Source organism: Limanda limanda, chromosome 21 (assembly GCF_963576545.1).
Source record: "Limanda limanda chromosome 21, fLimLim1.1, whole genome shotgun sequence".
NCBI classification, from domain to species: Eukaryota; Metazoa; Chordata; class Actinopteri; order Pleuronectiformes; family Pleuronectidae; genus Limanda; species Limanda limanda.
This window is the reverse complement of record NC_083656.1, coordinates 14,748,346-14,819,200: the sequence shown is the minus strand read 5'-3', so window position 1 is coordinate 14,819,200 and position 70,855 is coordinate 14,748,346. Positions and strand designations below refer to the sequence as shown.

At 41.0% G+C, this 70,855-nt stretch overlaps 6 protein-coding genes and 1 non-coding gene across 9 annotated transcripts; 4 read left to right on the top strand and 3 right to left on the bottom strand.

The window, feature by feature from the left end:
• The first annotated feature begins 3,581 nt into the window (after positions 1–3,581).
• LOC133027366 (lysophosphatidic acid receptor 6-like) lies at positions 3,582–5,933 on the top strand. The gene is made up of 2 exons (XM_061094349.1): positions 3,582–3,608; positions 4,977–5,933. The coding sequence occupies exon 2, from the start codon at positions 4,983–4,985 to the stop codon at positions 5,931–5,933; it is 951 nt and encodes a 316-aa protein (XP_060950332.1). The 5' UTR covers positions 3,582–3,608; positions 4,977–4,982.
• Positions 5,934–11,030: 5,097 nt separating this feature from the next.
• On the top strand, positions 11,031–28,922 carry gucy2cb (guanylate cyclase 2Cb). Its single transcript, XM_061094442.1, has 27 exons — positions 11,031–11,232; positions 13,051–13,157; positions 13,411–13,478; positions 13,818–14,033; positions 15,209–15,327; positions 16,441–16,543; positions 17,012–17,126; positions 17,310–17,451; positions 18,503–18,585; positions 18,702–18,816; positions 19,774–19,855; positions 20,632–20,734; positions 20,842–20,901; positions 21,003–21,074; positions 21,197–21,301; positions 21,892–21,978; positions 22,787–22,919; positions 23,001–23,138; positions 23,940–24,016; positions 24,113–24,204; positions 24,341–24,499; positions 25,345–25,537; positions 25,629–25,803; positions 26,480–26,578; positions 26,770–26,864; positions 27,739–27,815; positions 28,712–28,922. The coding sequence occupies exons 1-27, from the start codon at positions 11,031–11,033 to the stop codon at positions 28,920–28,922; spliced, it is 3,228 nt and encodes a 1,075-aa protein (XP_060950425.1).
• A 988-nt stretch (positions 28,923–29,910) lies between these two features.
• kctd17 (potassium channel tetramerization domain containing 17) lies at positions 29,911–50,730 on the bottom strand. 3 transcript variants are annotated; one of them, XM_061094337.1, is made up of 7 exons: positions 50,258–50,730; positions 40,632–40,740; positions 40,354–40,445; positions 39,025–39,171; positions 37,804–37,929; positions 37,253–37,397; positions 29,911–34,639 (listed from the first exon to the last, which is right to left on the bottom strand). In XM_061094337.1, the coding sequence occupies exons 1-6, from the start codon at positions 50,624–50,626 to the stop codon at positions 37,293–37,295; spliced, it is 948 nt and encodes a 315-aa protein (XP_060950320.1). In that variant the 5' UTR covers positions 50,627–50,730; the 3' UTR covers positions 29,911–34,639; positions 37,253–37,292. The 3 variants fall into 3 exon arrangements, with proteins under 3 accessions (XP_060950320.1, XP_060950321.1, XP_060950322.1); XM_061094338.1 differs by having other exon boundaries at positions 37,263–37,397; XM_061094339.1 differs by having other exon boundaries at positions 39,073–39,171.
• Positions 50,731–52,469: 1,739 nt separating this feature from the next.
• Positions 52,470–61,491, bottom strand: plbd1b (phospholipase B domain containing 1b). Its single transcript, XM_061094441.1, has 11 exons — positions 61,437–61,491; positions 60,036–60,258; positions 59,456–59,539; positions 59,186–59,327; positions 58,963–59,109; positions 57,597–57,741; positions 56,393–56,593; positions 54,592–54,732; positions 54,062–54,247; positions 53,780–53,886; positions 52,470–52,646 (listed from the first exon to the last, which is right to left on the bottom strand). Exons 1-11 carry the CDS (start codon positions 61,489–61,491, stop codon positions 52,470–52,472), a joined length of 1,608 nt encoding a protein of 535 aa, XP_060950424.1.
• A 210-nt stretch (positions 61,492–61,701) lies between these two features.
• On the bottom strand, positions 61,702–61,774 carry trnar-ccu (transfer RNA arginine (anticodon CCU)). Its single transcript has one exon. It is a non-coding gene; the product is annotated as a tRNA-Arg (tRNA).
• A 701-nt stretch (positions 61,775–62,475) lies between these two features.
• Positions 62,476–65,219, top strand: cby1 (chibby 1, beta catenin antagonist). The gene is made up of 5 exons (XM_061095134.1): positions 62,476–62,542; positions 63,333–63,431; positions 64,218–64,323; positions 64,422–64,534; positions 64,821–65,219. The coding sequence occupies exons 1-5, from the start codon at positions 62,537–62,539 to the stop codon at positions 64,896–64,898; spliced, it is 402 nt and encodes a 133-aa protein (XP_060951117.1). The 5' UTR covers positions 62,476–62,536; the 3' UTR covers positions 64,899–65,219.
• A 1,387-nt stretch (positions 65,220–66,606) lies between these two features.
• pdap1a (pdgfa associated protein 1a) lies at positions 66,607–70,700 on the top strand. The gene is made up of 6 exons (XM_061094519.1): positions 66,607–66,770; positions 67,598–67,680; positions 69,008–69,082; positions 69,765–69,889; positions 70,051–70,202; positions 70,588–70,700. The coding sequence occupies exons 1-6, from the start codon at positions 66,758–66,760 to the stop codon at positions 70,620–70,622; spliced, it is 483 nt and encodes a 160-aa protein (XP_060950502.1). The 5' UTR covers positions 66,607–66,757; the 3' UTR covers positions 70,623–70,700.
• The last annotated feature ends 155 nt before the right edge of the window (positions 70,701–70,855 follow it).

Here is a 70,855-nt window from a genome sequence, read left to right as displayed (position 1 = left end):
GGATTCAAACCCTTAGAGAGCAAGACTAGCTGTCAGATCCGAGACTCAAATTAGGTGTTCAGGTCAAACTGCAGCAGTGAAGAAATAACAGCTTTAAGATCAGACATTTCCCAATGTTACTGTGTGTTTGAGGCTGATTAAAGAATATTCTGTGTTTGACAATCTCAGGTTGTGAATCAGTTAAAGACCACAGAGAAACAGGGTGATGTTTACATTCAAACGATGAAACGGTGACCACAGGCAGCGCATCTTAGCAGAAGAAGGCATCTCAATAATGATAACCTAAGTTGTGCTGTAATAATAAAAAAATATTTATTGGGTGAGTGAGGGTCCAAAGTATTATTGTTATTAATAATATAATGATTATTTCTTCAAAAAATAAATAATGATGATTAGACCTTGTTTAGGTTGCTCACCCACAAGTACCATGCAGTTGTCAACACAGGTAATATCACCACCCACATAAACATGCATACTTATCACACTCATACTGAAGATGTATAACCTTGGACACAATGCTGGTGAGTCTGGCCATTGCTTGCTCCATTGATTGTTAACAGTAGTAAGACCGAAATCTCAATTCCTTGTTGAAAGCCATGATTCCCAAAATGACTGGGTCATCTTATTTCACATTTTGTGGTTGGGCAGGCTCTCTAAATATCCAAATATATCTGCATGGATGCAAATGAGTCCCTTTTTAAATGGTCTCCAGTGGGCTCTGTGTGTGTGTGTGTGACAGTGCAGCTATGTTTACTACAGTGATTTCATGCAAAAATTACATGAAAACTGAAGTTGAACTTGGTGATACATTGACAGTGCTGGAAAGTATTAATCAGGCTGACTGTGGTAATCTGAGCAGAAGAGATAAAAAAGGGTGAGAGAGCGCAGAGCCAGGAGGGGCTGAGTGAATCTATGTGCATGTGAACTAAGAAGACTTTTTGTTACTTTTGGTTAGTTATGAAGCTGTAGCAGGTCAGAGGACTTCAGCTGTGTAGATCTACATGTAGATGATAAGTATTTGTGTTGTGATGTAATCTGAACTGTACAGCTATAAACATAAACGTATGGATAGCATGTTGACGTGAGTGGATTGAGGTGATTTGCAGGTTCATAAAGAAACAAACATGGCAAAGCCCCTGCGCACACACTCACTCCAACTACAACTGACAGGAGTAACACTACATAAAGGAAAAGAGAAGACAAAGTAAAACTAGAGTCAGACTGATGGAGCTTAAAGGCTGTTGTGCTGGTTTACCCTCAGGCTCTGACAGTGTCTGTCTCTTCTCTCCTTTTCTCTCTGACAGATATATGTAGTTCCAAGTCCAGGCCACACAGGACAAGATGTCAGCGTTCAGGTGAAGGGAACCTCATCAGGCACTGTGCTTGTTGCAGGGGATTTATTTGAGTGCTGCTCAGACGGGGACAGCTGGCGGGATCTGAGTCTGAACACTGCAGTACAGGAGGTCAGCCACAGATATGAACACTAGATATCTCGGCCGTGTTGCCGGCCAACGGAGACGAACGTCACCACATGGCGGCCATCTTGTTGCGGGAGGCTCTCTCACCCATAACATTGTGTTGGTAGTGGTAAATAACCATAACTTGCTCAATTTTCAACCGATTTTGAAACGGTCTGGTTTGTTATAAACGTCAGAGATGTAGATATGACACTGTGTACTTATGAATAATTATGTTATTTTCTAAAAAAAATTAATAATTTATGCAGTGTCATAACTACATCTCTGACGTTTATAACAAACCAGACCGTTTCAAAATCGGTTGAAAATTGAGCAAGTTATGGTTATTTACAACTACCAACACAATGTTATGGGTGAGAGAGCCTCCCGCAACAAGATGGCCGCCATGTGGTGACGTCCGGCTCCGTCGAGCGAGATATCTAGTCTTTTATATATCTATGAGGTCAGCCGCCAAAGGGCGTTACGCACTGCTGACGTCATCATACCGGGACATGGACTCCCATTCAGAGTCCTCAGGAACCAATGAACCAACCCTAAGGACCTCAGTTTGGAATTATATAAGAAAGTGACATGATTAAAATTAGGTGGAGTTATACAACTGAAATTGAACTGCTAGACATAGGCACTCAGACCTGTGTGAACAAACATGTTGACAGCTGTAAATAACAGGTGTGCATGCACCAAAGATACTTTAAGGTAAATTTGAGATCCAATCACAGGGACGTGTGTCGCCAGTCGCCACATTCTTTTATCTGTGTAAACCCTGACCCTCTACAGTTTTATTAAGAGCCCAAAGCTTTTACACCTAATTTTTTCCCATACATTATTTTATTTGTGCCCACCGACACAATATTGACACTGAATGATATATTGATTTTCAGTTTTTGTTACTATTTCAAATGAATAAAACCTTATGTCATGGTAAAGTTGTGTGCATTTTCCAAAGCCCCTCCTTAGCCTGTTCTCTCTCTTTCTCTCTGACAAACACACACTTGCACGCACGCAAACGCACACACACATACACAAAGCTGTAAAAAGTAATACACAGAGGTCAAAGATAATAATACATCCTTTGGGGTGCCAAGGATCACTTGTCCATGATATTCTACTTCGTCATGTCTACTTGTTAAGACTACCTGGCCATGGCTGATGAGGTGCTTGGGGTACAAATAGAGGATGTAGTAAATATGAATAATAAATAGCAAATATGGATGAGCTCTTCATCGTGATCATCAGGGGAGGATTCAAATCAAAATGCTCTGGTAAGCCTCACGCAGTCTCTCTCTTTAGAGATTAATGACACAACATTAGCCATGAAAAAGGAATGACCCTGACTGACTTTAACATAAAACCTTCTGATTTGGAGTCAGTTAGCCTAGACACAAATTAAACAAACTAGCGCCCACTCTATCTGGGTAAGTTTAACAGAGAGTCAATTATCTCCATTACACAAATGACTCACTGTTTACTAAACAATATTTATACACCTGTGGTCTGTGCCATACAACTATTTCTGGTAACTTTTTTTAGTTATCATGGTAAATGTGCTCATTGTTAGTTAGACAAGTTAGCTATTTACATTAAAACATCAATTTCTGAAGTTTTCAGAAACAAGACTGTAATGAATCATATAAAGGCATTTAATTATTGTATAAGAAAGTAATTATATCCGAGTCATTTTTTCTAATGACTCTGACTCAATTCACGATACTTAAAAGAAACAAACCTTCTCTCTTTTCGAGCACTGTAAGAGCTCCCTAATAATATAATAACATAAAAAATGGTCATTAATGTTAACTTATTTAATTTTTTTCTGCTGATTTACAATTTGCATCATTACATTTGACCTGGAACCTGTGTCTAAAACGGAATTTTCTTGTGAAATAAACATTTCCCCTTTGATTGAAACACAAATGTAAAAAAAGACAGAGGTATATTTTCACAATAGCTGGTCTACAGGAAGTCCAAAAAAAAGGCAGATATGTATGGACCAACAAGTCACAGGAGATGTCGAGATGTGTTCAACTTCCTGTGCTGAGTTTCACACGGCAAGAGTTTGACTATATGCTGAGGTGACAACCACACAGTCTTTTTTCCCCTGGATCTTCACCTAATTTCAGCGAGCAAAAGGTACAGTCAACCTATCTCCTCCTTTCTACATTTCCTCTAAAATGTACTAATGCATTGCTTTTGTATTTCAGTTTTATAATAAGTACAAATTTGTGAAACAGGAAATAGATACATACTACTGATGGGAAATTAAACCATCAGTGTGTATACAGTAAGTGCATGAGCACAGTATGTTTACACCTCAAAATGGGTAGAAATTTATATTCAGAGAGCAGATTATATGGGTCATATGGGTTGCCTATAAATAAAATAAAATATTTTCTACACATTAAAACCAACTATTTGAAGAAAGGACATTTTTCTGAAGCAGAAAAAATGTTGTCACCTTTTTGCTGAGTGCATCAGTAACACAAACAAAACAAGTTCTGCTTTGTGCAGGAAAAGCACTTTACTCGGAGAGAAGAGACCTTGTTCCTCTTTAACAACTGTGAATGTAGTTTTAAATAGTATATTAGACTATACTGAACAAACAATATACATTAAATGAATACATGTTCATATGAATCTCTTCAAATTTAATGAACAACAAATGTTATGTAGATGCAATACACCTCTAAAATAAAGCTACAATGTGTGACCTTTGGAGGACCTTCGTGGTTAACTTGACTACGTAAGGAGATTAGGTTCAACCCGAGATTTCTTGCCATTGCTGCCTCCGCTGCAGCTCAACCCTGCTATGAGCAGTTTTTGTTTGTGGTTAACTCAGTGTTCAACTCTATAAGCATCTCTGTAAGCATCACGTTTTTCCTTTTTGTAGCATTTGTTTCTTTCCTTTAATGCAGGGCCTAAGACTTATATGCAGATATCTCTCTGATCTTTGCCTGTGCCTGCACTCTCTGTGAAATAAAATAAAATATTTGCATTAACAAAGGTCACATTGCTATATTAGGATTGGGTTCAAACATCTCACAGATCATGGTTAATCAAATATGAAAAAAATGTTTTTAATTAATCTGAAGAAGAGTAATAGCGTGACATGTTGCTGTCTGGAAGGGTTGTGTCACAACCACTTTAGACCTACGCTCTTTTCCTACTAGATAAAACCCACCTGTTTTTATACTGTCTGTGGGCTACATACATGCTGGGCATATTGTAGGCCTACTGAGAGAGTGCTGCACTTGAAGCCACAGAATATATTTTAAAAACATACATATTTCAACTGAAGCATCTCACATGGCAGCTCCAGCACTAACAGCTGAAAACACCTGTAGCTGATATGCGATGGATCCATTTTACCTGTCTGCAAGATAGCTACAGAAGCTCACTATCGGTCATAATCTTCCTCATCAACCGGAGTCAGTCACCCTTTTTATCAGGTTACCTGTATAGGGCTTTTTCTAACTCCTCTCTCTCTTTTCTGTTTCTCAGGTCATTATGTCCAACAACTCCACTGCATGTCACAATGACAGTACAGGCCAATACAGCATCCTCCCTGTGTGCATATACTCCTTCATTTCCATAGTGGGACTCATCTTTAATATCACAGCACTGGCTTTTTTTTTCAATCAAACCAAATCCAGGTCACAAACAATCGTCTACATGACCAACCTTGCCATAGCAGATACACTGCTCGTCCTCACATTGCCAATGAGGATCTACTATCATCTGGGTTTTACTGGTCCTCCTCAGTGGGTGTGTGATGGCCTTGGGTTGGTCCTGAAGGCCAATATGTATGGGAGCATCTTCCTCCTCACTTCCATTTGCTTTGACCGTTGCATGGCTGTCAGCTTTCCTATGTCATCGCATGTTCAGGAAGGGAGACGGAAAGCGCCCGTGGTTTGTCTCGGAATATGGATTCTCACCTTCGGAGCCAGCCTGCCCATCTACCTGTTCGGGCCTCCACCGGATTCCAATAACAAATGTTTTGATAACCTGCCTATCTATGCCATACAACTTAAGGTGGTTTTACCAACGCTGTTATTGGGGTTTGGCTTCCCATTAGTAATCATGCTGATCTGTTCCTGGGGGTTGTTCCGTTCTGTCCAACAAAGCACTGTGGCCCAGACCAAGCTAGTGGACAGCAGAAAAATCTACAGGATGATCGTTACCAGTCTCCTCATTTTCCTGATCAGTTTCCTCCCTTACCATGCCACCCTGGTTCTCCTGTCTCTTGATAGATATAAAGAATCATGCACTGTGCTGACTGCATACCGCTACAGCCTGATGGTGGCTTGTCTTAATACAGTACTAGATCCCATTGCATATTATTTCACCACAGATACATTCAGGCGGAGTGTTGATATAGGCGCTGTTCAGAGGATGTTCCCCTTGAATAGTCAAAGCTCTGATGTGAACGGCAGGAGCAGAGGTCCTAGAAATAGCTAAAAGACTGTTGCAGAACCAATCAGCATTATCATCCCAAATTCCTCAAAGCTGTTAATAAAAAAAGGTGATTTCAAATTCAGGATACAGTATGATTTTAAGATAATTTGGTTTTGGAGTGTGGATACCCGAGCAGCACTCTATTATGGGTTATGCATTATTCTTATCAGTGACCCTCATCAAATATCTGAATGATTGCATGATATTATTGTACTAGACATAATTGGAATTTGTTTAATGCCTTCCACAATCCCTAACAGAAATACTGCTTTTGGCTCTGGGTTATAGAGGGGTTAATGTGTTATTTAATCTGTCACTGTGACAGACCAATGTGCCTGAATGTGTCATGTTGAGTTTTTGAGTTCATGTTACAATATCACACATATATGGAGGATCCAATTGTTTCATTGATCAGCTATCTCCCATTGAATAAACCAAGCACCTTGGTCTTTTATCGACAATCTTTGTTTGTCTCAAGTGGAAATGAATGACAGAACTGAGATTAACACAAATAGAAACGGACAATGTCTAAGCTAGCACTGCAAAGTTTAGGGAAATAGTCTTGGTAATCTATGCAACTAGGGTATTAAACGACCAAATAACTCTCAGCTGCCTTTGATGGTGTACGTCTCTAACATGGGAGAATTTTTCACTATGTGCTTGTTTGTGCTTCACACATCTTTCTGACTATAAACGGTATATCTCTTGCACTCTATCAAAATAAAGGTCAATCATGAGTTGTCATGAGACAAATGTTATACTGTGTTTTTATCTTAATAGTATATTTCATGATGAATCATGATCAATTACTGCATTCAATCAATGTTTTTCCGTTTCTGACTTCAATCAGAAGGCAAAATACATCAGGGAAGAATGCAGTCAACAACAATACTGAGATAGACTTTCATCTCACTGATTGGAGCTGAATGGTCATCACATTACATATCATTTAGCTGATGCTTTTATCCAAAGCGACTTCCAATAGGTGCATTCAACCATGAGGGTACAGACCCAGAATAACAACAATCATGTAAGTAAATTAGCTTAAAAAAAACAAAATACATTTTTGTTACATTTGTATCACTTTTAAAGGATAGGACAGACTAAAGGCCGGCGCATGCTTCTGCAACTGCGTCTGCGGCTTTTCACGCAGTTGTGTCGATGGACCCGTTTTAATTTATGGTTCTCCAAGGGTTGCGCGTATTGCAAAGCAATCCACCGCCAGAAAACTAGGTGGAGTAACGTTTTTTGTCGAAGACGACCTTAGAGACGCCCCTCTTTGTCGTCGTCGACTGATTATTTACATGGCCACTGCTGCTCCTCATAGCCTTTTTCTGTCTGACAAATTTGTCCCTGATCTTGCTCCACAGCTTCGATCACTAGTTGACCTGCAAACCGACGTTAGCCGAGAACTCCTTCCATGAATTGCAGGCCATCTGCGTGTCCTTGTATTCCGTCAATGACGGGTTATACAAGTGGTCATACTTCCGGATCTCTTCTGCCAAACACTCTTCTATTTGGTCCATATTCGTTCTTCTAAATCTTCCGTGGTTTCTGCCGGTATTATGGGGCATGAAACCGGAAATGTGACTCTATAAAGGATGTTGTTAGCAGACCAATCACTGCCTTGCAGGCTGCGTGAGGCTTGCGTAGCTTTGTCATATAGTTACAAAATTTGGGCGACGCATGCAAGCACGCAAGAAGGGGTACGCAAGCAGGCAAGGGGCTCTTGCGCTTAAAGCCACTAATTCACCACACGTTTCCTTGCAAGTCTCTGAAAACGCAAAAGCATGCGTCGGCCTTAAGCCTGTAAATGGGGGGTAGAGAGAGAGGGGGGGAGGACATGCATCCATGGCCGCAAGTTGGAATCGACACGGGCCTCTGCGGTTGGAGGCCCTGCTTCTCAGTGTAGCTCCTCTTTGCTACTCTGATCTCCTTTGTCAACTGTGTTTCTGGCCTGATTGTACAATTCATTAATTGAGTTTCTTGAAAAATTCACACGACTCACGTGAGCAATCACAAATTATCCCACAACCCAAAAATATTTTCTTGCTCGATTTCATGCATCATGTGAAACTTTAGGCACTATATAAATAAGAATTATTAAAGACCTATTAGACAAATTGACTTTTTAAAAATCAATTTAAGACAATGCACTGAGAAAATTATTTTAAACTGTTTTCAAGTATCACAATGACAACTCAGTATAATAAACACAACAACACAAATAGAGTATGTAGCCTTTATTTTCTTCATGTATATACTTTAGTTTATAAATGATCAGTCAGACTCTGTTTTTAATAAACTCCACTCTGGTCAAAACTTTGTTAAATGCGTATTGAGGGCAACTTTCCAACAGCTTTTTGTTAAGTTAGTAAAGTAACTACTTTGCTATGTTTACATTGTCATTTAATGTTCTTTGTATTCAAATACAAGAGCAAAGTTTTTTTTTTTACAGTGTAGGAACCACGAATTTGAAGTGTTTTATTGTTAAAGGCAACTTGGCAGCAGCCTATTTCTCATTAGCAGCTTATTTTCTCATTAGCTTACACTGGATGCTGCAGGCAGTCCTTGGCCTGAATGCATCATCATAAGTTAATGGTGGTGGAGCTGTTGCAAAACTAAAAAAATATATATAATATGTACGATTTTTTGTTTTAGCTTTGTTTATTTAGTTATTACATTTTATTGCGTGGTCCACTTTGGTTCCCTCAGCGTCATAGTGATCGATGAGTGCGCTTGTGTGGAGGCGTGGACATGTGGGAAATTTGTAGTGTGTGTTTGTGTTTGTGGTGTCGGTATTGCTCATGTCGTGGGGACCTAGATCTGTTTCCTCACTACATTATGAGGACTTGGTTTTCTTTATGGGGACTAAAAGCAAGTCCCCATTAAATTCTAAGCCGAAGACATATTGTTTGGGTTTAACGGGTTAATGCTAGTCAAGTTAAGGTTCGAGAAAGTCTCCGGGAAATGAATGTGAGTCAGTGTAATGACCTGTGCTGGCCTACGTGGAGAAGTAATGGGGTCATGTTGCAGCTCAGACCCTCAGACGCTACAGTTAAGCGGCTGTGTGCTGAGCGACCACTAAATTTAATTAAGATGAGGACTGAACTAATTGAGTGAGGGAACTCTCAGTGGATAATAATTAGCTTGTGGATTCATTTACTGCTAAATAAAGTCCTCATTGACTGTGCCGCGGGGTGTGGATGTGGTTAACTGTACAAAAAGAGGCGTGTGTGTGTGTTGTCGGCACAACACAGGGACGTAATTGGTCGAGACTTTTATGACCCGACCAACCTTTGCTCTTCCCTTCTCTTTCATTGCTTTCCATTTCCTACCGAGTCTTTGCAGAGATTTACGAGCTGTGTGTCTGTGTTTGCCGTCTGACACATACAGTGATCACACACGCACGCTGCCTTGGGAGTATGGACTCTGATGTCCCAGTATTTGCAATAGTATATTATCCTACTGTAAAAATAAAGTATTTTAACGTTAACACTTTTTTTGCTTCATTCCAGTTACTCTTTAACCTCATTACAGGGTATCATCAATAATAACAGGCAACCAGAGCGCAGATGCTCCTCCTTGTTACTGTCTGACAGACGATACAGGAACAAGCAGACATTAGGACAGTTTGTACCACCTGGCTTCTCCTCTCATTTTTCTAAATATTCCACAATGCATATTTGCTTCCTGCTTGTTTGCACTGTCTACTGTTTACTTCACTACTTACATGAATATTATCCATGAGTCCAGTGCTGCAACATACTCAATGTGCTATACTGTTGTATGCATTTGTCACTTTTAGTTTTTTAAATACAAATCCTCATTTTTAAATATGCAGTGTTATATTTTTTTTTTTACATCATGATGTTAAGAGCTTATGTTGTTGCTGTTTGGTTGTATGTTAGCAGGATTACAGAAAAACCACCAAACCTATTGAATATTACATTTTTTTAAATTGGTGGGACAGTGGGGACTGGGCCAAAGATTAACCAAATTACTGTCCCAGAATCTCGACTAAGGACTAAGCTGGACTGAGCTTTTGGAGTAAGATGTCCAGGGCTGTGTGACACCTGGCCTGTGGATATATGGCAGGCTGACTCAGTAACTTCCTGTTTTAATCAAAGGTTTAATTGTACCTTTATCGCATAGCATTCACTGATTTCTTTCCTAATTCTAGTTCTATATAGATAAAGATCTTATTTTTATAACTTGAGGGCGGATTCAGGATGTGTTTTCAGTTTCTTGCAACGACATTTGTTTGGGGAATTTTTCAACAAATAATTTCGAGAGTAGAATTCTTAAGTCTGTGAGCAGTTGAAACTGTAACAAGTTTGCAGAAACTCTGTGTACGTGATTTGTATCAGATCTCAATACTTGTATTCAATATGTGGTGATCAGCCTTGACAGAGGATAAATATTGTTTTTTAACCTATTTTGTATATTTCATGAATAGTGTTCAGCTTGCCAATCAGGTCATAATCTAATACTGACAAATGAAAATGAACTGAGGCTCATCTGGCAATCATCACCCTCTGTGAACTAGGCCTAGCCGGGACAGTGCTGTCGACATCGAATATCCAATATGTTTTTCTGAACCGTCCTGATAAACAAATCGATTATAATTTAAAAATACGTTTTAAAATGTGTATGTTACCAACCAGCTGAGATTTGTTTCTGTGTATCTGTTCTGTGTGATTGTGTGTTTTCAACACTGTAATTCACGCAGACCTTTGCGCAACAATAGTGAGATGGTTATATGGCCCGCCTCTGTGTCTTTAAAGGTTGTATATTAACAACTCGATGTGCCAGGTGAGCGACCTCAAAAGGGAACAAAAGAAGTGTGACTCCGAGAAGCAAGGCAGGCGAGCAGAGAGATAAGGACTTGAGGGTCTTTGTATTGTTTGTGTTAAGAACAACTGTCAGTGTTGTCGTGGTAGAGAAGACGACTTCATCTGTGCAGCTTGCTCCACAACTTTCTCTGTCTTCCTGGGAGTGCTTATTGCATTATAGACCTGCTGGACTGTAGGTCAGGAGTCTTTTTACCGGACCATGGATTATCAGTAACTTCTTGAATATAGATATTTAGAGGTGAAAATGAGCGCTAGTTGTGTGTGGTTGTGTTGGTGCATCCTGGGGATTCTGGCATCTCCGTGTTGGGGCGTCACACAGTGTCTGGATGGGACCACGATCAACGTGATCCTGCTGGAGGATCAGGAGTCTCCGTGGAGCCTGAAGTTTGTTCGAGGAGAAATAGAGAAAGCCGTGGAGACAGATTCAGCCATCAATACTGCACAAGGTAACCAAATTCATTCAGTCTTTACATTGAGGTTAAAACCTTATTGATGATGGAGCCGGATGGAGAAATATAAAAAGACACAAATAAGAAGCTGTAAAATGTACTAAATAGCAAAAACAAGAACAAAAGTAAAAGCATTAAAGTACTTAAGGTTTAATTTAGAGCAAATTAATTAAGTGAAACAAATGAATCAAGATGAGATAAAAAAAACTTAAATTGCCCATAAGATGAAGATGAGTTGAGTTTTTGATTGTTCTCTATGTTACTCCATGTGGCAGGTGCAATGATGCGAAAAACTGAATTTACTGAACTCAGTAAAAAACATTTGGCACCTGAAGTGTCGTCCAGTGATTTGAGCGGGTTTAATGAAAATATAGCGAGATAATGTCTAGCATGTGTGCACAGAGCTATAGTGCATCACACTCCAAATTGTATTACGATTTCTAAATGTAAAACTGTAGAGCCTAATACTGTGTATCTGTAAATTCAATTGTCCTGTTAACGCCAGCCAAAGTACACTGGACATGTTATAACATTGCCTCAGTGACCCAGTGAGATACAGTATGGGTTATTAAACTATTACTCAAGAGGAATCAAGTATAATACATCCTTTATCTTAATCGCTCATAATCAATTACGGTGCTTACTCAATGATTTGTGCAAGCCTCGATCTTTGGGTGGCATGATAACAAAATACTCAGTAAATATTTAGCTTTGAATCACTTAGACATGGCTGGGTTAACCTGCTTCAAGCCCAGAGGCAAAACTAGTCATGGGCACTATTGTTTGTTCGGAAATAGGCTAATGGACCATGAACATTTTGAGAGAGGTCGATGCACACGATGAAAATTAACCTTCAGTGGCCCTTGAACATCAGGGGCCTCAGGGGCAACCCCTTTGCCCAATAACTAATCCAAACCTGCAGCTATCGGCTGCTATATCCTACTGTCATCACTATCAGCCAACTGACCATTTACTAAACCACTCAGTCCTTTATTCTTACACACACACACAGTTTACAGTGAGGACAGTGGTAAATTTAGCTTACATCTCAAAGCCCTTAGTTTTGAACATGGACTGTAAATCAGGACTAACGAGGCATTTCTAATTCCTCCCACCCCATTTTTATGCATCTAATAACTAAATAAAACCAAATGTCAAAAAATAAATACTTGAGCATACGTCAGTGTGACAAGAACTACCTTAAATGACAGAGAACATGATGTGAATTTGACTCTTTACTTTAGCCCATGCACATCAGGCAGGGTCTGTGACCTTTTGTGCAGCCAGCCACCAGGTGGCGATGGAGAGGATTTGGCTTTACTTTTGGGGAGCCTTCATGTCGTCTATCTTCTTACAATCTGTCTGAAATCAAGGGACCATCATTTCAAACACAGAGATAGAAAATGTCTCATGCCTTATGTCCAGGGAGCTACTGTTGATCTCATGTTAGCATTACAAGTTTAGTGAAGTTGGCAGAGAACGAGAAACTTTTTACCGTTTAAGGGACTTCCCACATGTGTGTGCTCTTGTGTTTTTCCACTTTGTAGTGGACAGTTATCCACCATCCACACTCTTCTGATAACTATAGAGTATTTTGTTTATTACACTGCTTCAACATGCAGAGGAACCAAAGCTTGACCAACCAGCCGAACCAGACCTGCTGTGTCATGTTATGATCATCAAGATAGGACTGGATTATTGCTGCTCTGATAAGGGATTTAACAAATGGTCTGATGACATCTACAACCCACAAGTCAATATCATATACAATACACATGTTTGTCTTTTTCTTCTTTCCTTCTGATAAAGGTGTAGGGTTTAATCTCACGGCCAACTACGGCGGGTTCAACACCACCTATTATCGATATGGAGGCTGCCAGAGCAGCATATGTGGGGGAGTGGAAGAGCTAATAAACCTGAATGTGAGTGAGCAGCTAAACCTTTAAATCCAGTTTAGGCTCATCAAATGTTCTTCTTCCAGTTATGTTTATACTTGCTTATGTGATTAAAGTGTGAGGATTAGGAGCTATTTCCTCTAGGGGGCAGAACATTGCAGCATCATCCCTTGCGTCCCAGTTTGACGTTCCTGGGAATTACTATAGTAACAGTAGTAATAAGCTTCACTGCTCCAAGCCTTAGCTCGACAAAAACTCACTCAGCCCCTTTCTCCTGCAGAACTCAGGCAACTTGGGATGTGCGGTGCTTGGGCCCACCTGCACCATCGCTACCTTCCAAATGGTTGAGTAAGTTATTTACATGGTCATGTCCAGACTGGTTAATCTAAAAGTAAATTACTTTGTACATCTCCGTAGTATAAATAAATCTAAATTGATGAAAATGACGGTATGGCGCACATACAACCATGCAACTTATGTTGTAGCCTCTGCCAAGGAGGTTAGTGCTTTGAATCCTGTCTGTTTGTTAGTGTGTTCGTATGTTTGGAAGCAAATTTACAGACGATTTCCACGAAACTTGGTGGAAGGACACTGTTAGAGTCAGAAATTAACACAATACATTTTGGTGTGGACTTAAGAAGTTTATTTAAACAGACTCCATTGCCGTACTCTCTCTCTGTCTGTCAGTGCGGAAAAGGGTCTGAGGCTCAGGACACCCATCATGTCTGCAGGAAGCTTCGGCCACTCCTGCGACTACACACTCAACCTGCAGCGTCTGCTGCCACCGGCACGCAAGATCTCAGACTTCTTCATCCACTTCTGGAAAGCGGATAACACGATCAAACCTGAGTGGACAACTGCCTACGTTTACAAGATGGCCGGCAACACCGAGGACTGCTTTTGGTGAGTTGCCACGCAGACATCGGGGGAATATATGTAAAGTCTCTTTATTGAACGATCAAGAGAATAGAACCCACATAACAAAATGTGAAATGTGATACAGTTGTAGGTACAATTGTCAGAAACATTAAAATAATAACTCAACAGATTGACTTGAGACAGTATTGAACCCTTTTCTTCTTGGTAGTTTGAGCAGACAGAAACTCTTGATAATGTTGAAAATATTATGTGGCCTGGAGTGTGGACAAGGACTGTTGTTTAGTCCAGCAGCTTAAATCTACGGAAGCGTATTGCATTCACTTGAAAAAAAAAAAAAAGCTCCGGGTTAAAAAAAAAAAAAAGTTCGAAAAAACCATTTTTTTCCTGTTTGTCGAACTTTTTTTTTTTTTCCCCTGTTTTTCCGAGATAAAAATCCTGTTTTTCGAACTTTTTTTTTCCCTGTTTATCCGAGATAAAAATCCTGTTTTTCTGTGTTAAGTTTTCTCGGGAAAAGGCGTTCCCTTAATCCTGCCTGAAGCTCTCACACGCATGGAGTATGGTTGCTGCTGCATCAGCCTGAACCTGCAACAGACTAATTTAGCCGAGCGGTTTGTTCTTTAAACAGTCAGGAGGCCTCAGCCGAAAGAGGACACGAGAGATGGTTATTGAATCGGGACATCACTCTCGTTTATTTTCCTTCACACTTTTCTCTATCGATAGAACCCTTTTCCGTTAGAACCCCTTTCAAAACAAGAGTCCCAACCACCAACCTGCTTATGACAGGAACTACACATCAATCTTCTATAATAAAGCCACTAACGGGACAAAAATAAAAACAATCCTCTACCTATATGTAGCATATCCCCCGAAAGATGGTCAAGACTTTCGACTGATGTTTTCAGGTTTATTTGACGCTACGTCTATGGACGCTATACGTCACTTTCAAAATAAAAGCATGGAAAAAAATTTGAGCGAAAAACAGGATTTTTATCTCGGAAAAACAGGAAAAAAAAAAGTTTGAAAAACAGGATTTTATCTCGGAAAAACAGGAAAACAAAAAGTTCAAAAAACAGGAAAAATCCTGTTTTTCGAACTTTTTATTTTTTTTACCCAGAGCTTTTTTTATTTTTTCAGGTGAATGCAATACGCTTCCGTATAAATCTATGTTTTATGAGGGATTCTGTGATTTTCTCCTGCAGGTATATAAATGCACTGGAGGCAGACTCAAGCAAGTTTGCCCAGAATATTACAAGGAAAATGTTGCGCAAACCAGAGGAACTGAGAAAAGTTTTGACATCAAAAAACAGGACCAGCAACTGTAAGTATATTGTTTTTTGACTGAATAAGTACATTTATTTCAAAATTGTACTTTGTTGAATTAAATCAAGTTTTACAAGCAGCCAGGAAATATATTCAGACACTGTGTCTGCACCATAGACTCTTTATAAAGATGGACGACATGACAGTTCCCTCTAAGTGAAGCCAAAGCGTCTCTATTTCCTCCAAATACATTTTTCATAAATATGGTTTCTGTCATTTTAGTTATATGTTTAAGTACTAATTCCATTGGTAGGTTTAGTTTCAATTAGTTATTTGATGCTATAAAAATGATACAAATGATCACAACTGCACTGACTCTGGCTCCAAATGTGCAACATGGCAGCGTTTGTATCCAGGATATTTTGGCTTCATTTCTGGATAGTGGGAGGAAGTGGAGAAGTGTCGTCCATCTTTATATACATCTGACGTTTGTACACAATACAGCTGCTACAACCAATACATTTGTTTGTGTTGGTCCTAATCCCAAGTGACTGTGAGGGCACTGTAGATTCATGGGTGCATTTGGTATAAATTAAATAAATTAGCGAAAAAATGTGTAACTAAGTAAAACTTAGGTATACTTTACAAACTGTTTCAAAACAGCACAGATTGAGAACTTTGTTCTTCGTGCTGAATTTGGAACTTGTGGTAACATTTTCTGAAACACACATATCACACACCAAAAAAATTACGTTTATTTAGTTTTTAACGTGTTAGGTTAATGTGGTCCTGTGTGGTCAGTGTGGTCAGAACTCCAGATCCCCTTCTGCCTGAAAGACCTTTAATGTTTGATAATCATAAGATTGGATATTTTATCCCTAATTCACCACATGATCACAATACATAGAGTATAGTTTTGTGTTATTTACAGTAAACATTTCTAAGTTAACTAAGTTAGGCTTTTAACATTCAGGTTACGACTATACATAGACAAAGAACAACTCGTTCCTCAACCACAGATGCAGCCATAAAAGAGGGTGATTTGGATTTGCTATTAACTATCAAGGTTGAAATGGACATTCAGGACAAAAGAGTCAAACAGAGGGATTGACTCCCTCCATTGTCACTAGTGGTGTAAATGCAGTTTGTCTGTTACATTTTGTGTTTGCAGTGTTCATCATGTGTGGATCACCAAAGGACGTGCTGGAGGTGAAACGTGGCACTCCGGAGGCAGACAGCAGTGATAATCTCTTCATCCTTATTGATCTTTACAAGTCAGTGCTGATTCATTTCATCTCTGCTAATTTCCAGTTGTCTTCATATTTCTTGTTGTCTGCGGTACTTTTTGTGTGTGTTTGCACTTATTGTAATATATAGCTTCACAAATGGTTCTCCATATTGCCAAATCCTTCTCTATGTCTACATCATCATGTGCTTGAACAAGGCGTTCCACAAGTAGACATCTAGTGGCCAAGGTTACATATTACATGTAAACCTTCATTATGATTGCCGCCAAATGGCCACTGCATTGGTTGGAAAAAAATATTAAATTAGTTTTAAAGTTGGAGGAAAATGACCCCTTACTTGTTTTAAACATTTTCTTGATAGGTGGTTGTGGTCTCACTCGCTAGTTTCTTTCAAGTCTTTTTCATCCAGCATGGAGTTTATTTATTTCTGCTAATAGATCTTAAAAATCTCCTACACAATGGCTCTTTAAAAACATTTTTCCTGCATGCTCACAGTGATAAATACTACACCAACACAACATCACTGCCTTCCATGAAGAACGTGCTGGTGCTGACGATGCCGGACACCAGACAGTACACCATCAACTCAGACCTCAGAGACAACGACACGGTGAGGACACAGGAAATAGTGTTAGTAACTATTTCTCAGCTGGATGCAGGGACTTCCTGGTGCCTGGTTGTCATGGCACAACATCAGTGGTCCTGTCACTCTGAATAATCTTCAGTGTCATATCAGGACCAGATCCAGAAAGCAGATCCAAGCATTGATCTATTACCCTCTCCCTCTCTGCAGATGAACGACTACATGGCTGCTTATCATGATTCTGTGCTGTGGGTTGGCCAGGTGATGAGGATGATTTCTGAAAAACCTTCGTCTGAGATTCAGCAGATGGAGTATGTCAATGCGAATTTCTTCAGGAACACCACCTTTAACGGTAGGGAGGAAGACAGAGCAGGAGGAAATGAGGCTGTTACATGAATCTTAACATCTAATGTAATTAAACTTTAAAACAGCTGTCAGAACAACAGTTTGTATCTTTTAGAGACCAAATAAAAGATTTTGGTCAAAACTATAGACCATATAAATTAGGATGATGTGTATCCGCATTAAAAATTAATCTGAAATACAAAAATGAAGCCTAAATATCCCAGTTACGGGTGCGGCCATATTGCGCATTTGTCGACAAATAACTAAATAAACCAAATTTATAATGACCGACACCATCTTTGTTTAAATTTAATCAGCTAACGTGTATTTTGACTTAAGTTTGGTCCATGTCCCAACCAATAACATGGATGAAGCTGGATTTATGACCTGTACTGCAGACAGCCAGTAGGGGGCCATCCAGATGATTTCTCCTCCATTTGTGCAGCTGTCATGCCCTTCATCTTTACTGGTGTCTACTGGTTAGCACGTTTCAAACTTCTCGAATGAGGATCAAAAACATGTCACTGTTAGCATTTATATCAAAGAACTATTGTATCGAGCAACAGCCCCACATCGGTTTGGCTGAATACCCTTGGTACAGTTTAATTGTTTTGTTTGCATAAATGTAGATATGAACATATCCTTTGTAAAACACTCAAACACTGTAAAAGTTGTAGTTGTTGAATTGAAACTGCTCACAGATTTGCTCGAGCCCCCAAATTTCTATGAAAACTCCAACGAGATGACGTCAGTGGCCCCTGAGAGGGGATGAGGACGACTGTGAGGTCTCACAGATGGAGGCTGTCGACTGCTGTCACTTCTGTGTCTATCACTGACATGACATGTTACACTGTAGCCTGCAGGCTGCAGCTGTATGTAGCTGCTGTGTAACTGAGTATGAGGCTCAATCAGGAAGAGGCTGTAGTTTAATTATTCATCTTGTTTTTTGGGCTTATTATGTTGTCTTGTATTCCTTGTTTTTAACGGCAAAACACACTTGAAAGGTGCTCTATGAATGAAGTTATGATTTCTGCTGCCATGTGTCCGTGTCTGCTCAGGATCTGCTGGAATCTACAAGCTGGACAGGCATGGAGACAGAGACGTGAATCTCTCAATCATTTACACCAACACTGACAGCAAGGTAGTTTCTGCTAATTATTTAGCCATTTAGCAGTGATGTAGAAGAAACACTCATTCTCCTCTGAGTGTCATCCCTTGCTGAAAATATTTGTTATTTGCTCCTCATGTGATCCTCAGTACTGCGTTTTATTCACGTTCGACACTGAAGACAACCAAACCACAGTGGTTGAGACACACCCTTCCTTCATCTGGGGAAACAGACTTCCTGATTTCATACCAGATAGCGGTATGGGTACACACACACACACACACACACACACACACACACACACACACACACACACACACCCCTGGGTGAGGCTAACTGAGGCTTTCAGTTTGCATTTGCTACAATCAGGTCAGTTTTGACCATTTGTGTGGGAGTACTCATGATAATTGAAGGCCACCTATGGACTTTTCTTGTAACACAAAAAATACATCATGCTTACATTCAGTGTTTTTCACACAAAAAACACACATTGGCGAAGGTCGCTACTTCACTTCCTCCCACTATCCAGAAATTAAGCCAAATAGCCTGGAAATGAACGCTGCCATCTTACAGATTTGGAGCCAGAGTCTGTGCAGTAGTGATCAAGGGATGAAGCCATGGTATTAAGGTCCCGCCAATACATGCGCTCGACCAATTGCGACTCAGTCTCGTCTGTCAATCATGATGTGTCTCCCTGTTTTTCTCCCTGTTTTTAAAGCAAAAAATAACTAATTAATACTGAATTTACCAGAAAATTTGTACTTGGACCAACATCAGTATGACAAGAACTGCCTAAAATGACAGAAAGCATCTTTGAGAAAAATTACTTCGACTTCTTCCTTTGGTCCAACTCCCATCTACTAACAAGGAGGATACAGGATTTATGACTGTCTTTGTGTACGGTCAATGGTAGGGGCGAATCAGAGAGAGATATGATTGGATGCCACGAGCCATAGAAGTGAAAGAGCCAATAATTGTAACAAATACACTCCAATGTGTGACTGAATAAAGAACGCAAAGTTAAAATTTGTGCCTCAAGGAAGATGACTCCTGCTGATGACTTCATATCATTCCACACATAAACCTGAACATTATGGCAATTCCACCTGTGTTTATCTGTTTCCTGTTCTTATACAACGTGGTTAGATCCTTATCTGCTTGATGCATCAACTGTGAGATGTAACAGTGAACAGTGTTTGTGTTTTATCTTCACACCTTCAGATATCGGCAATCATAACATCGTTGTCATAGTGTTGGCTGTCACAGTGGTTGTTGTGGCCACCATCGCCTTCATTTTCTACAGGTGAGTAATAATCCTTGTGGAGTCTTATCATTGACGATCTGCTGTCTAAGATTCCTGAGAAAATGTAGTCGTTAAATGCTCAAAAGTAGACCATCCACAGACTGTATACAAAGACAAAGCGTCTTCACTTCCTCCCACTATCCATGAATGAAATATCCTGCATACAAACCCTGTTATATCAGAATCGGATATTATTACCATGCAGGTTTACACATGCAAGGAATTTGCTCTGGTGTATTTGTGCAAGTATAGAAAATGGAAATGAGGTAACGAGGTCCCGCCATTGCATATGCGTGACCAATCACGAGTCAGTCTCAGCTGTCAATCAAACACCAGTGTGATAAGAACTACCCAAAAGGACATAAAACCATCTTTGAGATTTATTTATTGTTTATTGTTTAATTTAAAGTTAATGACCTGTACTGCAGCCTGCCTCCAGGGGGCAATCAAGATGCTTTGGCTTCACCTTTGGGGGGCCTTCATGTCGTCCATCTTTACGTACAGTTTGTGGTTGGTCTATCTTTAAACATGGCTGATTTAAGTTGTTCTAAATACATAAATAAATAGCCAAGAATCAAGAAATCAATAACTACACAGTTTTTTCAAATCAGTATCACATGTGATGCTTTTTATTACCATAAACACGTCTGGGTTCCAGAATTACAAACTGAATCGTAAGCTAGAATCCCAGAAGAGGTTGAACTTTATGATGTGGTTGTTTTCCTGTTCTCCTGAAAATCTCCATGTGTTCTGGTGGAATTTGTCTCCATGTGTAGACAGAACAGGACCGACCGTCTGCACAGGAAGCGTTGGTCACACATGGCTTCCGATCTCATCTCGCAGCTGGAGAATAGCAAACGCAATGTCGTCTCTCTGAAGGTAAAGGACGTCTAAACCTCCTCTTAGTCAGGAGTTACCTTATTCTCTACCATGAACACACTAAATGAACTGACTGTGTTCAAATATGCCTCATCCTCCTCGGTCAGATTGAAGATGAGGGGAAGAACAAAAATTTCAAGATCCGCCTCGCATACTACGACAAGAAGGTAGCTGGACACTGCTTCCTGAAAGACTTTTCAACTTAATCAAAATATGTTTGCCCTGTGCTCAACACACGGATGTAATGTTGATGCTGCAATATTTTCAGACTGTAATTCTGAAGGAGCTGAAACACTCAGATGGGAATTTCAGCGAGACGCAGAGGATAGAGCTTAACGCGGTAAGAGACACAAACACACACACACACACACACACACACACACACACACACACTTGTCTTCTTTGTTTATATTTTTCAAATTTTGCAAATGTTCCATGTCCTTTTTGTCTTTTACTCTGCAGCTCCTGCAAATCGACTATTACAACCTCACCAAGTTTTATGGGACGGTGAAGTTTGATCAGGGCGCATTCGGGGTGTTTGAGTATGGAGAGAGGGGCTCGCTCAGGGTACGTATGACACGCACACTATCAGTCCAGTTCAGTCAGACAACTCACAATCAAACGTTTAATGCAACAGCAGAACCATCTGGGTTTGGCGTCTAGTCACTCTCACGGATATGATGACATAGATATGATGGGAATGATGAGCAATTACGTATCTGATCAGTGTTTTCACTGACAACACAAAAATATCAGAACCATAAAAAGATCAAATAACATTATGTCAACAAGAGACTACATCATAACCTCAGCCAATGGAGGCTATGTGTCCACCCATGTCCATTTGTTTGCTGCTGTTGTGAGCAAGATAACACAAAAACTGTTCAACAGATTACCAGTTTAATTACTTTAGTCGAGTTTATTTCACAAAAGGTAAATACATAAAACGTAAATGTGTGTTGGGGGGGGGGTGGTGTAAACCAGTAATGGAATTACATGAAAACTAAACCCGACTACAATACAGGTAATATAATATATCGACATCTATTAAACTCATGGAGACAATGGTAATGGCCTTCTATTTCTAAAATCTCAGTACAGACGCACAAAAGACGCGCACACATGCACAAACACCCTCTGCTCCTGTCTTCTTACAGTATGTGCTGAATGACAAGATTTCATACCCGGAGGCGACCTTCATGGACTGGGAGTTCAAGGTCACCGTCATGTACGATATTGCCAAGGTGAGACAGAAACTCACATCATGCAACTCAAGAATCAGATTGTAAATGGGGTGGGGGTTGGCACACAATACAGTATGTACGTTTATGAATGACTGAAGAGCAGGCACCATATGTTCAGCTCAACACAAACACGCTTCTAACATGTGACTGAAGCACACGCAACTTACAGTTTGCCCTGGAGACAACTGTCTCTAGACTACACTACTTTGATTACTTTGCAGTTTTAGTCAACTGAATTTTTTGGCGAAAACCACGTAGCACACCATCAATGTTTTAAAGTGTGTAATCAATGAGTTATTGTATATAAGCAGTCGCCTGAATGGGAGTAGTTTGTTTCTTTGAGTTATAGTTCAACACTTTGGGCACTTTAATACACATCTTTCTTTTTTAATCTCTGTCTTATCAGCAAACTCTTCTCAGGATTTCCCAGAGTGCCGAAGCTCAAACTTTCCTTTGATGCACATTTTCACATGTGTTAAGAAAACTGGAGCTATACTTCAGCTCTTCAAAATAAAAATCCCTAGGCAGCTGAAGTAATGCTAAACAAAATGTAAATCTCATGTCTCTATTTTGTCATTTAGTAAATTTATAAATGGTATTTAAAAAACGTCCCCTAACACAGTACTTGTTGGTGAAGTTTCAACCAAACTGAAGTTCAGCGATGGGAATTGTTGTTGCAGTTCTTCCTAACTGCCAGTAGAGGTCACTAAAGTTCAGAGATGACTCATTGCCTCCTTCATTTCTCCTGATCTCCTCCACTTGAGCATGTGTCTGTCAGATAACTGTGATGTGTGAATGCTCTGTGCAGGGCATGTCCTACCTCCATGCCAGTGACATCCAGGTGCACGGGCGCCTCAAGTCCACCAACTGTGTGGTGGACAACCGCATGGTGGTGAAGATCACAGACTTTGGCTGCAACAGCTTTCTCAGCCCTGGCGAAGGTAAAACAGCAGCCTTTGGGTTATTACCTATTCCTTCCCTATCTTACATTCTTAACGTCTCCTTTCTCTTGGTCTTCTCAGACTTGTGGACGGCTCCGGAGCATCTGAGGAAGCACGGCACCTCTCAGAAAGGAGACGTCTACAGCTACGCCATCATCTCTCAGGAGATTGTTCTGAGAAAGAGCACCTTCTACACCGAGTGCTGCTCCGACCGAGAAGGTGCAACACACTGACCCCAAAAATTAAAAAGAATGACCAAAATCATGACAGGGAAGGGTGTGTATAGTAAGTGTGACTGCTTTTGAGAACAGAGAGGATCTCTACATTTTTTTATTACAGATTTAAACATTTGTGTGTCTGGATATCTCATACGTTAGTCTTCATATAACCAAAAAACAGACAAAATAAATGATGCCTTACAGTGAGGATGCCACACACACAGTGTATGATTCATATGATTCATCTTCTGAATCAGTCTAAAAGAGTTGACATCTAGAGCCCAACTGAAAAATTGGCTGCTAGATGCCGATAGACGTAGATACAAGCGCTCTATATTTGGTTGTATTTTTGTTTTCTTTTTCATTATAGTCATGAATAATAAGGTTTATAGTTAAACTGGATAATATCAAGCAATCTGCAATCCTTTGTCATAAGGATTTGATGACTTCTTATGACTCACTGCTAATTTTTTCATGCACTATGTCCCATAAGCAGCACCACCAGAAGTTTACATTGACACATACACACTCTTTAGTTACCTCCTCTGCATTTTGTTGGTTAACAAGTTTATACAAAAACTACTTCACAGATTTCAATGACATTTTTTAGAGAATCAACATTTGTAGGGCTCTCTGTAAGTAAATTATGGATCTTGATGAATAGAAGCAGTTATTTTTTAGGGGATTGATTTTGTGAAGGTATCATTTAAGGGGACGGTTTAATCCTTGTCACTCTGCTGAGTGACATTCTAGTTCCTTCAGTGATTCAGCGTGGAAATAATGTCCTTGTGATTCCAAACAGAAAAGCTGTCCAGGGTCATAATGTCCTACTTCAGACCAGATCTAAAGTTTGAGACAGCCACAGAGAAAGAAGCAGAGGTGAGATTTTAATATCTGTGTTGCCGTTTGATCTTCAGTTGTGTTTTTGTGTATCCTCTGATATGACTTTAAAGCTTTGTGTCCTGTCTCCTACAGGTTTATATGTTAATAAAAAGCTGTTGGGATGAGGATTCTGAAAAAAGGCCAGACTTTAAGAGGGTAGAAAACTTTCTGGGGAAAATCATCAGGTAATTTCTGTTTGTGTGAAGAACATAGAATCTCTGAGAGACTGACTACACATTTGTAATAAGTTTTTGGGAACAAATAATGCTCCTTCCCATGTCCTCCTCCATCTTGCCTGTTGATTGTGTCCCTGTCCTCCAGTAAAGTCCACGACCAGGACAACGAGAGCTACATGGACAACATGATCAGACGGCTGCAGATGTACTCCAGAAACCTGGAGCACCTGGTGGAGGAGAGGACGGTTCTCTACAAGGCTGAGAGGGACAGGGCCGACTGCCTCAACTTCATGCTGCTTCCTGGGTCTGTTTACACGTACAGGATCACGCCTACGGTGGCCCCGAGGGCTCAATGCACAACAACCTCACATGATACATGCAAATGGAAAAACTTCAATTGGACAACACGTGCACGGAAATGGAAAACCTGCTGCATAAACTCAAAACATATCCAAATACTGACCATACAACCAAATACTCACCACGCAGCCATATACTTGCAACCTGTTCTCTATTTGCATGTGTTTTCTTAAATAGTAAAGCAATGAGCTCTCAGGGCCGTCATACACGCCGCGGCTTTCAGACCTGACCCGAACACATTTTTTTTTTAATCTTTCTATTCAGGGTTGAATTAAACTTTATTTTTTATTTGTTTGTCTATTTATTTATAGATTTTAGACTGCAATAGAGATGTATCTTTTAATTCTAATTTATTTATTTATCCAATTATTTACTGACCACATTCTTGTCATTGATTTCACTTCAATACTGGCTCACTTTACTTCTTTTTAATCTATGGTTTTACTGACTTCTATTTTAGCATTTTTTTTTCTCATCTTTATTTAATCTCCATCCTTTTCACGTCACCTTAAGTATTGTGTTATTCTATCTTTATGATAACTTATTTTTACGTATCTTTTGCACTCTCGATTTTATACATATCTTTAATTTTTTAATTTCAAATTTTATGAAACCTATATAGCTACATTTCCTCATTTCCCAGTATTATTATGGATGCATGAGTGGAGATCATGTTGTTATTGCTTTCATTGTATAAAGCACTTTGTGTTACATTGTTTGCATGAAAAGTACTACACAAATAAAAGATCAGGAACCAGTGGATCATCCTGTTCCCTCCTCCTCTCACAGCCCGGTGGTGAAGAGCCTGAAGGAGACTGGTGTGGTGGAGCCCGAGCTGTACGATGAGGTGACCATATATTTCAGTGACATAGTGGGTTTCACCACCCTGTGCCAGTACAGCACGCCCATGGAAGTAGTGGACATGCTCAACGACATCTACAAGGGCTTTGACAGCATTGTCGACCACCACGATGTTTACAAGGTACTGACAACAGTGACAAGCCATTGATAGATCTGTACAGAAGAGACAGTACAGATCTGCAGGCATCAGCATGTCGTCCATCTGTCCTCAGGTGGAGACGATTGGTGACGCCTACATGGTGGCCTCGGGGCTGCCCAAGAGGAACGGCAACAGGCACGCGGTGGATATCTGCTGCATGGCGCTGGACATCCTGGCGTTCATGGGAACCTTCCAGCTACGACACCTGCCCGGCATCCCTGTGTGGATACGCATCGGCATCCATTCAGGTTCAGAATGTTTCTTCATCTTCCAACAAAAGTGGAACAAAGTGGAAGTGAACGCTCAGAGGCCAAGATGACGCAATCTTTTCAATTTATTCAACTCCATTTGATATAATGACTAATTTTGTAATCATGTAAATGGGACAAAAATCAAATCCCACATGAACACATTTTGTGGTAGGGTTAGGTTAACGTTAGGGGCAGGCAAGTAGTATCTATGGTTAAGGTTATAGTTAGTCTCTGGGGATATCAATGCATGTCAATGTGATGTCCCCCAAAGATGTGTTGTTGGGACCTATATCCGTTTACATAGTCACATTATGGAGACTTGGGATAAAAAGCAACTTCACATAATATAAATCATTAAACTTTAATGATTTATATGTATCAATGTAATGTCCTCTCAAGTCCTGGAGATACGACAGTGTGTGTGGTCCAGGTATTAATCATGTTGTAAGGACCTTAATCTGTTAACACGCTCACAACATTGGGGACTTGTCTTCCTGTCCCCAATGTAAATCATTACATTTTAAGATGAAGGCACAGGTTAAGTAAGATTAGGTAAGGTAAAAGTTTGGGTTAAGGTTAGGTTGGTTTTAAGTATTGTCAATGTTTGAGAAAGTCTCCAGGAAATCAATATAAGTCAATGGCTGTGTGTGTGTGTGTGTGTGTGTGTGTCCAGGTCCCTGTGCTGCAGGGGTCGTGGGGATGAAGATGCCCAGATATTGTTTATTTGGAGACACAGTCAACACAGCGTCACGTTTGGAGTCAACAGGACATCGTGAGTAGGGAAACAAACACGATAACTGACGTACACCGACATTCATGCAGCCGACCGCTCTCCTCTGGCTCTGTTGCTCCAGTGCAATAACAGAGGCTATCAGTCAAGCTAATTAAATATATTGACCACAGCTAAGCCTGGGGTCAAAAAAAAAACTGATGTCTGACGTTTTATCTCGTCATATCCTGCAGCTCTGCGGATCCACTTCAGTCAATCGACTATAAATATCCTGCAGAGGACCAACTGCAGGTTTGAGTATGAGATGAGAGGAGAAACATATCTGAAGGTAAAGGTTCACAAAAGGGTTTTAAAAGCAGGTTCCAGTGGTGTCACTGCCACAAACTGATGCCAACAATGTGTGTATAGTTATGTGTCTGCAGAGGAGGAGAGACAAAATCGCCACTAGAGGAATTAACAAGGTCCCCCACCTACAAAAAGGCCTGATGATGTTTTAAAGACCCCTCCCACCCCAGATAACTTTAACCTTTTAATTTTTCTCCATTCTGATAAGAGACTGAAAAGTGTAAAGCTGAGAGGAAACAGATTGAAGAATAGCATTTATCCCAAAGCTGACCTCCTAATGATCCCTAGATATAATACTGCAGGACACTCAGTAGGTTTTAATGAATGGCAGTAAAACAGATAGCATATTGTTTTATAATGCACTTTATTAGCTTGTGGGTCACTTTATCTTCCTACATGTGCTAGTGTCTTATCTAAACATTTCATTAAGGATTTATTTTTTGTAACGTTTGGTTTACTTTTTTGAAATTGTTTTTTAGTGTCAACATTTGTTAAAGGATCTGTTTGTCTATTGGTAAAGGGGCTCAGATTTGACCTGTGTTTTGATGAGTTCACCAAGTCAAAGTCCAATCTTAGTTGATATGAAAATTAAGTATTGAATCTTGACTCTAATCTAAGTGTGTGTGTGTGTGTGTCTGTTTTACTGCGTTAAGTTCTATCCTCTGTGGTTTCGCTGTAGTTCCCATCTGAGTCTTTCAGCTCCTCTAGAATTAGAATCTGAAAATATTGCAGCGACCCCATAACATCCGTGTGTCGAGCACAGAGCAAACATATGTTGATCAACTTGAAAACTGCTGCAGGACGCAGTGTCCAGCTCCCTTCTTATCTTGTGTGTGTTTGTGTGTGTGTTTTCTAAGGGTAAGGGAACAGAGACAACGTACTGGTTAACAGGTGAAACTGGAAAAGACTACGACCTCCCAACTCCCCCAACAACGTAAGCAAACACACCTGACTGTTTCTCATGGACCAAACAAACAGGATAAAATGTGATGACTAGTGCCATATCCCATATATTAGATAACATGGGTTTTATTTGTCCATAGAATGTGTACAAAGATGGTCGATGCGTCTCCACTTTCTCACACTATTTACAAATAAAGCCAAAATATCTCAGACACAAGGTAAAAAGAATGTAGAAACCTCAGAGAGAGAGACACACGTGAGGTATCCCTCTCCCAGGACGGACAGAAGTGCAATAGATGTCAAGTGTACTATATATCAGGTCAATCATAGTCTATGGTCAGCAGCCAGCAAGATCATGATCCACCATCAAGATCAGGATCCTCTATAGTCCACAGTCATTGTCCACTGCCGCAATTAGGATCCAACATCAGCTGCCACCTCGGTCGTAGTCCACCACTATTATCAGATGCCAACACGATAAAGGATCTGCCAGGGCGATAAGGCAAAGGGACTCGGGGGAAGGGGTCAAGTCAGTGTCATCTGTTTATAGCATCGAAGTTAAACCAGTTAAATCAGAAAATAAACCTCTTCAAACGTAACAATGAGCTCTTGAACAAACATCAGTGTGATAAGAACTACCGAAAAAGTCTGAAACCATCTTTTAACAATTTTAACATGAAGTTTGACTGTTATTTTGGTTCATGTCCCATCCACTTACATGGAGATTGCAGGTTTTATAACCTATAATGCAGCCAGCCACCAGGGGCAATGGAGACCCTTTGGCATCTTTATATACACTTGTCCTGAATATGTACTTATAAACTTACAATTCTATACTGAAACATGTACTACTTCGGTCCTTCTGTACATTTATCTTGACATTACACCGTCTTGTTCAAACCTGGTTCTTTATCCCGGTTCCTGTAGAGAGAACTTCCAGCAGCTCCAGCAGAACCTCGCCCAAATGATCTTGACGTGTCTGGAGCGCCGCGCCCGGTGTTCTGTCCGCAGGAAGAATCGGAGTCAGGGGGACGAGGACGACCAAAAGGATCAAGGTTCCGAGGTGGAGTGTGAGAGCCAGGAGCCGGAGTACCTGCATCTGGCCACCGTGGATAACACGCTCAGCACCTTCCTGTAGCACCGAGCCGACTTCTCACCAAGAGTGGGAGAGAGCAGGCAGAGGCAGAGAGGACTGCAGTATCCGAAACACTGCAATACTGCATTTGTACAAAACAAGTACCTTGATGGACAAGGACGTGGAAGGTGCTTGTTTGTTTTTATTTCAGGATGCATTGCTGATTATCGGTGGATACACTTTTTCTTTAGAAATTGACTTGCTTTTTGTGCACCTTATTAAACCCCGGGCTAAAAGTGCCGCATCAGATGTGAAGAAATCAGTCATCAACCTTTTTTTCTGTTAATTCAAACACATCCATGTTATATTCTTGTATAAATATGTATACCTTTTCATTTGTTTGTTCGTTTTAAAGCAAGATTACACAAAAACTACTGTATGGATTACTATGAAATAGAGGAATAAAGTGGTCAGGGAAAAACCTGTGAGATTTTTTAAAAGGGCCTTTTCACCAAATATTTAGTTTAAATAATCACAGCTATAGAGAATTGTATACGAATTAAAGAGCTGAGAGACAGTGGAAGACATAGTAGCGTGTAGATGATGGATTATTTTTTTTCCCTAAGATCATTAGAATTTTTGAAGAATCTCTTAAAGTCTTTAAGAACCTGTGAGGAGCCTGAGGACTCTTCGTCTCTGAAAGGAAATACTCAGCATTTCTGATTCAAAGGACAAGAGTACAAGCAGTGGTTGATGTAGCAAAGTACATTCACTTTGTATTTGTACTTAAGTAGATTTATTTTCAATTTTACTCCACTGGCTATATCATGAAATAGCTGTACTCTCTACTCGTCATGTTCATTCTGAAAATGATCGGTTGCTCATGTCAACAACTGTGTGTTAAACTGAGGAAACAACTGCAGTACTACTGGAGCTTTGTTATTCTATGGTAAGTACTAGATACTCATGTACAACTTGTGAGCTAATGCTGGATGGTGATGATGACTGTCTCCCCCCCCACCCCCCCAAAAAAACCATGATTTTCAAATGGTTATTTCAAACCAAAGAACAAAGTTTTATTTTTGTAGAACAGCGACATTCATATACAATAAGTAAAAAAAGGGGAAAAAAATAAATCAAATAGACACATTGATGAAGATGTGTTTTGTTCACACAGTGTTTGTTGAAGCAGTTTTATCCGAGGCCTTAAATTCATGTCACAATGTTTTTTGCATTCAGATATGACATCAGGTGAACAGCAGAAAAATAACTCCAGCATCAGATAAAGATGTTTTTTTGGAAAGAGTAATAAAAGAGCACTGTTGTTTACATCAAATACCATGTGAAAACACACTATAGTACATCAGAAACCCTCCAAAGAATAGTGTCAATGTGGATCAATTCAGCGTGAATCCAGTAAACCAAATGAGGTTTATAAAACTGACCTAATGCTAATACATTTGTATTTTGAAAGGAAAATGCTAAACTCTATTTTTGGGTTGGCATCTGTTCAACAGCATTTAAGTGAACTCAAATCTAACATATTCAGCAAAAATCTGATTGACTTGTCTTTTGTAACTGTTGAAGATCAACAGGTCAGTGAAACATAAAAAGATAACCCACCCACATGACATCAACCCCCAACCCAATTAAAAAGGTCAAGCCCAAGTTCTTTTCACTTTGTAGCATTAAAAAAACCCTCAAGAATAAATAAGACAACACAAAATGTACAAAAAAGGCATGACGTTTTATACAAAACTAAAACCTTCTACACAAGCTGCTTCAAACAGCATTACCTCAAACATTGGGTTTTGGTCCCCTGTCTTTATTCAAGAGGGTGGCGTTTCCGTGTGGGAGCAGGATTTAGTGATTTCATATTTAATAACGCTTTAGCTCAAAATCCAGCTCCTGCATGTGCTTCTTTTCAAATCGTGTGATTGCAGTCAGATAATTTGTCGCTTCTACAGATTAAACAAGCGCTCATGCTGCTTTTCTGTGCACATGTAATGAAATCTGTCTAAGCAGGGGCCATTTGAGTGCAAGCGCAAGGTTTTGAGTGACAGCATTACAGAATCTGAACGTGAAATCAATAGGTCTGCTCTCAAACTGAAAGAACACGCTCTTGAATACTGATAGGAAATACAAACACAAGACATCCCAGTGCATGTTCAGTGTATGTATCACCTTTATCTCTGCTTGAACAAGTCCTGAAAAATACAATTGTCATGAGCTGAAAGAAATTTACAAATTCAAACAAGGAACAAACAAGAGACCAGTTTTGACTGAAATATTAAAACAGCTGATTTAAAAAAAATGCATGTAGTGACGCCTATGTTGAATGTGACACAACAGTCTTTAGACACGCCCAGTTTATCTGTTTGACCTCAAGGCACCGAATGATCCAAGTTGGAAAAAAGCTGGAGTAACACAACAATTAACAAAACTCTGTCTCTTTCAGTCTTCTCACTCCTACCGCTTTGTTGTGATTATCGTAAGCATGATGAGTAACTGTATCTTCACTATTCTTACATTTACTGTATTCACCTTATCCAACTAATAAGGTATTGCAAGGATCCTAAAGGTCCATACATCTGTTTCTATGCTATAAACGGACAAGACACTTTACCTTATCACACACACATATCATTGTATTTGCGTATGTTTTTTTCAGATTCAATTATCAAAATGTTAGTAAAAAAAGTTTCCAACTACGATCTAAATTTTCGATTGTCTCACACTCTAACTGCTTATTGCCTCGAGTCTATTTGTGTGTTTCCTGCATGTTGTGGGTCAGTCAGTGTTACACAGGAGCTATACAGCAAAGGGGGGGGGGGCGACACGAGGTGCAGACGGTAAACGCTCTATGTGATCGTAGAAAATATCTCTCTGGTGGTGACTAACCTCAGGGAGTGGGGGCTAAGGAGCAAACCACATCGGAATAACGTTCGCTAAAAGGAAATTCAAGCAGCACGATGTAAGTGTAACCGAGCAACAGCGCCCTCTGCAGCCCCACGTATCATGAACCAGCTGCTATTGTATGGCATAAAAGCATCCTGGTGTTGCCCTTGTCAACAAATGAAACTGTAAATCAGTAAATGAGGATGACGGTGCTTTCTTATTCTAGTCATTCATTATCATACATGACAGGATGTTTTGAAAGCTGTTGACCATCGTATCTGGACAGCTGATGGTGAGTTTAGCTTATTTGGCGAGTATAGCTAACTCTGCTTGGCTAACCAGATAACTGCGTGGACATCCTTCCCCATTTCCACGTTAGCATTTGTTCTACAATGATTTGGTTAAATAGTGTATTTACTAGGGCTGTCAAGAAAAACTATCTGATTAATCGACATGCATTGTGCTTAATTAATCTAAAATAGGCGCACATGTCAGTATTTGCTGAGTTAAGCAGTGTATTGAATAATAAATGTACAAAATGTAAACGTAGGTTATGTGACTCTGCCGCTCCATCTGTGCTGTTGTTGTGCTTTGTGTTTAATTTGGTCTCTCCTTGCAAATATCTCAACTAAGTGAACTGCGTGACACTTTTTCTGTGCTTTGTTTTTTCCAACACAAGCCCATCAGTTGATTTCTCATCTGAACTGTCCTCGTCTGACATTTGGGACTGTGAGGAATTTAATGATCTTTTCTACTGGGGGGGGGGGGGGTCGATAGTTTTTCACCAGACGAGAGCAAGAGCGCCGACGGACCAGACACAGGAAGATGACATCACAGCGACATCAAAGAGTGAGTCTGATTTAAGTAATTTTTTTGATGTATTATTTTTCTATAATTATAATAATTATTATTATAATTTTTTTGACAACCCTAGTATTTACACATTTATATCTACTGATGAAACAGTTTTTTAAAGTCAGGCTTTCTGACATCAAGCAACTACACCTCCAGATTGCTGTCAAATCCTCATGGGAGGAGAATTTTCAGAATGATATCTACAATTGAATTCTCTTGCACTTGGTGTATTTAAAGTCATTAGAGCTGTCAGGAGTTGTGTGCAGGTGACTCAGTGTAGTGCAGTTCCTACGGTTTGCCAGCAGAGATCGTTTAAGTCACGCGTTATCCGACCACCTATTTTAACCCACACACCTGCACTGAGCTGATAGTGGGATTCAAGTGCTGCTCTTTATCCAACAGCCACAGACAGAGGACACTTGACTCCCGTGATGCACCCTCTACTCCTCTCTCTGTTCGAGCCTTTCCTGACGCACCCTCCACTCCTCTCTGTCAGCCAGGGATCTGAAAGCTGGCTGTGGATCACGGCCAGGGCGTCAGACTGAGACGACACTGCTGCTGAGCGTGCACGGTGCACGTGGTGATGCAGGTATGTGTCAGGGAGCTGGTGCCGGGAGTGAAATGTAGAGCGGTGTATGTGTGCTCCTAATCCGGGCCCTGTTGGACTCTCTCTGCCAATCAAACCCACATAAACTAAGCTAACAGTATTTACAGCAGGATCAAATTAGTGTTAACCAATGCTCACACTCACAGCACAAAACTAAACCTGAAAGCAAACTGAAGGTGTGCTGACTTGCATACGGAGGCCATCTCTCAGGAATACTTCTTTTAAACCAACATTTACTTTGGGAAACCCGCCAAAAGAAGCCTGACTATTCTGTCATTGCCAGTAGATGAGTGTCTTTCAGGGTTTTTTTCTGGTGAATCATGTTGGACGAGAAACAGATGCACCAAAAGCCGAGGCGCTCTCTCACCTCGCTGTCTTGTCAAATTAGCGCGTTCGCCCCGGGTATCATGTTTCAATCACTGCCAATCGGAGCCGGAGCTTATTCAAACCGGTGTCTACTGCAGGAAAATGGGCTTAAGGCTCAAAGAGGTAGAGAGACAGGCTTCTGTATGCAGTGCACGCTGTCAGGATGTGCTGACAAGATGTGATCCAGCCTCACACAGGCTGTGGAGTCTGGGTAGAATGAGATCAAACCGGTGTTAACCAACGTTCACACCGAGGGAAACAAATAACTACGATACCAACATCATTCCCTACATGTTTAACGACAAAGAGTCGGTCTTGGGAAAATTGTTTGCAGTTGACAGCTGTTTCCCAACAGCCGTGAGTGCTTCTCAGCAGCCATGGAGATTTTTTTTTCTTGAGCAAACTTGCCTCATGCAATCAAACGAGAAGACAGCCGGGATTAGGGCCAACGTTGGTGTCCATGTGATGTAAACAAAAACGTGATATCCAGAGCGGAATTTAAAAGTTACCCCTCACCTAACCCTCCGGAGATCTGTTTTGCTGTGGGCAGAGAATCTCCTGCTGTATTGTTCATTTGTGAAAGGCGAACTCTGGAGAACGTCCGCACCCAATTCCGCGGACATCCTCTGGAGTCCATGTCTGAAAACAAAACGGATGCATTCTGATCTATTTGCAGCCTCCGATGTCGGTTGGATTTTTACCGCTTCTCGCTGCAAACCCAATCAGGATCAAGGTAATCCTAGTTAAGCACCATGGTTCAGTCTGCTTTCATCTGGATCTTTGGTTATAATTTACTAAGCTCCACTACTTAGCAATATAACATCTGCACACATGATTTATTATTTTTAACAATAAAATCTCACTGAAAAATAAAAAATATTTTTGATGAATCCTTTTTTGGTAATCTGTCATTTTGTCAGTGAACTCATAAAAACGCCCGTTGATGCGACACACAACACACGACATAATGTACAGAAAGTTGTTATGAGCCTCCGAGGAAAATAGGTAAAATTCTCGAGATATTTTACATCCGTGACCCGTGGATCTGGAAAAGCTGTGAAATGACAGAAGAGAGAGAGAGACATTAGGAAGTGAAGATTCTCAATCTAAAAAAAACCAAACACATTATATCATCTAACTCTGGCTGTGATGGTGATAATGGTGATGAAAATGGTGACGGAAAATGACTGGACTGATGTGTATGGCTGCAATGGCTGGGAACATAAACACAAACATACACAGCCATGATGTGGCCACTTATTGCATGTGTTCAAGTGTGTGTGTGTGGCCCTTTGACATTCACTTGATTTGATCTGTCTTATTAAGTCTAAGTGTGTGTATTTTGTGTGTTGTGTTTGTGTGTGTATGTGACTTTCCACTTGGACTGTATATATACAGCATGTACACAGACTGGGAAGGACATCTAACACAACTGCTGCACCAAAGGTCAGGGATATTTCATGTCACAGCACCGGTAATGAGAGCACATAGAGACGCAGCGCTCAATCAATATCTCTAAGGATGTGCCAGGGGCTGTTGGACCAGACTGAGCATGTGCATGAATACAAACGTTCAATATACAAGCTGCTGCTGGTCTTTATGACCGCAAAGAAGAGGGAGGTTTTTAACTTACTGTTCAAATAGCAAAGATTCATGATGTCTCGGTAAAAACTTTGATCAGCAGAGGGACACGTCTGCTTTAACAGAAAGGACGATGGGAGAGAAGCTGCTGGTGGTTGATTGTCGAGGTTTCTGCAGTTCTAACAAGTTCAATTTAAGGCTTTTCATGACAACACTGAATGAAATTAAAGATTTATGATAAGTATGACAGATATGAAGGAAGTCCTACAATTACTTGTACTTCCGCAATTGAAGAAAAGTCAAAGTAGAGCCGAGAAGAGAATAACCCTCAAAACGCCACGTTATCTCACAAACCACAGGCAGACAACATCCATAGTCTTTCCTGCAGCCAGGGAAGTGTACTACGATAAATTCTGATAACTCAGTTATTAGTTTCATGTTGGTCTTTCCTGTAGATTTAACCATTTTATTACGTACTAATATTGAATATTGTTGAGAAAGAACTACAGCACACTTAATCTTGAAAAAAAAGATCCTAAAGCGTGACAGAAGTAGTGTTAAACAAACGTTTTATTTTAAAACATGGCGGTGAATATCCCTCGTACTGTGCTTCTGCTCTAATTTAATCATAATTTGTCAACCACCATTAGATGTGAGGGACCACCAGGGACTATAAATGTAATTAAGACGCATTTAGGACTTTTTAAGGCTTTAAATTCAGACTATTCAACGTTTTTATACTTTTGAAGACCCTGCAGAAACACTGATTAAACTACATTAATTATCTGTCGACAGCATCAGAACAGCAGAGTTTTTTGTTTAAAGCAGCATTTATTTATGTCATCAGTAGGGCTGTTGGTTCACATTTCTAATGCTCCACATGATAACTTCATTTGAAAACATCTCAACATTAACTATAAAATACTGTCAGGAGGCTTTATAAAGTTACAATATCAGGAGAAGTCGAGCCTACACCTCTGCCTGTGTAGGCAGTGCACTGCAGAGTACTGCAGCTCAGTGTTTGTAGTTTATCTGCAGTGGCTTGTGTGACTGGAATATAACTCAGGGAGTCAATAATAAAAAATAATCTTCCATGTTGATGCTGCTGTTAAAGATGAAGATGTATGTTACTGTCATTCCATAAAGCCCCTGAAGCCCATCCTTGAATCTCCTCATAGAACTTATCTACTCTTGCATTGGCCAGTCAAATTCCATGGTTTATAAACTCCATTATGTATCTACTAATTTGAGAAAACCCTGTCTGTCTGTAATTAGAAATCAATTTCTTGAAAACTCTTTATCTTATTTGCTTTGCACTTAGCCTGTGTATCATTGAGGGCCAGAGGTGTCGAATTTGGTGCAATGTGGACATATATCAATTAATTTAATAAACAGATGACCATCATCAACTTAAGTGGGATAACAACAATGGCACGTACTGAAGAATGGCAATTACAACTGATTCTTCAGTTCGTGGTTCTGTGTTCTGTGTTCTGAGTTGAGCTTTGCCGAACGGCTATTTGTGCAGCAGCAGTGGTGCAGCTTCAGGGTTCTGTGGACTGAGTCCTGCAGTCTGTCTTTACTTGCTGCGGCTCAGTTACCACCAGAGGTCACTTTTACAGTTTCAGAGAGAAAGCATCACCACAGGCTAAGACAACAGCCCATTCCAAACAGACAGGTTTAGAACTAGCGCTGCATAAATTTTAAGAAACATGGGATAGTGTTTATTTAGCTGTATTTTGAAAATAACATTTCCATGAGTCATGAAGCCAAATTTGAGCTGCAGAAAATCTTTTCGCAACAGGGACAGCTTAGAGGTCATACTCAATACAGTGCCATGAAACACCCCGGATCTTTGTACACATCACACACACACACACACACACACACACACACACACACACACACACACACACACACACACACACACACACACACACACACACACACACACACACACACACACACACACACACACACACACACACACACACACACACACACACACACACACACACACACACACACACACACACTAAAATCTACCAGGTCTACTGACTAGCACATCTATCGCACAGTTCCTCACCCAATCCCACCTCTCTTTGGAACAAAGCAACATGCCTCCCTCATTCTCTAAGCCACTCATTTGGTGTGGTTTCTCTCCCTCCCTCCTCCTCCTCTTCCTCCTCATCCTCATCCTTCGCTGCTTCCTCCTCCTGCAGCTCCGCCGGCTTCATTCCGCATGAAGGACGGAGGGGAGAACACACCAAAAAAAAGAACAAGACAGAAAACGACAAAAAAATGAACACGCTAATGAGTGTCAGTGAGTGGACAGTGAGAAGCTGATATATATCTATATATCCATATAAAAGAGAGAATATTGATTGATAGTGTGAGAGAGAGAGGTGAGGACAAAGTGAGAGGTCGATAATAGCAGGAAACAGTTGTGCGAATGATGGAGTGAATGTGTTTGTGAATGACATTTGGAGGGGGTGACATTTGGAGCTTTCAGTGGAGAGTGCAGGATCAAAGCGCACTCACATCCATGGACACACAGCTTGTTCCTGTAGCCAGACTGAGAACATACACGTGTGTGTGTGTGTGCGCACACGGGCTTGTGAAGCACGGGAGCTTTACCTTTGTTTTGTGGCTCTGCTCTGTCCCCAGTCCAGTCCCAGGCGTGTGAAGCTCCTTGGACACGACACACAGGAACTCGGCTTGGTCTTCTGTTCCGTAGCTGTACGACGAGCCGATGTTCACCATCTAGAAAAGGAGCGAGACGCCGATACAGAAAGATATACAGAGGAGAGGGGGGACAGAGAGACGGGGACAGAGTGAGTCTCGGGGAGAATTACAGGATTACAGCAGAGAAAACAGAAGACAGCGAGAGAAAAGAGACAGAGACAGAGAGAGAGGGAGAGAGAGGCAAAGAGAGAGAGAGAGAGAGAGCTTGAGGTCCAATACTCAAGCGAGGTACGATTTTGTGCTCATGCATGGTCGGGGGGGTGGGGGCAAACAGCGGACAGCCTGCGGTAACACACTCCAGTGGGCTCCACAAGACGCGTCTCTTACTTGAGAGAACAGCGAAAAGAGTGTGGGTCGGCCTCTGCGGGAAAATGTGTGCGAATCATAGCTGTGCAGCATGCAGGGGAGCTGGGTGCCAAAGCAGCGGGTAAGACAGAGGGTGAAGGGGTGGGGGGGTTGTCTAAATGTGATTCCTTGGCTAGAGTGTGAAAGTATCACTGCCTGAGAGGCCGTTAATGAATGAAAATCTCTCGGAGTGCCATCACCTTAAAGGATAATTACGCCGACCTAAACATGTCTGTTAAAAATCTATACAACTGTGGCTCACAGCTGGTTGGCCTGTTTCCACACTTAATCTTGTTATAAGGATTTTCTGAATGAAGAAAATGAATAGTAAATTTACTTATGAATAACACAGCTGTTCTAAAGGTGGGCAGGTACTGTCATTATAGATTTCTAAATCACTTGCCGCTACTATTTTTAAACAGGATGAAAAAGCGACAGTGGCGTTGCAACTACCCCCTTTTTTCAGACTGTACCATTGCAGGTGATGGACCCATCTAGCTGGGTAAAGAGCCAGTAGCAGTCCAGCGTCTTTCGCCATCTAAGAAGTTAAATGCAGAACCTTTAAGACTCACTGAGGCCATGTGTAATTAATGTGGACTACTCAAATGAACGTGCTACTTAAGGTCAAGAAATTGAGATCTAGACAATGGCCAACATCTACTTTAGCCTAGAGGTCCTAAACTCATTTGGAAGTGCAAACAGCGGTGCTCGGGTCAGGGCCAAGGGGATCAAGATTAAAGGGTCAGCAGCAGCGTGAGTCCAACCCACAGTCCAGAGCAGTCCGGTGCGGGGCTTTCTGCAGGTGCGCACGCTGACCTGCTCAAACTTCCAGCCGTCCGACATCGTGGAGACCATCTGGGTCAGCTCCTCCTCCTGACACTGCAACACCCGATAGACGTGCTTGGGGGGCACTTGCTGTGGAATGAGAGAGGATGAGAGGTGAGGATGTATACCAGGGGTGCTGTGTCAAAAAAGGAACAAAAAAATAACTAATTTCTTATATTACTTTACTACATTTGGCTGAGTGGTTAACAAAATTCAGGTCAACTCATCCAGGAGGCGCCAAAACACCATATCAAGCAAATACAGTATCCGTAACATGACAACATGCGTCATAACACGCAGGGGGTGAACTTTTGAACAAGCTTTGGCCCCGGGCATAATGAGAGCAAGTCAAGAAGGGTCCAGTAGAACAGTAGATGTGTAGAGAGACGTGGGATTCTGAGTGCAACCGTCCTGAGAAAATAAAATAAAAGGAGAGTGAACTCTGATGTACGGCCAGGCTCTTCAGAGAGCGAAATCACTGACAAAGAAGAGTGACCAAAGGGCATTGCACTTACACTGTGCATGTACGTGCGTGCGTGTGTGTGTGTGTGTGTGTGTGTGTGTTTGTGTGTGTTCTTGTACACTTTTGCTGGTCCTCACTGATTCAGATGGCGGTTTGAGAGATGAGACATGCTTTTAGAGTCAGGGTTGGAATTAGGTGTAGGTTCAGGTTAGGGTTGGGGGCTGGGGAATCCATTATGACAATGAGTGTCTTTACAAAGATGAAAGTGTTTGTGTGCAGTATGTTTGCTTATCCAGGCGAAGACCATCGAATGTAGGGTTAATAGAGTTGGACAGTGTGCCATCCTGCACATTTAGACCTAAAGTCTGCACAGTAGCAATCATCAAATAACTAATCAAAACCAAACTTACCATGAAAAATAACAATTGAACAAACATCAGTGTGATAAGAAGTACCTAAAATGAGTACTCTGAGTACTTTTACTTTTTAGTTTGATTCATGTCTCATCCACGAAAGAGGACATGGGATTCATGAGCTATCGTGCAGCCAGCCAGCCACCAGGGAGCGATCAACATTCTTTGGCTCCGCTTTGCAGGAGCCGTAATGTTCAGTATTGTAAGATGACATATAATGAGGTTGAAGAATATGAATACAGTTGTGTTAAATTGTACATATTAACCCTGATGCAAACATGATGCTCTGTATTTGTTCAGTTTCATTTAAACAAGAATCGTAGTCAGAGCCGACAGTGCAGAGTGAAGCCGCAGACTCCTCCATCATGAAAACACTTGGACAGGTTCTGCACATACCTGCGTGGCTTTGGAGTCTCTCTCCAGGATCCTCTCCTTGATCAATTTGATCAGGGGCGTGATGTTGTAAAACTCGGCCTCCTCCAGGACACCTTGTGACAGAAGAAACACACAAGTCAGCTGCTGCTTGAAGACTTTAGCTCCGACATCTAATCAAATCTTTATATATAATGTTTATGTTCAGATTCACTAAACTAGAAACATTTGAAACCTAAAACACCATCTCTCGGCATGTGCAGCCACACAGTATTTTCAGAGTGAAGTGAAATCAGTGAGACCTTCTTCAGCCAGCTCCTTGTTGTAGACCAGTTTGCCGTGCCGCAAGTAGTTGAGGATGGGACCGAAGTAGGTGGGGTCTCTGTCAATCACATAGGCCCCCGACTCATCCTGTTACAGAGGAGAAATCAGAGAGACAGAGAGAAGACAACATTGTCAGTAGCCGTATAATCAAATCATTTAGAGCATGTCATTACTGCGGTAACCCTCTTTATTATTGGGTTGTTACTTTTAAAGAGGTTTATTGGCCGGAACCATGGGTATATTGAATGCAATCTTATTCTAGTCATGTATGTTATTAACAACTTTTTAGTTTTGCATTATTCATGTTAGGGTAAGGGTTAGGGTTATGTTAACAGGTATTTCTCAATTATGAATGTGACTATATTTCTTCTCTTCTTTTATTCCTCAAGCAATGAACCCCTTTTTGGTATAGTTTGACTATTTTTAGACATGAAACGTCACTAGCTCCAGAAAGAAAACATCCTGGTTGGCTATTTTTGTCTAAAGTATGCAGTACTGGCTGCCCCGATGGATGTTAGTAAGATCCACTGTTTGTCTTCAAAATAAAAGTCACCCATAGTCAGAGTGGAGGTTTTCTTTGGGTTAGAATATTACATTTCAATAGTACATTTCAATTTAAACAGGCATGGGGTACAAACTGGTTGTAGTCAAAAAAGTGAGCGACCTTTTTCCTAATTTGCCATGAAACCCTATTTCTCCCATTTGCATTTCCCTTGAAATCTTCCTGCCACCAGAGTTTTCTGCCACTGGACATAGAAGTTACTGGAGCTCCAGCGCATTTGTTGGCAACTTTGGTTATTCAGTGGTGAGTGTGCTTCTCTCCCACCTCAAGGGAGCTTCTGCCAAGCTTGCTTGGGTGTTATGTCATGACCATTACCCCTTCAACATACTGTACACACAAACCGACACACCCACACAGAGACACACACACACTCTGTTCATCCTCGTGATGATCGCTTGAAGCAGAGTCTGCTTTTAGAGCTGGATTCACATAAGAACAGCTGCTGGATAAATCTAAACAAAAACATGCAGGCTTTTATGAGATTATGGATATAGATGGCAGAAAAGGAGGAATTGTTGGGAATTGTATGAAAAATGAACATTGGCTGCATCTACTCATGATATGTCATTAACACATGGTTCAGTAGAGCTGTCTAGACTTTAGTGCATGTAGTTTTTGTCGTGTTTTATCGGCTCCGGCTCTAATTGGCAGTGACGGAAACAAGAGAGCTAGGAGACAGGATGTCTGAGTTTTCAGTACGTTTGTAAGTTCAAACACGACGGGCAAAAAAAAATACAGATAGGCAAACTCCTCTACTGGCAATGGGAAATGAGTCAATCAGAAAAAAATGTATGGGTTTACCAAAAAAATGTAAAAAAGCATGTATACCTGCAATTTTGGTGTAAAAGAGGTATGCAAGACACTGGGTAATGAAAGTTGGGAAAAAAAGGGTGCATGATTCTTAAGTGATCAAGTTAAGCGCTTCACACAATTCTTTCCTGTGGCTGCCAGGAATCCCTTCGTCTGTAACACTTCAAGTCCAGCCAATGTGAGCTTCAGACAAGGTGTTCCCAATGGGAGACATGAGGTGAAGACACCTAAAACCCAGAGTGAACCGGTTCACCGATGAGGCCCTTTGAGAAATAGAGAAGAGGAGGAAGGACAAACAAGCCCAAGATAAAGAGACCTGAAGGCCAGCAGCAAATAACCTACTGTTAGAAATGGAGGGCAGACGCACTTGTACATCTCTGGATGAGGAGGATGGAGAGACGGGATGTGAGGGCCGAAAGCAGCTCGGATAGACAAAGTACAGTGTGTGTTTGATTGTCAGCATTTTAAAATCACTATGATTTAAATGTGGAAGAGCTGTGACTGTAGCATAGAGCATAGATGCGCACGCACGCACACACACACACACACACACACACAAACACACACACACTCACTCACAGCCACGCACAGAGCTGCAGAGGAGGAGACAGATGCCTAAGCGACGTGACTTGACTTGACAGTGTGGGCATGACAATACTGGGAGAAAGCTTCCCCATTGTGTCAGAGAGGTATCTCTCTCTTACACACACACACACGCACACTCAGTAGTTATTCATTGTGACAGGCCCATTAGCAGCTGCAGAACATTGACCCTAAAATAATCCATTTGATGAGCTTAATCCCCAGCAGCGTAATCTGCAACATTCTTGGTTGCTAACTTCTTCCGGTCACCCTCTGCTCTTGTTCTTGTCTTTTTTGGCTTCTCTGACCAACAACATAATCATAACCAGCATTCATGCTAGAGAACAAAACCAGCTTGTTGTGCAGGCTTTCTGACGTGTCATCATTTAACCTCTTTGTCTTGGGAAAGTCCCCCTCAAATGTATTTATATTTACCAAAGCAAATTCCATTCAGAGCTTGTTGTGACCATAGACTGTTTATAAAGATGGATGATATTACTCTACAAAATTGAAGCAAAAATCATCTTGATTGTATGTTGTTCTTATTGCACCAATGATCAATTGCTCATTTTATAGAAAGTTTGGTTTTAATAAGTTATTTGATGTTATAAAACTGGGGGGAAACACACTTCTGCTCAGACCTTATAATGACAAGAAAAAACGATACTCTGGATAGTTACGCTTCATTTTCGGCAGCAAGTGGATACGCGTCGTCTATTTTTATAACCAGCCTATGGTTGTGAGAGTTTACTGAACGTTTATTGTGCTTGCAGTTCAATATTCCATCCCAGGAAGCCTTAATGTAAGATTACAACATGAATCACCACTGAACCAGTAAAGAGATTTTGCAGTTTAAGAGATCTTTTTGAATTCAGTGTGTAGCTGTAGTGACTTCTGAGACACTTTTAAGTTGCCAAGAGGACAGGAAAAACTGGTTGGTGAGTTAATGATTTACAGAACATTTCCCTGCAGTGGTAAAGGAACCACCAGCCAATAGCTAATAGCTAATAACCAATCACCAACAACCAAACAAAGCCTCCCTCCTGCTTCATGCTAGTGTCTGTCAACATTAGAGCTGACAAAGAAAAGCAGAACAATTATAAAAAATGTTTAGTCTGTATTATTTTTTGTACTTGTTTTAATGTAGCTTGATAAGACCAGCTCCATTACTGTGCAAATTTTAACTTCTGCTGCTTAATTTGGGAATGATTTACCACATGACAGACAGATTCAAGAGGAACTAGGGCAGTTGTTCAATTTCCTGCTTGAGTCAACATGGCAACTACTCATTAATCTCATCCAATCAATATTCATCAATCAATCAGGGCTTGGGTTTTGCTTACTGTAAAATGATGCTCAGTCAACCTTGGAAAATGCTATTTCATTTCCTTTGTCAATGATTTGTCTATGAGAGCATCTGATTGTCCTTGGCCTTGATACTAGAAATTTTACATTGGGGTAAGAAAGACACATTCCTCACACAGACAATATGGCTGACGTCAACAAAAGACATGAAAATAGCTCTGCAAGAATAATTTTCCAATTTTTAATCAAAACAGCTTCTATAGACAGTGATTTATAACATTATATTAGTGTTGTGTGACTATTACACATGCATGCATTGTGATGTAGATGCAGCGATCATTTACACACGTACAAATAAATGTAATTCTCAGCTAAAAGGGGGCGGGAGCTGGGAAGAAAACTCTGGACAGGAGTGTGATTTCTAATTAGGGACCAGCCTCATTTCTCATTCCATGCAGCACAGATGGTCTGGGTGAACCAACGACTTGTCAGTGTCGGTGACATTTTGTGATGTAGGAGGCATCCTGTGGCGCTGCACTGAGAAACACATTGGGTGATATGTGTCTCTGCTGCTCGGTGGGTGGAGTGAACAGCTCAGTGTGTTTAAAAGAACTACACAGGGGCCTCTTTATAAAAGTGTGTTGCTTGGACAGTGCCTTTGAAATACATTTGAGAGGCTTTCACACTACCTTGTTTGGTCCATTTCAGATTTTTCAGTTTAGGTGTGAAAGGTGCCAACGGACCATGGTCTGGACCAACTGGCCATGATTTAGTCCGACCTAAAGAGGTGACCCTGGTCCTGATCAAACTGAACCATGTGTTGGTTTGTTAGGGTTAAGATCAGGGTAGACCTCATGTTAAGTAGTGAGCCTGGAGTGCTGGCAATTATATTACAGTAACAATGAAATTAACCAGCTCATTCATTTTCTCCATTGAAACGGAAAAGCTACTACCCACTTAACCGACAACACGCTGAGGTCACACACATGGCCGACTACAAACCAGTCAGGGTAAAGTTTAGGTAGACGCAGCCCCTGTGAGTTATGACGACAGGACGCACATACACTATGCTATCAAAAAAGTCTCTCCCTGAAATGCAAATATGAAACCAAAACTGATTGGCTCAAGTTTTTTTTTGCATGTGTATATGTGTGTATCTTTGATTATGTAACTCTTTATTTAAACCCAAAGGATCCAGGAGGGTGGGAAGGGAAGATAAGAGAGGGGACAGGAGGATTTTTTGAAATTATTCGAGATGCTACCTGTATATGTGCTGAACTGCAAAAACTCAATATACATATCTTTGTCCAAAGGGAAATTCTCCAATGTTTATTTAAATAGGCACAATCTCTTGGCAACCAAATTTTTACACAAGTAAAGTTGCTCTTTATACCTCACTGTTCATCTGTCCTGATCAATTATGTACTGCAAAATGGTTAAGGGATTAAAAATGTCATCATTTTCTTTTTACTGAGAAAGGATTCTGGAATTCATCCCCAGATTCCAATTAAACACCTAAAACAATTATTTGGTCCAAAAAGTAATTCAAAGCTACCTGATGGTTACAAAGAGGCAAGTCCACACAACTCAGCGCTATTTATCCATATAAATAAAACCTTGGCTCTTGCATCTTTTCAATACTCCCAGTCCCTGCCAACGCCTCATATTTGACATAGCACACAGAAGTCCAGACATGTTGGTGGAATTCAGGCTGAGTTTTAAAGTATTTTTTTTTAATCAAAAATCAAACACATGACCCGAACTCCAGAACATTCAACAGCTGCCAGTACAATTCTTTTGATGTTTCATATTCATCAAATATTCACAAATCTCTGATGATACGATCATGTGGTTGTCGGCCACAATCAACCGCCCGGCTAAACCTGTTCAACTCACATCATCTAAGTATCCAAGCTGAATGTTAACTACAGCTCTGGGTTTGATTGGGTGAGGGGGCAGGGCAGCCGGGGTGCAAGTAATCTCATTATAACAGTCAAACACAGCCAGACAGTCTGTGTTGTGTGTGTTGTGTGTCTGTGTTGTGTGTGTAAAACAGCCCAGAACCCCTGAGCAGAGACACGCTAACCCCAACAGATTAGGAGGGGGGACTCCAGTGTGGATAAACTCAGCTTCTCTCCTGAGTGAAGGAAGAAAACACACAGGTTGAACTCCCACATCCAGCTTCAGATCCCTGTGTCCTCAACAGGAAAACTGTGATGGCTGAGTTCAGCCTGGTGTCTGCTGGCTAACACAGTTTTCTAACACAATGAACCATTTAAGACACGTCATTCTTTTTACAGGTCAAATTTAAGGGCAGGATTTTTGCGTGGGTGTTCATTTTATTGTTCCTGATATCAATAAGGAACATTGCCATATTTCTCACTCACCATTAACAGGTCTTGTCTAGAATATTTCACTCATATTCCTGTTAACATGATACAGAGCATTGTTTGATTATGACTAAGTGGTCCACTAAGTCAAATTCAAAGGTTCTAATGCAACATTTTTGATAATATTGCCATTGCAATGTTTGCACCGATCCAAAAACCTACAAAGACTTTCCCTTAAAACATGTAGCAAAACTATGGTTCCACTCACCTCAAAAATGTGACTTATTTGTAGCACCAGCTAAATACTCCAAATGTTGGAATTTGATCATTGCTTATTCTAAATATGACCTTATTCAGGTTAAGGTAATCAGAATATGCTGTTAACATGGAACTGTATTATTCAGACTGTTGTCTTAATCAGGTTATATCGGAATATTGGTGTCCATATAAATTTGTCAACTTTTTTCTTTCATAAAAGTGTTTATTGTTACCTCTGCGAAGTGTTCCTCTTATTTGTCTCGTTGTCTGTTAGTTAGCAGCATTTTACAAAAACTACTGGATGGATTAGCATGGAACTTGGTGGAAGGATGTGCTATGGGTCAGGAAAGAGCCCATTAGATTTTGGTGCAGATCCTGATCAGGAGGGAGATCCAGGCTTCTTTTTTTTTACTTTACATTGCAAGATTTTTGACTTTTTCATTTATTTCCCAGAATAGAATTCATGGATCTTGATTTTAAAAAACAGGCGTATCTAGGGAACTGTTGGGCCTTGGTGGCAGAACTCGCTCTACTGAAGGGTTTTCTAGTTTTCTATGATTTTAGTGGAGGTGGTTTCAGGTGAAATCTGTGATGAAACACTGATCTGCAGAGGTTGCGCACGTAACACCAAATTGATTTTCCCCATTGTGGAGCCGCTCTTTTTGTACTATTTGATGTGTCTATAGTCAGCTGATGAAATTACATGGTTGACCTAAAGCCTCCTGTATGACTGTTACTTCAGAAGTGAGATGATGTTATGTCTGTGTTGCCTTTTGAAGAATTTTACATTCACGGATGACAGATTCCTTTTCCTGGTTAGCTGCAAACCCAATCTGTCGTGTCATTCATGCTCATGTGCACTCCCAGCTGTTACATCAGTGGGTGTCATTGATTCAAAGGAAAATGCTTTGCATTCATCGTGAGGCTTCTGACGGAAAAAGCACTGAATAAAAAGAAAAATCACTTTTCTCCTGGAATCATTCTTGTGACGTGGGGATCAGCAACACGTTGATTATCTAACTAAACTAAATTTTTCCTTCAGGCGATTTACATACAGCTGACGACCTCAGCGGCATTAATATTGTTGCTTTGTAAAATCCTTAATCTTTCAGCAATCAGTGTTTCATACTTGACTGTGAAAATCTCAAACCCTGTAAAAAAATCACAAAGGAATTTTTCCTTGTGTCAGCGGTGAGGGAGTTTAATTACATAACTGAACACAGGAAAACAGAGGCGAGCTCAGCCTCAGATGATACACACCTCGAGGATACATTTTTATAACCTGAATCATTTTTAACGTTTCTCTATATCGTGCCATCTGTTAGTGTATGAATATGGATTCTGCCAACTGTGTGAGGTGCCTCACAAAAATCTCAGAGATTCCAGAGTTTGTGATAGAGAGAATAAATCAAAGGTGCAGATGAGAAAAGGACGAGCGTGCGGTAAACATTCAGGGTGAGTCTGCTACCGAGAGCGGCGGCGCGACGATGACAGCGATGGAAAGAGCCGCGAGGAAGGAGCAGCAGAAGGGAAGAGATGTAGGTGTGTGTTTGAGTACGTGAGTGAGAGATTCAGCGTGTGACTGTGTGTCTTCAGGCATCACAGAGGGAGCTACTGTCAGGTCGCGGCTGAAGGTCACATGGGAGTTCTCTTTCCACAGGAGCCGGGGCGGCGCGGCAGGGGAACAGTCATCGCTGTGGTCGAGCAACAAAACCTCCAAACTCTGATTTTGGAGGTTATTTTGGGTTTTTGTCGCATCACATCAGCTGAGGTTTCATTTCTGGAAGCCATGGTCATGTGACACTGGTGACACTTTTGGAAACCCTACAATATAAACCCCCTGATGCCAGACCTTTTGCTATCAGGGGGATTTAGACGAGCATATGTAGCGCTGCAAATCGATAATCAGGAGCAAAAATGATTTTTGCAAATGTGTGTTTTTCTGGTACATTGTTTTTTTTTTAAATGCATTGTTGTGATGTTTGGTAATTATATTCATTAAGGTCTGTAACTGATGAGTCCTTTCAATGTTGATCCGGTCAATAAAATGACAGCTAAGGGTGAAAAAGGCCCGGTGACATCATGAAACGTCTTATTTTGTCCAGGAAAAGTAAAACACCTAAAGCTATTTAGTTTAGTAGAAGAAAGAACAAGATATTCAGAAATCATTCACAGCTGGAAAGCAGAAAAACGATTTTCTTTTTACCAATGTTGCTTCAGAGTGAAATTTTATTGATAATCATGTTTTGGGTTAACTTTCTGTCAATGGATTAAATAGTGGTTGCAGCTTAAAATTTGAATAGCTAAATATAAATATTAAATCTTAATGGATATGGATATAAATGCACATCTTTTCTGAATTATTTGTAAAAAAATTATATTGATCATTATAAACGTCTTGGTTATAGACAAACTATATAATGACACAATCTTTAAAAGAGCCAGAGAGTTTTTCAGCACATAAACGAACAGATTGTGATATCGTGAAAGGCTCATATCGGCCAATTTTGATTGCCAAACCGATAAATCTGTCTTGCTCTAATTTAAATATCTCTGAAGTTTAAGACACCCACCATGTGAATTTGCCTGCATACAGTATATGAACAAACGTGTAATCCGTATGACCCCATCCTGACGTATAGCTGAGAGGTTTTCACTCAACAGCAACTAAACGTCCACTTACAGCAGAGTCCCAGCTGCAAGGAGGACCCCCCCCCCCTTCTCTCTCTCTCTCTCTAGCACACACAAGCAGCACAATAGAATATCTGCATCATTTATGAGTCCTGCCATCCATTTACAGTGTGTTCAGTCTGCATGTGACTGGGAGACGCATTATACATCTCTCTCTCTCTCTCTCTCTCTCTCTCTCTCTCTCTCTCTCTCTCTCTCTCTCTCTCTCTCTCTCTCTCTCTATAAGATGCCAGCTGTACAGCAGCTACTGACTGTGCAGCTCCCTGCAGAGGAGGCACGTGTTCATCCATCTGACTCGAGCTGAATTCACAGAGAGAGAGAGAGAGAGAGAGAGAGAGAGAGAGAGAGAGAGAGAGAGAGAGAGAGAGAGAGAGAGACTCACTCTGCACATACAATAAAATCAGCTGGTCGGTAGACAACTCGACATGGCTGCTCTGGGGCTGGAAGCATCCACAGACTGGGCAGTGGTTTTGGACTGGTGCAGCTAATAACAGGTGTAGGTTCCTGTGATCCCACAGAGGATAAACACACCAGATCCACTGGGGACTGTGGTTTCAAGAGTCAGACCCAGATGAGCTTCACCTCGTGTCAGGACCTGCACACACATCACAGCCAAAGCATCCAACCAGTTTCAGGCAAATCCACCTTTCATACAGAGAGAGATACAGGATGGAGAGATAGTTCAAAGGGATCCCACACGAGGAGGTGACACTACATGTATGACCGCGTCACAACACACGCAGAACACACACCAGAGTCCGGGTCGTTGACCACAGGGACACACCAGAGAGCCACTGGTACAGAGATGTTACTGGGATGCACTATGAACAGATCAGTCCAGATTCACATGAAGTAAGACCAGCACCAGCCATGTTGAAGAAATGCCTTTTAATCAAAGGACCATCAGGCGCTGGTGAACTTTGTGTTAAACTGAAGGAGAAGATATAAAAACAAAGTTTACAATCCAGTCAGAGCATCCCAGTCTCCCACTGCGTGCTTCGAGCTGGTTCATCCTGCACTGGGACTACCGCTGGTGCACTGACCGGGGATCGGACCGGGGACTCACCGTGTCTGAGTGCAGGTCCTGCTGCTGGCACAGCCGGTACAGGAAGGAGGTCTGCTCCTTGAGGAGGGTCTGCCGGGTCGTGAGGAACACGGTGCCCCCCACGTTCAGCCGGACCCACTTCCCGTTGCTCCCCCCGCCGGGGTGGATGCCCGAGCCGTTGCCGATGCTCTGCGACGCGGTCCGGGGCTCGGTCTCGGTCTCGGTGCCGCCGCCGGAGCTCGGGCTCTCCGCCGCCTCGCTGTCTTTGTTGTTGTTGTTATTGTTGTTGTTGTTGTTGCCGTTGCTGCGCTGGCCGCGGCAGTCGGGGAGCGTGGTCAGCGCGGCGACGTCCGCCGGTTCCCGCGGCTCCTCGGCCGCCGTCGTTGCCATCGGGGGAAGAGGCAGTTAGGACTGGGAGAAGAGGCTGCTGGGACTGGGAGAGAGTGCGTCAGGGCCACCGTAGCCTCGGCCTGTTCTCCGCGCAGCGCCACGGACAAGCTCCGCCCCCAACCCTCCACCCGCACACACGTCCTCCGCGTCAAGCTGCAGGAAGTGAGGTGTGACAGCCGAGAAGAACATTCAAAATAAAACCTACAGCCGAGTCTGAATCAGTCAGATAACAAAACAATGTCAGGTTCAGAACTTCACAGGGGGCCCAGGGGTAAAGAAAAAGAGGAACACTGCCCCCCCCCCCATTAACCCTGCACCTCTCCCACTGTGGAGTTATTTCCAACATGAGATTCAAGAAGATGGACTCCCCCCCCACCCCCCGACACACACGTACACACACACACACACACAAACACAAACACAAACACAAATTCCTTCCTTCACTCCAGAGTTTACAAGAAAATTGTCGAAATCTGCTGTACTGACAGCTGATAGCTATTCATAATAAATATTAATGATGTGTAATTCTCTGTGCCTGTTTGGGGGTAAATGATGATGGTCTTCACAGGTGACTGACCTACACAAGCCTATAGCTGACAACTGACAAGTGTGTGGAATAAGTACTTAATAAAAGATGGGCAAATTTAATCATGTGGGGGTAAAAATCTGGGAAATTGAAACTGCTTATTTGATCATTTATATATAACATATGACTTATATCCTGATTAAACAATGAATTCATGTTTTGCAATTCTTCTGTTTTAAGTCATGATTTTCTCTATGTTATGTATTGAATCATGGAACCTGCTGAGCTCTAGAAATGTGGGGTCCATTGTAAAAGTGCACCTAGATGTCTTGTTTTGAAAGTCAAACTCCATTTCCTGTCTAGCTCTCTTGGACTATGATTTTCTTGCCAAAGACTAAAACCTGGGTCTTGAACTGTTCTGAAAAGCCTTCTTATCACTCGAAGAAAAATGCACTAACGTATCCAGATTTTATTGCTACATATTATTAGTCAGATATATATGTTCCATACAGAGCAAACCTGTGTCAACATTGTATAGAAGTAAAAACAAAAATAATAAAAGAAATGCATTAATATCAATATATATATGTAAAAATGAATAGCATATCCCTGATCCACAACTTTGAAAAGCTCCATTTTTGAACGGTCTATGTTAATAGATCTATAATCCTCAGGTCAATTCAATGTAACAGACATTAATAACACTAATAATTCCAGTAGACTCCACACTTGACAGCTGTACATTAAGTTAAAATAAACAAGAATTATTACATATTCAGTCCGATTAAGTTGCATCTAGTGACAATGTTGCATTTTGCAACAAAATAAATACCCATGTTATTACCCCTCTCTTGACTCAGAGCTTGGTTTGTCTGTACCGGGCCACTGTAGAAAAATAGCGGATTCCGTGGAAGAGAAGCCGCCCCCTGTCTTTATATAGAGGGCTCAGTCTAAGGTAACAAAGGACAAACATTTTAAGTTTCAGGCATAGATTGAGTATAAAGATATTCAACATGACAGCTTCCAAAAGTAAAGCCAAACCGCTTCTTACACACGACAGATGCATAAATGAAGAAACAAAAAGAAAATAAGAAGTTAATACTTCACTTCCTTCCTTGACCCGCAGGCCATGTCTGAAAACTGCTTTTAAGTGTTATATTTTACCAATAGATCCCTCACACTGTTGCTTTAAAGATCAAATTAGTGAGGCATATATAGTACTGTATATATTGTCAGTCTTCTACATTGTGCTCTGTTATCTCATATGAACTCTGACTGTCATGTTGACACATCATGTCATCTTCTGTCTCTGTGCTCTCAGGGCCGGTGCAGTGAGGGCGTCATGACGACGAAGGGGAAATTGTAGGTGTGCGGGAGACCCTGATGACTCGTGAGGTTGAAGGACTTCCACGAGAATGGCTGCAGACCCCCCTGTGTCGTGGGGCCGTTTATTGCCTCCGCGACCAGCTGCAGAGCCATCTGGTAGTCTGTCACCTGCACCGTGAGACAGAAATGAGCACAGAGGGCAAATGGGAAGAAAGTGCAGACATTTAGTAAGGTTTAAATTACAAAATGAACACCTTGAATTTTTCACTTATCACATGAAACATCTTTACGTCAACTTGCTGGATGGATGCTGAGTTTTGTTCGGACATTTATTGCTCCCACGATGATTGATCTAAATGCCTTTGGTGATCCTCAGACTTTTTCACTCTGGCTCCAGAATGACATGTTTGGTTTAAAGTGAAACCGTTACAAAGATTGCCAGTAAACATTATACGTACAAAATCATTTGTCATCTGGCAGTGACAATAACAAGCCAATAAGTTATTACAAAAAAAGGCAATAATATTATTTCTGTATGAAGAGCTCACCTTTAAAGGGACTCTTACCTTTGTTGCATTTGAGAATTACAGCACATTCGAATCATCCCGCCTTCCTCCAATGCCCCACCCCCTCGTTCCCATCCGCGGTGTTTTTTCTTTTGTTTTTCCCCCTGGGAGCGGCTGTTTCAGGACGCCGTGGACCACTTTGGTCTGCCATCGTCAGTCGCTACGGTCGATACGGTCGCTACTCGCTACTGTCTGCCGTGGAATCAAAACAAACCCTATAGTTGAGGACGCGCCTTGATGACGCGGGCCCGAATGCGCCACAAGAAGCAGACGGGCTTCCTGTCTGTTTCCATGCAGCAAACAGACAGGTCTGTCGGCCAATAAGGTCCTTCGGTCCGAAGAATTTTATTGGTTGAAGTTTTCACTAAATATTACGAGAGTGAAATAATTGTTTGCTTTAACTCCTGGTGGGTCTGTCTTGCATTTTAGAGTGTCATTACCTTATTAATACCAATTTAACCTTATCCACAAAAAGTGTAAAAATGCAACAAAGGTAAGAGTCCCTTTAAACAAATTTTTTTCTATTATTACCACAGAACTACAACGAGATGAAAGTACAGGGTGGAGGAAGTGGAGATACAGTGAACACTTGTATGAAGTTTAGCAATAGTCAAACATAAATGCACTTAAAAACAATGCAATAGGAAATCTTGTTATAATATCTTTTAAATAAAACCCATCATCTAAAATCCAGAGCATAACTCAAACTTAATCCTGATAAAAAGGATTTCTGACCTTTGTGTCATAGCAACCTCCTGGGCGTGGCCTTGTTGGTCTCAGGTCGTTACGGCAACAGATGGTCTTACAGGGATGGCCCCTAGAGTAGGGGTCCCTCTTGTAGTCTGCAACAGAACCAGTCTGACCTTAAATTGAGCTGCTGAGTGCTTAGAGTTTGAAATCAGCACCAATATCCTGAAGTATTTTTTTGTATTCTTTGTCACATCTTTAAAGTGTCTCGACTTCTCAGGAAACAACATAAAAAATCGGATGTCCAATTCAAGTTAGTGTTCTACCTACTGTTGTATCTCATGATGTGTTTGAGGGACTTGAGGTTCGACACCTTGGCCTGGTCCCTGCGGAGGATTTTGGCTCGGGGACAGAGGTCGTAAGAGAAGTCAACTCCGTATCTCTTCCACATTGCGCTGTACCCGCTCAGGTTGTAGATTTCAATGTGAAATGGTATGTTGTAGGATGGCCAATAACCTGCAATGTGTAGCACACTGAAGATGGAGGTGATCCAGATGATGGACTGTATGTAAAGATGGACAACGCTTGACCACTTCCTCCCACTATCCAGAATTGAAGCCAAAATATAAAGGATATGAATGCCGCCATATTGTGGATTTGAGTCTGTGCGATAGTGATCAGTGAATCTCTTGGCATGAGGTTTTCGTTTGATCCGTGTCCCATCTGCTAACATGGAGGAGGCGGGATTTATGACTTATACTGCATCCCGCCTCCTGAGTGCCAAAAAGATGATTTGGCCGTCATGTTGTCCTCAACATACACCCGCACTAGCACAGAAACAGATGATGTTTGATTCTTACCTCTGCGTAGAGCTTGAGTCTGATCGGAGTGCATCACCTTCCCAGGGATCTGCTCCACCACAACGAGAGCTCCGTTCTGGATGCTGTGACCCAGGGTGACCCTGCTCAGGTCCAACACCATGTACTGGCTGTTATATGTACCTGAAATACAGTGTCAGAATATACAGTGTCTGTGTTTCCTACTTTTGCTGACCCAACAAAGAAATCTAGATGTGTCTCCTTCTCTCTGGTCCTTCTAAATACCTGCAAATATAATGATTCATGGGTCATGGCAGCCGATGGTGACCATGGAAAACAAAATCATAGCCAAACATTGGGGAAAAGATAAGTTTGACCATGATGGTAAAAAGACTGTCTTTATATTTTGCAAAGAGCTTTTCTAGTCTTAGCGGCCACTCAAGGCACCTTACACCACAGGCCACATTCACCGATTCACACACACATTCATACAGTATATGCTGGGCTTTATCTATTACACACCAGTCATACATGTTCCCACGCAATGTGGGGTTCAGGATCTTGCCCAAAGTATGTAAACTGGACCAGCCAGGGATCGAACCACGAATTTTCCTGGTAAGTTGACGACCTGCCACAGCCACAGCCGTCCTAATGGTAAATAGACTTTTAGCCCCCCCCCCCCCCCCCCCCCCCAAGTACAGCCTCAGAGTGCTGTTATTGTGATGCAGACTCATGTCTTGTAGGTAAAAAACGTGTGGGCTGCTAGCATTCATCTAACACAGGTAAAATAACATGTAGGGTCTTGCATGAGTGACTGGTGAAAGGAAAACAGTTTGTCATTCGGGAGTTACCGACGTGCTCAGACAATAAATCCCTCACCTAACTCTACCGAAATTAAATGAAAACATGGGATGATGGTTTCCTTGTCGGCTGCCCCCAGGCCACTTCCACAGTTTGGCAGGACGGCGAGAAGGAGAACAGAGAAGGGCGTCTCGAGGATGAGAGGACTGTCAGTATCAAGAACACTCTGTCCTGTTCTCCTCTGCCCTTCCATGGCAACATGACACAAGTCGATTAAAGCAGCTGCCCAATTAACAAGCACAAGTGCTTTGCAACAGGACGGTCTGTTTTGAGAGTCTGCTCCGTCTGGATGGAAATTTGTCTGGTGAATTGTTACATAGCCCAAGATTCAGTCCCAGACCTGCTTCAAGTCTCATTTGTTCTTACTGCTCGGACTTGTGATATCACTTCACTCAAAACCACTAAGGTCTGGTTTTTGTAATTCTGTTTTAGTAGACACATATACTCCCTAGCAACCAGTGCAATGACGCACAGATAATGAGAATACATGGTGACCATCTAAAGAGGGAATGGACGTTCAAAGGCAATCTAGATGAAGTGTCTCCTATTTCCAGGTCAAAGACTAAAGGTGATCGAACCTGCCCAGACTTTTAGATCTACTGACTCTATTGCTACTTTTAAATCTACTTTCAAAACAATAGATTCACGTTTGAATCTTTTTCTTTGTGTGTATCATGATTTTGATGTATCAACATCAGGATTATAATCATGATTCATGATGATTCATGATGATCATTATAATCATAATTATAATCATGATGATTCATGATGATCATTATAATCATGATGATAATTATTTTGGTTATTATAATTAGCAGTAGTAGTTTAAAATAAAAAATAAAAAAATAAAAAATATTATTATCAAACACATTATGAAATGCCTCAAATTCTGCCATTGATGTGATGTTTGATATCAATGTTTCAGCAACAATGGATGACCGAATAAACCCATCCTTGACTCTAGAATCCAGCAGCCATTCACCTGAGTTGTGTTTGGAGAAAACCTGCGCCCACTCCTCTCCGCTGTGCGCCAGGCTGTTGGCCAGGCGCACCCTCTGCCAGGCCAGCAGGCTGCGAGGGCCGATCTGGGAGAACAGGGAAGCGTTGAACACGCCGATGGATGTCTGAGTCATTAGAAGGCCGCTCCCGAGCAGGTAGAAGTCGTCCAGGGACATCAGGAAGCCTGGGGCCGCATGGTGAGTGGTAAGAGGAGGAGGGGCCAGAAGTGGGGTCATTTTGAGGATGTGAGAGAGGAGAAGTAGATTAAAACAAAGATTGAAAAGGGAGGGGAAAGCAAACAGAGATGATGATAATGATGATGATGAATCCATTTCGTATTCTCAGCTACAACCCACATGCATAACCACAGTATTTGGCAGCAGTTCCGCGACTAATCTCCATTTTATTTGATTTCACACTTCTACTCCACCACATTTCTGGTGAAATATTACACTTTTAATTCCTCTTAACTGCTGCATTATAATCGAATAACAAAACAAATCATAAGGGGAAGAATATTGTATTCACTGTTCAATGTTTGTCAGTGTCAGAGTGAAAGCCGCTTAAGAAGGATGCAGGGATCATTCCCCACCTCCACTGGCAGCAGTGTGTTTCATCTCTTCTTTTGAATATAGTGAAGTGACATCCACGGCCCCTCTGCATCTAAAAATAACACTTTAAAACCACTGTTCTGATAGCAATGGAACCTAAGAGGATTGTTATGGCTTGGGCCACTTGATAAATCTTTGCCCACAAAATTACTCGGCCTCCTCTGACTCGACTGTGAGGGAATTCATTTCATCAGGGCTCTGTGTGGGTGATCACGCACTGTGATATACGTTTCCCTGCAATAGACTATGAGCTGTGTGCTTAACAGAGGAATTATGTACAGCGACTGTTCATCTGGGATTTGGGTTAAGTCCTTGACGTCAGTGTCTTTGTTTTCCAGGAAGAAAATGAAAGTGTGTGGATTAAGGACGAGCAGTTCACTTCATCTCAGGGCTTTTCCAGGAAGCGTGGGCTTCACTGTGCTGTAGCTTGTCAAACTGACAGTGTTTCAAATTCAAATCATGAAGTGAGAGAACAACATGTCAACTTTCTTTTAGGATAACGTGTACATTCTTGCGCAGCTCGGGTGTGTGTGTGTGTGTGTCTGTGTGTGTGTGTGTGTGTGTGTCTGTGTGTACCAGGATAGCTGCTGAACGACATCATTCCAGTGGCAGTGTGTGTGTCAATGACCTTGAAGTCCCAGTGTTTGTAGATGCGTGTGGTGGCTGCGTACGTGTACCAGCTAGAGTGGCCGAACAGCAGGTTCTCAAAGCCCGGCAGCACCTGACACAGGATACAGAGAGAGTAAGAATCCCCTATCTATCTATCTATCTATCTATCTATCTATCTATCTATCTATCTATCTATCTATCTATCTATCTATCTATCTATCTATCTATCTATCTATCTATCTATCTATCTATCTATCTATCTATCTATCTATCTATCTATCTATCTATCTATCTATCTATCTATCTATCTATCTATCTATCTATCTATCTATCTATCTATCTATCTATCTATCTATCTATCTATCTATCTATCTATCTATCTATCTATCTATCTATCTATCTATCTATCTATCTATCTATCTATCTATCTATCTATCTATCTATCTATCTATCTATCTATCTATCTATCTATCTATCTATCTATCTATCTATCTATCTATCTATCTATCTATCTATCTATCTATCTATCTATCTATCTATCTATCTATCCATCCATCCATCCTATCTCTCTCTATCTATCTATCTATCTATCTATCTATCTATCTATCTATCTATCTATCTATCTATCTATCTATCTATCTATCTATCTATCTATCTATCTATCTATCTATCTATCTATCTATCTATCTATCTATCTATCTATCTATCTATCTATCTATCTATCTATCTATCTATCTATCTATCCATCTATCCATCCATCCATCCATCCATCATATCTGTCTATCTGTCTATCTATCTATCTATCTATCTATCTATCTATCTATCTATCTATCTATCTATCTATCTATCTATCTATCTATCTATCTATCTATCTATCTATCTATCTATCTATCTATCTATCTATCTATCTATCTATCTATCTATCTATCTATCTATCTATCTATCTATCTATCTATCTATCTATCTATCTATCCATCCATCCATCCATCCATCCATCCATCCATCCATCCATCCATCCATTGACATTGAATTAATTTCTTTGTAAGTACATTTACAAACAATGAGGCTCCTGCAGTTAAAGGAGATATATAAGAAATTAAATGTTGTTAAAATGTAATGATGCAGGGTTTGTGGTTGTGCATCATCACTCAGCGTCCTCTCCTCCATGCTCCCCCCTGAATGGGTGTAGGTACTGGCCCTCTGCACTTATTGACAGACTTTTAATAAGAGGGGAACCCCATACATAAGGACTCGCAATGAAGACAATTATAGGCCTCTGTTGAGCTTCCCCAAGTGCTCCCTCACAGTTTGATTCAGACAAGCTTGGCCTAACCTTTATGAGAGCAGTGCAGTGGCCCATTCCTGGCATCCTGAAAGTGCCGCCCCCTGCTGAGGAGTTGGCGCGAGCTGTCAGAGCCGGGACCAGGTCCAGGAGGTCACCGACACCATTCAGGAACTGGAGCGCAAACGCTGACAGAGGCTGGGTGGGAAGGAAAGTGGCGGATATGAGAGATATCATACTGTGTCAACTCTTTGTGTGGCACACCTTCACACACCTCTCTGTGTCTGCCTTTGGCCCACTGTGCAGCTCCGGCATGGAGTCCGTCCAGCTGGGCCAGGATCAGTCCCAGATGCTTCCACAGGGGGTCACGGTTTCTCTTTAGTTTCACCTGCTCCCTGGCCCACCGGTCCTGTGTGCTGTGGATCATATGAAGATGGGCTGAGAGGCACTTTTGCAATTTGGTTGTTTCTCAAATCTGCTGCTTGATTTTTGCCTTGCATCTCATTTTTGCATTTTTGGATTCAAACAGATAACAGGACTGTACCTCAAAAACGTCTTCAGCGGATTCAGAACACTCTCATTCTTAATCAGCTGAGGGTACATGTTGGAGTAATGAGTGAACATCTGTCTGCAACAGAGAAACCAATAAGAACACCTGGGATTTTTTATTCACATCTCCATCAAGTTACCGCTCAAATTACGAGCTCCTTTAATTTAAATGTAATAACTCAACCCAGTAATCTGTAATGTTTTCCGCTAAACAGAATTCAGCCATTATTTACTTTATGTATACTATGGTCTGCAGATCGATTTGTGATCAAAGTTTAAAGAAAAATAAAAGAATGTAAAGGAATGTTGTAACATTTGTGAGATCAAATATTTTCAAGCACCCATGTGGGGGAATCTGTCTGAAAACAAAATATAAATTGCACTATTTTCATGATTTTGGTAGTAAACAACACAGGAAATATTACATTGAACTTGAATTTGAGGTATAGATAACATTTTTAAAAGTTATCAATTGCCACTGAACCAGCATTCCTTGTCTGGAAAGGCTTCTATTCGAGACATTTCATAAAAATGTGTTTCTCTTCCGCATATGGAACCTGAATTGGGCCACTCACCCAGCAGTGAGGTAACCCTCCAGGTAACCAGCCAGGAAGAAGGTGGTCTCGTCTTCCTGTGGGATTCCTCCATAACCTGCGCGGATTTCCAATACGCCCCATCCAGAGAGAAGCAGCGTGTCATTGAAGTATCCGTACGCGCCCCCATCTGTCTCCATCACCCCCTCCTTCAGGATCACACTTTTCTGGGCAGCATCCCAGTTCACGGTGGCCTCTCTGAGTTCTACCATTGTAGGGAGAGGGACAAGATTACAGGGCTGAGGTTGGATAACACTCATTATGTAAGTTAATGTCGTGACACCAATTATATCAGGAAAACAGTTTTTGCTTGACTGTTGTCTGTCACAAGACAAGTACATGTTAATCTCAAAGCAGTAGTTTGTACACACATTATAACGTATTGTTTGAAGCTTACTCTGGTTTGTTGAGGTAAGAAGGTAATGCAATGTTTGCAACTCATTTTCATTCGTCACCAGTAAACATATAACAAAACCTTTTTAAGGTACGCACTGACGGATTACTGCACTGGCAAAGTCGGCAAAGTCCTCAGGGCTCTAGAGCCCATCGGGCCCCTCGGCCTTAACACATAACAAAGAATAATACATCTTTTGGTTTTAAGAACGTAAAGTAACGTGATTTCAAAAGTGTTGCACAATTATAGAATTGTTTAAGGTTTTTGCAAGTAAGCTGATTTAATTGTGTGATGTTACAATGACATAGGTTCAAAGATAAATTATTGAAAGATAAAGCATCTGATCACATTCCTGAACTTCTCAAAAAAAAACACTGAGTCCCAGTGACTCAGGGCCTCAGGTCCTGAGGACTGGTGACATAACCGGTGATGTCAGAGCTCTGATTCTTCCAATTGTTATCAATCGATTTATTGTTATTTATTCACAGGAATAAAAAAAAAAACATCTTACGTAGAGAGGGTTTACTCAGAGGAATTGAAATATCTGTTATTAAAAAATTATATACAGAAAATTTGTCAGATAGTCATAGAACACTGTTGTTACTAGATATTGAATCTCCTGGTGAAAAGGGAGTGTAGAGGAGCAGGGAAACCAGAGTACGATGGAAAAAATGTCCTGAATGAGCTAAAATTTTGATTGTTTTCACGGAAACTGAAAAACGTCCAGAAGAAAAAAAATGGAAATTGCATTAATTCAAACAGCAATTCAAACATCTAAATGTTCAGCTGCTTTTTGTACTTTTTCAAATATTCTGCACTTTTTTTCTCTTCCTCGAAATGAATTGAAAAGGGGTTTAACACTTCAACAACTGTTGATCTTTACTGCTTTTCTTTTTACCTTTTTTAGCTTAATTCACCAACTCAGCATAAACTCACACATTTCTGCAGGAAAAGCGGTTTTCAGAACACGCCATGGTAACGTTACTCACGGTGAGTTTGCACTGATGCAGCCAGGGTGCTCAGCAGCACGCACACTCTCTCCATGTCCGCTGATCCTGCGATCCTCCACCGTCCATGAACTTCAGAGAATAAATGCTGCTTTGATTGCTCCAGTGAGGGGCGACGCTGATGGAGCTCAGACTCTCAGGACCTGTGAAAACGCGGATTTTTAAGGATGCTGCAAATAATTCGATGAAAGCGGGTTGAGCATTGTATTTACGATTCATTGATCAAAAGGTTTAGCATAAGATAGTTCACCCCAGATGGGACTCGAACCCACAATCCCTGGCTTAGGAGGCCAGTGCCTTATCCATTAGGCCACTGGGGCTAGGTGACGCTTATGGGCGTGTCAACAAAATATATACTGTGGGATATCAATGCTTCAGGGTTCAAATCTACGGAAGAGGATTAGACCACTGTGGAAAAAACAAGTGAGTTCTGAGATCAAAGTCAGAATTCTGAGATTAAAGTCAGAATTCTGAGATTAAAGTCAGAATTCTGAGAAAAAAGTCAGAATTCTGAGTGAACAAGTGAGTTCTGAGATCAAAGTCAGAATTCTGAGATCACAGTCAGAATTCTGAGATTAAAGTCAGAATTCTGAGAAAAAAGTCAGAATTCTGAGTTTAAACTCAGAACTCACTTGTTTTTTCCAAGTGGCCCTTATCCTCTTCCGTACAAATCATCTGTGTTCAAACGTGGATTTACAAACTAGTTTCCTATTTTAAACGACGGAGGATTAGTCGAAGATGAAAAAGAAAGAATGAAGCCATTGTATCACCATGGTAATACGGTTAATGGATGATACCATTCTCTCTCCTCAAAAGGGGTGTGATGTAAGTCTGATACCGACACGTACACATAAACGTTATAAATAGAGGATGATAACGCTAGGCAGAATGATAATATGTATACATGTGTATTCTTACGCAATTACATACGACAACTCTGTGATGAGCTCATATAACATATCAGATACGGGTCCGTTTTACACGGATGGATCCTTCGCAGCTGCGCAGTAGCCAGCGTGGCTTTGTGTGTGTGTGCCCGTGAGCCCCTGATGCCAGGTTAAGAGTTTGTACAAATAGTCTGTATGGAGGTAAATATATATTAACTGTATATTCTCAGTGACACAGCAGCTACTAACCCGCCTGTGAGGCACCTCGACAGTTTCACTTAAGTGTCAGGTATGAAGAGAACTCACAGCGAGCCACCGGTAGCCACCTAGCATTAGATTAGCAGTGTAGTATCGATAAACATGTCCTGTTGCTGTGTGGTGATGTTGTTGTCTGAGGACGGAGGATCAATGTCATTTACAACCCAAAATAACAGTTTTCTGGATTAAAGTCGTGATTTTGCGAGAAAGCGTCTTAAGTGTTCGAGACTTAAGTCAAAATGTTACGAGAGCTAGTTGTAATAATATGTCCCCTGTCTGAAAATGAGGATTGTGGAGCATGTTGTTAAATGATTCTTTAGTGTAGGTTTCCTAAGTTACCAAATACTTCATCTTTTGATCATCATAAGTATCAGGGCCTGGAAATTATTGTTGTTAAATGATTCCTTATTGAAGGTTTCATAAATAACAAAATACTTCATCATTTCATCATCATAAGTATCTGGGCTTGGAAATGATTGTCGTTAAATTATTCTTTAGTACAGGTTAACACTTTACTCTCTTAACATGGTGGCTTTTTTTCTTTCTTTCTTTATTCTTGTAATATTACGACTTCTCAACTATGACTTTAATTCTGTAAAAGCACGGCTTTATTCTCATAATCTAACACCAATATTCTCAAAATCTACATTTTTCTCTTTAATATGGCCTTAATACTCTGTTGTATTGTCAAAAAAATACCAATTCTACAATTAATGAACCCTCTCTTATGCAGAACCTCAAAAAATCTCTAAAGATGCCTCTCTTTGGGAACACGTTCAGTCCGAAGAAAACACCTCCCCGCAGATCGGCTTCCTTGTCCAGCCTTCATACGGTGAGAACCTATGTTCTGGTTTACGGTTTTAGTGATCGATGAGTAAGTAAAAATGGAGATTGCATCCTTATTGTTATGGAAGTTTTCTGGAAGCTGGTGAAAGGAGAACTCAGGCAGCAGCTGGTGTCTTATATAGAAGATTTTAATGTCGACTTGATGCATCAAAGCTGAAAACAATATACAAACGCTTACAGAGTAACATGAGCACTTGTCACCACCAAGTGTGACGATGTCTCCCACAGCATCCAAATTTATCTCCCTCTACTTGCATCACCCATTCCAACAGCACATCCATGAATGGCTAGAATTGCTGTCACTCATCCTATTGGATAGTTAAGTCGGAAGTATACATTCCTTGATCACATTTTGTCCTTACGTCTTGCCACTGGTAAAATACGCAAAAGAGTTAAAGTTGTTGAGAGTGGAAGTTGGTGTCTCTCTGTCTGGAGCATCTTAGTTAGATAATGAAGTCCCTCAACGTAGACACTACAATGTACTGTTGTTTGTTCCTTTATCTATATGCTGACCTTGGGTGCTGCTTAGAGAGAGAAGGGAGTATCTGTGGAACTAAACAGGCACTTTTCTCCTGTTCAGATATAATATATACACTGTAAATAAATAATATATAGTGGCATATACAGTAATGTGTGAGGATGGCCAAACATTCCTCAACACTTATAGCTCGTTAATAGATCTACACTGAACACTCAGAGTAGGTACCTAGAGAGAGAGAATTGGTTAAATTTGGGAGATTCTGAGATGCAGACTGAAGTGTGGTTCTTTTAGTTGGATAGATCAACAAGGGAAGTCGAGCTGGGCCTTGAATATGGACCTCCTGTGATGAACATCGGAGGTCAAAGCATGAAATTTGAAGATGGACAGTGGATAACAGGTAAGGACTTTGATGACCCGACTACAGACCTCTGCAGACACATTGTCTGTTATTGATTGGCCAGCATTGTATTTATTCTTTTTCATTTATTTCAACAGAATCCGGTGAGAATACATCTGGCAGGGAAGCACAGAGGCTCAAGAAAAGAAATATCCAACTGGAGGAGGAAAACAACCACTTAAAACTAAAGATTGAAATCCTCATGGACATGGTGAGACTTGACTCATGATGCAGTGACCTGAAGTAAACGAGTGTTTATCATTTGTGACTGGGCTGATGCATATTGTCACCCTCTGGCTTCAAGACAATGCTTGAGATATAGTTTTAGTTCAAGTCTAACACTGATTGGATTTCTTGTGAAAAAATATAACTTTATACATTTGCAATTGTACACTTGAATACCACTAAAAGGGTTAGTGTAAATTTAAATGGTGGAAGATATTGGTGGGTGTCTTACTAAAGCTATTAATATCTGACGTGTAATCTTTCCCTTTTAGTTGACAGAGACGACCGTAGAGTTCCACCTGATGGAGAAAAAAGTGGAAGATGTAAAAACACATCAAAGGAAGAAATGACTGTTATTCACACTGCATTTTCTGCAGGAAATGCACTTTCTAGTTCATATTAAACATGTCTCTGGGAACATACACCTAAAGATGCTGTTAATTTTTAGAAAAGATTTCTGCCATTTAATTATTTAAGGTCCCATTTCTACACCTAAAGTAAATGGTTGAGATGCTGCCGTCCCCATTCTCTTCTTTTCCAGATGTAATCAATGTGTCATTTGCAGATTCTGTTTACTGGTTTGTTAGTTATAGAAAGGAAGCGAGATTAGTAGATCTGGAAGTATCTGTAAAGAAATTGTTTTGAAATATAAATGCGACCAAAAAGAGAAATATCTGTTGTCAGCCTCCTTTGTAATATGATCTTCGAAATATTTGACAGTAGCTTTAGTGGGGATAACATTTACTGCCACAAGATGGCAGTCATGAATAGCTAGAAATTCCAATTTTTACAAGTTAAGCTGCAAACATGATGCTTTAGAAAATAAATGTACTTAATCAATAGCCTTTGGAATCTGTAAAGTAAAGAAGTGTTACCTGCCATCCAGACTCATCCAGAGAACTGGGTTCTCTTGGGTGATGTCTGTGTGCGGATGCATATTTACAGTTTGTGGGGAATGTAAATGCCAGGGGTGACCTCACGCTCTGATTATGACAATTATTATTTATTGATCTCTTCTTTTTTATTAACAGAAAAAAAGGATGATGATTTATACACTGGAATTTTATATTTATCTACCTAGATACCTAAGTATATGGTTATTGTAGTGTACCATAATAATAATAACAAACACATTCTTATAGTGGGACCCCAAGTTCCACCATGCACAGTGAATTCATCTTACGCCTTCACTTACAAACACAGACCAGCTGTGTCTCAATTCGGAGGCCACATTTAAAGACCAATTGCATCAGAGCGGAGGGACCTGGCTATCCCATTTCAAAGGCTACTTCAAAAGCAGCTAATAAATGTGTCCTTCCATTAACGAGCAACCAAGAATCCAATTGGTGGATCCTCCTTGGGCCCATATTTCTCTTGATTTTATTTTGTCCTTTTGCTTTCGCGTTTTGTAAATGCTATTTTAAAAAGTACAATAGAAATAATGTTTTTGTAACTATTATAATTATTAATGATGATTAATTCTGGGACCTTTGGTGGCTAGAAGTCTGAGCCAAAGGTGATCTAAAACAAATGTTGGTATAGAGGTGAATAAAACTACACATGGGAAAATATGGGAATTTTTATGGCGCACACTGAAAAATGTATTTTAAAATCAAATATGGAATTCCTAAAAACTTGGCAAAAAGCATGGGATGGAGAAGAGACGGCAGGTCTGACTCTGGTATGCAGCCATTGGTTTATAGGATTGCTATAACTTCTGTGGGAAGAACAGTTCCACTATTGAGTCTGCGGTTAGGCCACTGTGGACTGGCCTTGAAGGACTGAGACCATAAAACACGTTCTCCTGCAGTGTGTAAAATGCTATATAACTATAAAATACTATAGAGTAATAACACTGTCTTATAATTAGTGGGGGTAGAAGAAACTGTCTCCGCTGTGTTGACCTCACTTGGCTTAGAATTAAAAGAATTCCTTCATTGCTTCAAACTGTTCGAGAGTTTTATGAGCTGATGCAGTGGCGGTGATCGCCCTGAGGGGGGCAGCGATGCGCCGCCGATGCGTTGAGGCGGTCAAGAAGAAGACAGCGGATGACGTCACGGGTCTTCACTTGACGTGTGTGCTGCGGCAGCGGGAGACTTTCCAACCTTTTCACTCCGGGCTCTTTAAACTCCCGCTTCTACCCGCACGACCGTCCGCTTCTCCGGAGACACAGCAGCCGAGTCCATCCGTGTGAACACCGCTTCCAGTCATGCCTCGAGGGGGTGAGTGCTTCTGCTCCGAGTGGTGTAACGTGCTCCTTGTGTAGCTAGCTAACTGTGGCTAGCGAGCTGTTAGCCGAGGCGGTATGATGAAGCCTCTCATGCTTAGCTTGTAGCATGCTAACCGGTTAGCATCGCGTTTCACGGGTCTGAGCCACTCGGGGGACAACGAGGCAAACGCACCGGTTGTCACTTTACGTCTCGGACGCATGGGCGCCGACCCAGCTACGAGCTAGTTTGTTATTCAAACACAGAAAACTGTTTGTAGGGTTTGTTGTTTGAAGCTAGGTGTGTTTAGCCCCCAGTACCATGTGCACAGGCACCGCTTGGGCTTCCTTTAAAGAGCACAATGGTGTGTTTTTAAACTCCACGTTGTTAGTTGTTGTCACTGTTAGCAGGGTTAGGGTTATGGTTACACTTCATAGTAAAGCACCGAGTAGCAATTCAGCTCCACGTCTTTATCTTATGCTGAGTAGACACAACAGAACGTTTGCCGGCCCTCAGTGAACCTCAAGTGTGACTCATCTCCCACCACACAGTCTCCGCGTAATATCGTGAGATCTTATATGTTGAGCTGTACATGGACTGGACTGTACCTGTTCCCCTAACTACACGGGTCCTCATACATCATTGTATTTAAACTAATTCTAAATGAAACTAGTTATGACTCAAGTGTGACTATTGATTCATTTGAGAAAGATTGTGTTGGTGTCTGCCCTCAGATTCTGACACCCAACTGTCGTGAAAGTAATTGAGCCAACTTGTTTGAATGTTTTTGAAGTTGTCACATTGTTGATTGTCCATTGACATCTCTGACGACCGTGTTGCAGGGAAAAAGAACCACAAGGGCCGGGGAAAGCAGTTCAGCAACCCCGAGGAGATCGACCGACAGATGAAAGCACAGAAGGAGTTGGTGAGTGGCAGACCTGTATTTACTCCAATGAATAAATGTTCAGACATGAATTTAGGAGAACGTCCGCGCAATAGGCTTCGTACGTTGTCTGGAGTTTGCCTTTCACATATGAAGAACACAGTAGGAGATTCCCTGCGAAGGTGCCTTCACGACAACAGAATAATGTGTTATTAATAGGGGTGGAAATTGGTTAAAAATGTGACTATTCGATAGTATTGCGATATTTGGGCCACGATTCAATATTATTACGATTCTTAACATATTGCGATACAGCAAATATTGCGATGCGATTCATGTCCACCATATTATTCAAAGGTATGACCAAAAATGAGGAAAATAAGACTGCTCAACGTCTGTGAACAACATTGTCTTCTACACATTAACTGAAGTGCCAAAACTAAGAAAGGGTAGTGCTAAAACTTTGTCCTTGAACATTCAGGACACAGGACCTTTTGTAATTATTTTCTGAATAGGAGACCTCTCACATGAATGCTGAGCTCCCAGCACATAACTTACAATTATTTAAATGCAATACAGTAACATCAAGCAGACATAATAGAACCTGAGAATAATCATATAAATAAGAGTAACTTAGAGCTTCAGTCAAATTGAGAAAAATAAACAAAAATGTGTATTGCTAGTCCAGTCCAGTTGGCTGCAAGGTCATGAACCAAAATGTTAAATTAGTTTGGGAATATTGGCATTTTGGTTCAGACTCTCCTCGTCATGCTTTGCCAGCCAGGGGCTGTTACATATATAATTAAATATTGCAAAAATTGTAAATAAAGTATTAAAAAAAAGAAGTAGTAGTAGTACTTTGTGCTACTGTATCGATATAAGTGCGTGCGCAAAATATCGTGATACTGAACAGAATTGATTTTTTCACCGACCACTAGTTATTAAAGTGTTCAATTGAGGACTGATGCAGCATGGACGTGACATAAATTCAGCTGCAGAGATCGATGTCACAATAGCCCTTTATTGCCAAAAGCTCTCAAATCCTATCTTTCTAAGTTGACATATTCGTCAGTGTCTTCTACTTGTATCGGTCATCTTTTTTATTCAGAGATAATATATATATATACATTTTTTTCAGTTTGACCTACATCGCATGTTAAAAACCTTATAAACACGCCTACTAGCTCGTGGTGAATCATCCAGATAATCTTCTGCTGATTTCTCACTTGAACTTTATCTGGGGTTTTTTACCAGGGGGCTGGCAGGCAGGAGAAACTCCATCGCAACTGACTAATTTATTTTCCCTATCATTTAAGAGATTATCTTGCCTTCAGTGCATGTCTGAAAGCAGCGTTTGTGTGTTTAACAGGAAGAAAGTGGCGGTGCAGAAAAAAAGAGCGATGACGAGTCTGAGGAGGAGAGCAGCAGCGATGAAGAGTCTCTGGTGAGTGATGAGAAGGTTAAGTGGGTGCTTATTTATTCTATGAGGCAGTTGTGTTGAATTAATCCTTACTGTTTAAATTAATCTATGATCCTCTGGTGATCTATGAGCTCCTCTGTGATTTTGTGTTTCATCTTTATTTCTATGCCATAAGAATTTAGTTCTACAGTGTGACACCTGTTTTCACTGTGCATCTCAACTCTAGATATGTTATTTTACCACTCTTTTTCTATTTCCCCCTCCAGCTGCTCGTATTATTTGGATCAACATAATTAATCTCTCTAATCTTATTGAAAATCTCCTGAAAATATGTCTGCAGATTTGAGAAGTAGAAAGTTCCAGACCAGCAGAGAGCGGAGAGGCATAGATCACCCAAAAATTAAAATTCACTATCTACTGTACTCCCCAGTATGCCGATGAAGGGGTGGTGGAAGTGTTTGAATAGAACACGTCTCCATGTGCACTTTTTGCCAGTTATCAGAGGGAATGAGAATATGCAGTCGGTCTGAAATGTTTTTGTTTTTGAAGGATAAACATACTCCTGAATAATTGACTACAGAAATCTTCACAGTAGACTTGCAATATACTGAAAGATTGGCATTTATTTACAAGCTGTGTGTTGCTAGCTGGAGTCGTCTTCCTCTTTCACTGAGGTTATAAAATTATTTTTTTTCCCTGTACACAGTCCAGAAAGAGGAGTGGAGTGGAAGGGCTTATAGAGATTGAAAATCCAAACCGTGTGTCCCAAAAGAACAAAAAGGTGACTGAAATAGATGTCGCTGCACCCAGAGAACTGAGTCGCAGAGAGAGGTTAGTGTCACTCAAAAAGGATACATTTGATTTGTTTGTTTGTTTTAGTTTAAGCTCCTGAAATTATAAACTGTCTCTTATCCTGGTTTCTAGCAACGGGTTCTTATTTTGTACGAGAATAAATTGATTTATCTTATGTGAATTCTTCTCTGTTCTTTCAGAGAGGAGATAGAGAAGCAGAAATCTAAGGAGCGCTACATGAAACTCCATCTTGAGGGGAAGACTGATCAGGCCAGGGCCGACCTCGCCAGACTGGCCATCATCAAGAAACAGAGGGAGGATGCGGCCAAGAAGAGAGACGATGTCAAGAAAGGTGAGAAAACACAACCATGAACTCTGACCCATTCTGTAAATTTAAAACATTGCATAAATGAAGTGGTGATGTTGCATATTACATTGTTTTTAATTCATAGTACTAAAAATGCAATATAAAAGCGAGCACTCGCATCACTTCTGGTTATTTCAGTTGTCACTTTACTCTGTAACTGCCTTGAACAGTTTCCTTCAGTTCAGTAAAGAAACTAGACCTGTGTGTTCACAGCTTCTTAAAAAGCTCAGTAAACGTCTTCATCAACAACAGAGTTATTGCAGTGTTATCGTTTTTGTGGATTTCAGGAAATATACAAATTCACAAACTTCATATTCTGTTTATCATGTTTGAAACCAAAGGCCTTACGACTACTTTTTTCTTCAATCAGACAAAGAAGCAGATGACGGCAAAGCAAAGCGCTAGTGCTCCATCTGTAAGCTTCATCATGCACTTCAGTCTCAGAGGGATGGAGAGAGGAGGAGATCTGGAGGAGGAAAAGGAGAACGGGAGGGGACCAATGCAAGAGGTGTGAGATCAGGGGTGCTCCTGAACTCCTATCCCTCATTTCAAATCGGAGCGTTGTGGGTCTTCCATAACAGCGTTGTCAGGACGGGGGGAAACGGGTGGAGAAAAGCAAGAGGAAGAGGATTGCAACA

Coding starts and splice junctions, on each gene's coding strand:
- LOC133027366 (XM_061094349.1), top strand. CDS start 4,983: ATGTCCAACAACTCCACTGCATGTCACAATGACAGTACAGGCCAATAC.
- gucy2cb (XM_061094442.1), top strand. CDS start 11,031: ATGAGCGCTAGTTGTGTGTGGTTGTGTTGGTGCATCCTGGGGATTCTG. Junction 11,233..13,050: donor AGCCATCAATACTGCACAAG/GTAACCAAATTC, acceptor ATAAAGGTGTAG/GGTTTAATCTCACGGCCAAC. Junction 15,328..16,440: donor AAAAAACAGGACCAGCAACT/GTAAGTATATTG, acceptor TTGTGTTTGCAG/TGTTCATCATGTGTGGATCA.
- kctd17 (XM_061094337.1), bottom strand. CDS start 50,626: ATGGCAACGACGGCGGCCGAGGAGCCGCGGGAACCGGCGGACGTCGCC. Junction 40,741..50,257: donor AGGACCTGCACTCAGACACG/GTGAGTCCCCGG, acceptor CCTCTGTAACAG/GATGAGTCGGGGGCCTATGT. Junction 37,930..39,024: donor GCACCGGACTGCTCTGGACT/GTGGGTTGGACT, acceptor CTCCTTTTCTAG/ATGGTGAACATCGGCTCGTC.
- plbd1b (XM_061094441.1), bottom strand. CDS start 61,491: ATGGAGAGAGTGTGCGTGCTGCTGAGCACCCTGGCTGCATCAGTGCAA. Junction 53,887..54,061: donor ACACATCATGAGATACAACA/GTAGGTAGAACA, acceptor GTTCTGTTGCAG/ACTACAAGAGGGACCCCTAC. Junction 52,647..53,779: donor GAGGTTGCTATGACACAAAG/GTCAGAAATCCT, acceptor CTCACGGTGCAG/GTGACAGACTACCAGATGGC.
- cby1 (XM_061095134.1), top strand. Junction 63,432..64,217: donor CCTTGTCCAGCCTTCATACG/GTGAGAACCTAT, acceptor TGGTTCTTTTAG/TTGGATAGATCAACAAGGGA. Junction 64,324..64,421: donor AGATGGACAGTGGATAACAG/GTAAGGACTTTG, acceptor TTATTTCAACAG/AATCCGGTGAGAATACATCT.
- pdap1a (XM_061094519.1), top strand. Junction 69,083..69,764: donor GCAGCGATGAAGAGTCTCTG/GTGAGTGATGAG, acceptor CCCTGTACACAG/TCCAGAAAGAGGAGTGGAGT. Junction 69,890..70,050: donor GAACTGAGTCGCAGAGAGAG/GTTAGTGTCACT, acceptor CTGTTCTTTCAG/AGAGGAGATAGAGAAGCAGA.